General features: G+C 46.9%; 1 long non-coding RNA gene across 1 annotated transcript; it reads left to right on the top strand.

The window, feature by feature from the left end:
- LOC110256560 lies at positions 43243-50828 on the top strand. Its single transcript, XR_002338192.1, has 3 exons — positions 43243-43792; positions 49392-49479; positions 49724-50828. It is a non-coding gene; the product is annotated as an uncharacterized LOC110256560 (long non-coding RNA).

Here is a 72089-nt window from a genome sequence, read left to right as displayed (position 1 = left end):
CATTCGGTGTTTCAACTAATTGTGCTTTTTTTTTTTTTTTTTTTGGCTTTTTAAGGTTGCACTTGTGACATGTAGAAATTCCCAGAGCTAGGGGTAGAATTGGAGCTGCAGCCACAGGCCTACACCACAGCCACAGCAACATAGGATCCGAGCCACCTCTGTGACCTACACCACAGTTCACGGCAGCACCAGATCCTTAACCCACTGAGCAAGGCCAGGGATCAAACCCACATCCTCTTGGGTCCTAGCTGCATTTCATTTCCACTGCACCCCAACAGGAACTCCCTATTGTGCTTTTGAAAGCATTATCCTTCCAAAGCATTTCAAGACTCTCTCCAGCTAGTTCCTTTTGGGGAGAACCAATCAGCAAGCAGTCTTTACTGGCCAGTGCAGCAAGTTATCATTAAAGTTATTCACCCAACTTTCCTCTTTAATCTAGAAATGTCATGGGGACCCTTTGGAAGATGTTCATCTTGCCCAGGGTGGGCTCAGAGGGAACTTTCGTTGGACTGACCTGATGATCAAAGCTGGTGGCATGTCCGAGTTACTTACAACCCTGCTTTTCTTCTCTTTTCTTTTTATTTATTTATTTTTTTAGGGCCGCACATGCGGCATATGGAGGTTCCCAGGCCAGGGGTCTAATAAGAGCTACCGCTGCTGGCCTACATCAGAGCCACAGCAATGTGGGATTTGAGCCTCATCTGTGACCTACACTACAGCTCATGGGAATGCCAGATCCTTAACCCACTGAGCAAGGCCAGGGATCAAGCCCGCAACCTCATGGTTGCTAGTCGGATTTATTTCCGCTAAACCAAGACAGGACCTCCACTTGTAGCCCTCTTGAACCCCAAGCCTTGAGTTGTGAGCTAGAATTATCAGCTCAGAAACTGGGGTATCCTAATACCATGTGTGAATTTCCACTGTGAGCAATGTCACCTGAAGGCAGGTGTCTTGAGGTGGGGACCTCTTTACTCATCTTGGTATCTTTATGCTTAGTTCAGTGCCTGGTACAAAGTAAGTGCTTGATAAATGTTTATTGGATTAGACAGAAGTGAAGCACACTTTCATCAGGCTGCTTCTGTCCCCATACTCAGACTACATGCCATTACAGGTAAGAGATTTAAAAAAAAAAAAATCATTTCCTGTTTCGGAAACTGCGATTAACTTCTTTTCTCAAGGTCAGCATTTCTGATCTGATCCCTGTAGTCCACACAAGATGTGACAACTTCCTTGTTACTTCAAAGTGCCTTTCTCTTACCTAGGCTGGTTTTATTTCAATTTTTTAAAGTACAGATCCATTTTTGATCTATGCAGGACAATGTATCTGGGTTGACAAAATATTTTGCCCTGGTTTCCTCATTGAAGCAAGCTTTAATCAGCTTGTTCCTGCCTCGTCCTAGTCCTGAAGTAATTTTTTTTTTCTTCTTTTTTTGGTTCCCCGAGTTTATCAAGGAAATTCACATTAGAGAACATAGAGCAGATTTCTGCATCCTTCTAGGATTTTCATCTTCAGATTATTAGGATAAGATCCATGCCCCCAGCCCCTGTGCATTCTTTGGATGATTATTTAAAAACATGATCGTGGGCTGCATAATCATTCCTGTGACTATTAACTGATTGAGATGAACTTTATTGGGATGTAAATACTGAACCTGGAAGACAAAATCAAAACCATTCCCCATACAGAAATGTTAATCTTTCCATTGTTGGGGCGGGGAGTGGGGGGGTGGAGGGGTGGCGACAGAGACACAGCAGTTTACCGTGTAAGGTGATATCACGAATTTTTACATTAAGGAAAATCTTATGTCCTTTTTGTATGGTTGAGATTTTACGAGTAACAGATAAAGGCCAAAGGTCCACAGGACCACCTGATCTTCCTGTTTCAATGTTAGTCCCACCAAAGATATTTAGAGAAATCACTGTTCTGATCACAGTATCAATTAACAGCACCTACTAGTATTTCATCCACCAGAACTAGGTCATTAGAGATTAAATTGTGTGTATGTGTGGGGGTGGGGTGTGGGGTGGAGTGCTGCGTTTTGTAGATTCATGCAAAATGACAAAAGAAGAGCTTAAGCGTAATCAATAGTCAAACTATAACAGACTTTTTTTTTAATGAAGCAAACTCTTTTTTTTTTGGTTTGTTTCTTCTATATATCAAGAAATCAGTAAATCCTTCCACAAAGCAAAAGTAAATCTTTGTTGACTGACAAGAATGGACTTTCTCTGGGTACTTTTCATGGGGTCACTTTTAGATGGACAGCTTTGGGAAGTTTGCCTCCCTCTAATAGATGCCAAATTGAGAGATTAGTAGTATATAAAATAGCCTAGGGCATTCTAGGATAAAAATTGCTCCAAGTTGACCTCTTAGGCAGACTTCCATACTTCTGCCAGCACTAGTACAGGCCAGCTTCTTAGAACAGGTCTCAAATAGGCTGCTTCCAAAGAATGGGTATTACCCTTGGGTTAAATAAATATTTTGTGTGACTTCTTTCATTGGACCAATCAATTATTGGATCATTGGATCAGATTGACCTAGAACCTTCTGGTTATTGTAACACTCTTCTGTCTCTACCCCTGAAGAAGGAATCATCTATTATCTCAACACGCACACACTCGTAACATTTTGAAGCTTTGGGGAGATGCCTTAACTTATTTAAGCAAATTACACAAAGTAAAAAGCTCACATCTGTTTTGAGATCGACTCTGGGACCACTAGTGTTATTGGATTTTAGAAAAAGGAATTCCAGTTACAGCAACTACATTTATAAAAGCACGACTGAAGTGGGTGAAATTGGAGCAGTTCAATAGGTTAGATCAATATTCTATCCTGGCTACACATTCACCTGGGGAGCTTTTGAAATATACCCACGCCTGGTCCACACGTCAGACCAATTAAATCAGGATTCTGGGGGTGTGTGAGCATCTGTATTTTTAAGAGCTCCTCTATAAGATTCAAATGTGCAGCCAGTATTGAGAACTATAGACTCAGATAAAAGGAACCTGGGAATCAGGAACGCAGCGATTAATATTATGCAGTGTCCAGTAACAAGCTAAAGTGTCTGAACTTTTAGTTTAGGGTAAATCTTCAGACGTCAGAGGTAGATAGGACTTTAAAGAGACTGTCTAGTTTCAGAGAGGGGCAACTGAGGCAGAGAGGCTTTTTGAGGTCGGATGGCAAGGAGTTCCTGTTGTGTTTTAGCAGGTTAAGAACCCGACTAGTATCCATGAGGATGGGGGTTCGATTCCTGGCCTCGCTCAGTGGGTTGAGGATCCGGAATTACTGCAAGCTTTGGCATAGGTCACAAATGAGGCTTGGATCCAGCGTTGCTGTGGCTGTGGTGTAGGCTGGCAGCTGTAGCTCCAATTCGACCCCCAGCCCAGGGAACTTCCATATGCCACATGTTTTTTTTTTTTTTTTTTTTTTTTTTTTGTGGCCCTTAAAAAAAAACCAAAAAAACCCCCCAAACCAACCAACCAAACAACCCCCCCCAAATGTTAGATGGCAAGATCATCTAGCTCTAGAAACCAAGTGCCTTGTATTGAATGCCTCTGCCCCTGAAAGTTATATTAGAAATCAAGAGATCGGATCACCTCTATGTTCCTAACCATCCATTTACTTAGAAATATTTAAACACCAGAAATGGTTTATGGTAGTGAAAAGAGTACAGATTTGCAGCTGGTGGACCTAAGTGGCCCAGATGGCATCATTTACTAGCTACCACTTATTCCTTCCGAAGCTGTCCTCTCCCCTGTAAAACAGGAATTAAGACTAACTTTTTTCTGGAGTTCCCAGTGCCGCTCAGCAGGAACGAACCTGACCAGTATTCAAGAGGACACAGGTTTGATCCCTGGCCTTACTCAGTGGGTTAAGGATCTGACACTGCTGTGAGCTGTGGTAGGTCGCAGACATGGCTCTGATCCCCCATTGCTGTGGCTGTGGTGTAGGGCAGCAGCTGTAGCTCCGATTTGACCCCTAGCCTGGGAACTTCCATATGCCTCGGGTGCGGCCCTAAAGAGTCAAAACAACAACAACAACAAAAACCCCAAACAACAACCAAAAAAACTCTTTCCCAATATTATCACAAATGAGATAAGTCAAATCTGTATTATGAGCCATAGTAGGTGCTTAGTAAATTAAACAGTGATTATAATTATTAAGTGCATTAAGAACAAATCTTGGCCTTCTGTAGAAATAGCAGCAGAGGGATTGAAAGATGTCTTGGGGCTTATTTGCATGAAATATCTTAATCTAGCAAAGCTTGTTTTTGGTTTCCATTGATTGAAAACGCAAACAAACCCCAACTGAAGCACTTCTTACGGAGGAATGAATGGATTTCCAATCTGTGTTTTCTTGTTTACAGTGGAAAATATGCAATCCAAGGAAAACACAGGTGGTTAACTGTTCAGTGCCTTCTATTTTTATCATATGCAGAGGGCTCTAAGCATACAAATGCAAATATTTTAAGTAACAAAAAATGAAGACTAACTTCTCAAGGTTAAATGGCTTCAGGTTTCCTATAGCAAATTGAGGTCTTTCTCCTTCAGCCATTTCTTGAAAAAGAATTCCAGATCCCCATACAGACTGAATTCCAAAACCACTCACCACAGCAAAAAGCTCGCAATTGGCATTTTTAAAGAAACATTTCTTTTCGCTGGGGATCCTTTTGTTTTGTTTTTGCATCCTTTTTGTTTTGCAAAATGAGTGTCTTCGATGGGAGAGGAAAGCCACCTCCGTGGGTTGCGTGTTTGTGAAACGAAGATGGGAACGGAGACTCGGCAGGTCCCGGGAGAAGCTGACGCGCCCCCGCGTCCCCAGCACCCCCGGCCGGGCTTGTGCGGACGTGTCTCGGGCGTGACCTCTGAGCAGCTGCGCCACCGGCTCAGCCTCGCGGCGGGAGAAACCCGAGCTCCCAACAAAACAGTTCCATCTTTGGCAAGTCCTCTGGTATTTAAGGCGCTGCCGGTGGGGAGAGAGGCCGCGTGCCTGAGAGGCTCTGGGAACTCGCAGGCTTTCGCCTCCCGGGTGTTAGGTTTCTGAGGGTCTGAGCATCTGCGGTGGAGGCGGGGCGGGGGCCGGGGCGAAAGCGGCCAAGGGACCTTCCCAGAGACTGAGGGAGCCTGCTTCTCCATCCTCCCTGGGTGGGTCTCCAGCCTGGATTTTTCTTTCTTTTCTTTTTGCCTTTTCTGCAGATACCAGGTGGTCAGCAGAGGCTCAGAAGCTTTACATCTTTACAAGAGGAAGTCTCCTTTCTAATATCATCCCCCCCGTCCCCAAACTGATTCCACTTGGCCTCTACCTGCCTGAGGTACTGGAATGCAGAGTTGAAATTGACAAAAATAATGCTTCTTTTCCAGGGCCGAAATTTCCGGGCCCCATAATAGTAGGTAACATTTACAGAGTGCTTATTCTGAGCTACGCACTTTGATGCAATAACTCATTGGAGCCTCACAACAATCCTGTGAATCCTCGGAAGTAGGAATTCTTATTATCCCTTTTTTGCAGGCAATGAAACAAGCACAGAGAGGTTGGGCAATGTGCTTGGGGTCACACAGCTAGGAAATGGTAGGGTTGGGATTGAAATTTAGGCAAGTCTTGCTCCAGAGCCTGTGCTTATAACTGCTTTGCTCACCAGGTGAAAGATACTGTGTTTTGGAATTTGTCTCCTAGCACACTGGGTCTTGACAAGGTGGAGAAAGGAGCTCTAGGAAGTTTGGAAATCAGACGTGGCCAAGTCAGGATCTTCTGAAATGTTCCGACGTGGTCAGAAAGAGCTGGGGTCTGTGGGGGTGTGGTGTACAGTGGTCACTAGGAATTGCGTGCTCTCTGTTTTGGAAGTGTTGGAAGTTTGTTAACGCTCAGCTTGTCATTCTCAGGCTGGGGTCCCTGGCAGTTTGACTTATAGGAAAGAGATAGGACTGGCAGTAAGTAGCAGGAGGTCAGGATTGTCACCTTGGCCACAAGTGTTGGTCTGAAAAAAAGGAGGGGTGTGAGAGCAGCCCAGCTGGGACCTTACCTGAGAGTCAGGGGAGGGCCTGGTCTCATCTTCATGGCCCCAGAAGGTATGCCAGGCCTCCTCTTCTGAAGCCTGGGTCTGGCAGGCCGATTCATTGCTAGACAGAAGTTGTCAAGGAGTCAGGCTTTGCCTCTGCCTTGAGGACCGCCCTGTCCTGGTGTGCATGTCTGGGGAATGGAGTGAGCCATTAGAGGATGCTTTTGAGGGGAGGGTAGGGAACGAGCCTAGGTTCTAGGATAGTTTGAGGGCTCATTTCTCCACGCCATGGAAGACCTAGCTTCATAGCTTCCCACGCACACTCCAGTTTATTTCCTGCTGGTCTGCATGTCTCTCTAGGCTAATCCTTCCTTACTCACGGATTCTGCTACCTTGGTGGGGATGGTGGCACCATTTGATACCAACAAAAGTACACGTACATATTCCTTCAGTTAGAGAGGAAGGCCTTTTCCCTGTGGCCCCCTCTTTGGGTGCAGGGTGTGAGGGAGGACCTAGCTTCGTAGCTTCCCCCCACCACACCTTTCTAGGACAGTGATGAGGGCACAGAGCAGCTGTGGGGCTGTCCCTGGCTCACCTGGCCTGTACCTGGGTATCACTAAGCCAACTCTTAGAGTGCACTGTGCCTCTGGTTAGGTAAACTGGTATAATGGGACGTGCGTGCCTCTTGTGGGTTCCTCTATGGCCCCACCATGTACTTGCTCTGTCACCTTGGGCAAGTTCCTTAATTTTTCTGTGCTTCGGTTTTGTCACCAGTAAAATGGTGCTAATACCAATAATCACCTTAGGGCTGTTGGAAGAATTTAAATGGTTCCTAAATGCAAAATGCCTGGTGCATGGTACGTTGTTTCATAAATATTAGCTTCCGGAGTTCCCGTCGTGGCTCAGTGGTTAATGAATCTGACTAGGAACAATGAGGTTGCGGGTTCGATCCCTGGCCTTGCTCAGTGGGTTAAGGATCCGGTGTTGCCGTGAGCTGTAGTGTAGGTTGCAGACACGGGTCGGATCCTGCATTGCTGTGGCTGTGGTGCAGGCCGGCGGCTACAGCTCCCATTGGACCCCTAGCCTGGGAACCTCCATATGCCGTGGATGCGGCCCTAAAAAGAAAAAAAAAAAAAAAAAAAAAGAGGGAATATTAGCTTCCACTTGTACTACTCTTACAGCTCTTAAGGGACAACTCTAGGCAGCTTCCTTAGCCTCGATGAATCTCATTGTCCTCAGATGTAAGAAGGATGCACTACTAGGTGTTTTATAGGATTGTTGCGAGAATTAAATGGTGTTAATTATTATGGCAAAGTGTGCAGTTTATGTGTTGCTTTAGCCTAGTTTATCTCCCAGGCGATGGTGTTATTTTCAAATGTGAGGAGGTTTCCTGTAAGAGCTTCACAATACTGACCAGAGCCAGGGAGGAGGCTTGGACACCGCTTAACCTCAACCACATCCCCTTTCCCAGCTGTAAAATGGCATGATAATAACCACCCCGAGGAATCTCAAGGACATTACGAGGGGAAAAATATACAATAATATACAAAGCGTTTGGAGCTCCTCTGAAGAGAGACGCACATAAATGGAAGGTGGTATTAGAAGGTGGAGGAGTCACTGGTTTCTCTCCCCCTCTTTTTTATTTAATTAGAAGAAAACTAGTAATTAGGAAGCATGGTCTTGTTAAAGCCGTGGCCTGGGAAATGGTTCTCTTGGCACCTCATCAGGACTTGTGACAAGGCAAGTTTTTGCAAAATGTGGGCAGCAGGGGACCTCGCCCCAGGCTCAGCGCTCAGCGGCCTAAAGATTGGGAGGAATGTGCCGTCTGAGGGCCCTGGCCTGAGGTGGCTGACGCAGAGCCCAGCCGCCCAGGGGAGCCTCCCTGGCCTCCTGTTCCCTGAGGAGGTCTCCCCTGAGGTCAGCAAGGAGACTCCACCCAGCTCAGGAGCCTTAATCCCTGGGGACTGAAGCCACCCTTAGGTGCAGGTTTCAGCTTGCTGCTGTCCTGGATCCAAGCTTTTCCACTCCTGGGCCCCCTTGGCCCCACCGGGGTGAGCCCACAGGGCTCTGGAAGCTCTTCCTCTGGCCTTTTTCTCAAAGTCAGTACTGGGAGGGAGGAATCGGCCCGTTCTCCTCAAAATGGGCCAGAGTGGAGTAGGTGCTGGGGCCCTGGGCTTTGCCCCCTCACTGAGCCTGGCGTCCTCAAGCTGCCTCCTCTCTGTCCCCCAACACCTCCAAATCTGCCTGGTGTTCTTCTGGGTCCTGCTGAGAGGCTGCTTCTACCAGGAGCCTTCCCCAGTCGTCCCAGTTGCCATTACCTTCTTCTTTCTCTTCTCGACTGTATTGGGTATAGTTTTTAGGTTAGTTCTTGACTTGTCTCACCTTTGACTCAGAGCTGCTGGAAGGAAGGGAAGGAACAGAAGTTGGAGAGGTGAAGCATATCCAGCCAGGTGCCGCAGTTGGAATCACACGCAGAACTGACTGTTGATTTCCCCTCACAGCTTGGCAAAGCAAGTTGGAGGCTTTCTGTAAAACCCTGAGATGAGCAGTTCTTTAAAAAATGCTGAATTATTTTAAATATACAGAAAATATTATAATAGGCACTCATGTGTCCACCACACAAGATACCAGATAATAGTATTTGACTTAAATGTCTTCTGATTTATTTGTTTTTAAATGAAACTTAGACATGGAAGCAACCTAAGTGTGTATTGACAGAGGAATGTATATATGCAATGGACTATTACTCAGCCATGAAAAGAACAAATGCCGTTTGTAGCAACATGGATGGACCTAGAGATGATCATACCAAGTAAGTAAGTCAGAGAAAGAAAAGTCTGATATGATATCATGTATACTTGGAATCTAAAAATAGTGCCAATGAACTTATTTACAGAACAGAAACAGACTCACAGACATAAAAAACAAACTTACAGTCACCAAAGGGGAAGGGGTGGGGGAGGGATAATTGGGAGTATATGATTAAGTTTATTATATATTATATATTAAATATTAAATTTATTATATATTATATTATATATAAAATAGATAACCAACAAAGACCTACTGTATGGCACAGAGAACCACATCTAGAGTCTGGTAATAAACTATAGTGGAAAAGAATTAAAAAAAAGAAATATATATATCTCCTAATGCTGTATACCTGAAACTAACACAATGCTGTGAATCAGTTATACTTAGGAGAAAAAAAAACCTCAGAAAAGAAAGGAAACTTTCAAGTACCGCTGAGGCTCTCATCTCCACTGGGGTCCCTCTTTCACCTCCCTCCTTGGGTCACCACTTCCCTTTCTCTTTCCTTCGGGGTCAGGAATCCATGGATGGGATTCACCTTCATTCTTCACCTACATCCATGGAGGGGATTTAAGAGACTGGTGAACTGCTGAATTGTTTGGGAAATTGTATCTGCGCATCTTCCATGCACACACCACAGCTGTTCAGGTAGTCCCCCTGACTCAGTCGTCTCACGGTCTCCTCGGCTACTGCTGGTCCATCATGTGCCTGTGGACCATTAGCTCCGTCCGACAGTCCCCAACCTTTGAGAGTCTTAGTCCGATCTCGTTACGCCTTGGTTCAAATCCTGCTAATGGCTTCTGATTTAACTCAGAGTAAAAATCAAAGTCCTTGTGGCCCACAAGGCCCTAGGTGATCTCTGCCCCACCACACCCCTGCCCCTCTGACCTCATCTCTCTCGAGGCTGCCCTTCCAGCCCCTTTAGTCTAGCCATGCTGTTCTTCTCATGTGGCTGTGTCCTCAGGCTGTGCCCCCTGGCTGTTATGCTCTTTCTCCAGAGACCCACTTGACAAAACCTCTTACATCCCTCAATTCTTCGCTAATATTTCACTTCTCCACGAGGACTACCTGGCTTATGCTATTTAAAAATTGAACCTTATGGGGAGTTCCTGGCATGGCTCCGTGGAAACAAATCTGACTAGCGTCCATGAGGACGCAGGTTCGATCCCTGGCCTCGCTCAGTGGGTTAAGGATCCGGTGTTGTGGTGAGCTGTGATGTAGGTTGCAGATGTGGCTCAGATCCCGAGTTGCTGTGGCTGTGGTGTGGGCCGACGGCTACAGCTTTGATTTGACCTCTAGCCTGGGAACCTCTATATGATGTGGGTAGGATCCTAAAAACAAAATAGAACCTCATTCCTTCGGATGTCTTACTCAGCCTGAATTTTTCTTTTTCCATAGTACTTACTCTCTAGCAGATTGTATATTAACCTATTTATTACATTTGTTCTGTATTACATATCTCTTCCTGCTAGAATGTAAGCTCCATGGGAGCAGAATTTTTTTTTTTTTTTGGTCTTTTTAGGGCTGCCCCTGTGGCATATGGAGGTTCCCAGGCTAGGAGCTGAATCAGAACTGTAGCTGCCGGCCTACGCCACAGCCACAGCAACGCCAGATCCGAGCTGCATCTGTGACCTACTCCATAGGTTGTGGCAACACTGGATCCTTAATCCATTGAGGCCGGGGATTGAACCCACATCCTCATGGGTACTAGTCGGGTTCTTTATCCACTGAGCCACAACAGGAACTCCCGACGGAAGGAATTTTTTGTGTGTGTCCTTTTTCCACCGATGCTTCTTTGGTTCCTGCAGTAGGACTCAGCATATAGGTGCTCCATAAATATTTGTTGAACAACGAAATAGATAACTGAATATGAGCATTTCTTGCTGGAAAGTCCAGAACTTTTCATCAGATTTTCAGAAGTGTCTGTGACACAAACAAGGATAGGAATCATTGACACAGTAATTCATGAAAAAGTTGGCTGGAAATGTTTTGCTTGCCAGGTGGCCTGGCTGATGAGACAGAAGGTCAGGAGGGGATTTTTCTCTTTGTCCAACTTGTGTTTCCCTGGAGAGCTCCTGCCAGTACCTCCTGGGACCTCCTTCCCCAGGACTGGTGGTGAGCCTCCCTGGATCCAGCCCTGGTCTGACTGAGGTAGGGAGCCCTTGGGGGCACTGATGGAGAGCGTGGGCTGGAAATCTGGCAGTGGGCCGGTTCCAGAGAAGCTGTAATTTTCTTTATTCCTTCTGTGTCTGGGGGCAGAGGCCGAAGGTGGCCACAACCTCCTCGGCTTCCTTGGGGGAGCTAGACAAGACGCCCAGACCAACAGGATCTGCTTCCTGCCTTCCAGGCTTCAAGCCTAGGCCAGGAACGACAGCAGGAAATCTCGTTGGAGCCCCAACCTGGGAGACCAGACATTGGCCTGTGATACAGATAGAGATAATAGGGGAGCGGTGGCTGGGGTGGGGGTGGGGCTGGGGAACCTGGAAAGCAAAAAGATACCAAAGGCCATCTGGAGGTGATAGTGGGAGTGGATTGGAGGTGAGTCAGTCAGCTCTCAGGGCAGTTAAAAGACAAGTGGGTAATTGTGGGTGCAGTTGGCGGGTCACACACAGAAAATGAGGAACAAGTGGTTAATTGGGCCCACAAGCCCAGGATCCCGCCTGTAATTAGCAAATTGCAGGGCTTTGATATTTGCTTTGGTAACAACTTGTGTAGTAAATTGCAGGGAGGAAAGCTGCACCCCCAGCCTGGGAGGTGACCCTCTGTCTATGCTCCCTGAGCCATTTTTTTCGCAAATACTCATAGGCAGCTCGAGTATGAATATATGCACCCCCGCCCCCCCAGCAGTGGGGAGAGAGGGTTTGCACCTTTCTGCAGGCTGACAGCAGCCTGTGATGCTTTCTGTTTCTCCCTTTACCTCTTCTTATGTTTTTGCCAACTCAGGGCTGAACCTGAGGCCTGCCTTCCTGGTGTGATCACTGATCACACACGAGGTTCCCTTAAGCAACAGCCCCTGGTGCAGAGCTCCTCCGACTAGAGATGTGACCTAGGGATGGCCTTGGGGGATTCCCATGCAAGTGCCCTAGCCGAGGAGGGTGCCAGACAAGAAGTCCTGTTACAGTGCTGCTGAAATTTTGTCCATGAGGATGGCCTGTGCTGGTCCCCGGTCAGAGATGGGCCTTCACAGTCTTGAGATCTGTGTTTACCTCTGTGGACTTCTGAGAAATTCTAACTAAAGCAAAGACCAGAATATAGGAGAATCACTTTGGGATTGTCATGATAAAGCCTGACCAATTGCCACAGATGCAGAGAGACTGGTAAGCACAGGTAATGGGACTCTGTAAGAAAGTGTTAGGAGAGGAGCTCCCGTCGTGTTGCAGGAACCATGAGGTTTCGGGTCTGATCCTTGGCCTCGCTCAGTGGGTTAAGGGTCCACTGTTGCTGTGAGCTGTGGAGTAGGTCACAGATGTGGCTCAGATCTGATGTTACTGTGGCTGTGGTTTGGCTGGCAGCTGTAGCTCAGATTAGACCCCTAGCCTGGGAACCTCCATATGCTATGGGTGCAGCTCTAAGAAGTCAAAAAAAAAAAAAAGAGAGAAAGTGCTAGGAGACCTACGTTTGAATTTGGACTCTCTACTGACTTTTTGATGGGTCTTGTCCATTACTTAAACTCCTGTATATCATCTCTGTCATTTTTTGGTCTGTTTTTATTGATGAATTTCTCCCTTGGTTATGGGTGAACATTTTTCTGGGAATTTTTTATTCGATGGTGGGCATTGTGAAGCTATATTGTTAAATATTTGGACTTTGCTGTCTCCTTTTTTTTTTTTTTTACAAAAAAATTTATTATAGTTGAGTTATAAGGTTCTGTCAATTTCTGCGGTACTGCAAAGTGACCCAGTTATACATTTCTATACATTCTTTTTTCACATTATCCTCCATCCTTTCCATCACAAGTGATTAGATATAGTTCCCTGTGCTATACAGCAGGATCTCATTGCTTGCTGTCTTCTTTGAAATAGTGTTAGACTTTGGCAGTTAATTTACTCATGAAATGGTTTGATCCCTTTGAGTCTTGTCGTTGAGCTTTGTTATGCAGGATCCAGAGGCACCTTCACTGCAGGAATAGTCCAGGCACTTGAGTCAAGTGTGACTCCTCTGGGCCCTCCATTGAATGCTCCTGGGGATCACCAAGTCCTCTGCACTTTGACTGGTTGGTTCACAGCCACTTCCCTACTTTGTCAGAGCACTAGGTTGCTTAGCTTAGCTCTCTGATCATTCCTTTGCCTGGTCTGATGGAGTTTTACTTTATACATTCATGGGCCAATACTCAGTAGACTCAAGAGGATAGCTCACAGGCTTACAGTATTCCTTTTTCTGTGTATCTCCCCACTTTTCTAGAATTGCAATCCTCAACTCCTGGCCCCCTCAGCTTCCCCACTTTCTGGTCTCTCTCTCCTCTGCTTAGCAAAGCTTCCAGAAATGTGTTTGTGATTTGGGAATGGGAATTGCTTCCAAGCATAAATCCAGGGTTCTTTTAAGGCTCACCTCATTGATCCTTTCTCTTGGGGAATCACAGTTTTGCACTGTCTATATTTCCCAGTGTCTTAAAGCAGTTGTAATTCTATCAAGCATAGAAGGTGATGTCTTCTTGAATAAAGCTTCAGTTTCCCCAAGTACAAAAACAGAGCATAATAATATTTTCTTCAAAAGTTGTAATAACTGAAATACATAATAGATCTGAAAGCATATAAAATGGTGTACAGTATAAGCAATGAAACATAAAATAAGATCGGTTAATAAATACTAGTTCTATCTTTATTATCCATTGACACCAATAGTGTAAATGGATTTAGCATTTTCATGAAATTGTAGAATTCTGGAGCTATCGGATTTAGCTTAGAGATGATGGGTTGATCCAGATACCTCATTTCATAGATGAATAGACTGAGGCTGAGTGAGGGGGAGTGGGTTTTCCCAAGACCTCATGGCCAGTGAGCAGAAGAATAAAACTGGCCCTCAGATGTCCTGGCTTCCAGTCTGTGAGGCATCCATTCATTCAGTTCACATTTAGTGAACATTTACTAAGTTCAGAGTGCTGTATGAACTGCTATATTGCCTCTATATAATATCCTGCTTTGCAGGATTGTTTAAAATTGATTTTGGAACATTATGGTAGATTCAGTAAACCAGCATAGTGTTTGAGGCTTCTCAGGAGTGAATCTGACTGGCATTAATTGGAGCAGCCTCCATTGTCCAATGCAGAAATGTGAGATGCTTCTAGCATTCAATTCCCAGGGGATATTCCATTAGAAGTGCTTTAGACATATGAACATGTCAGGTAATTACTGTGGTTTTATGGCTCTGTCAGTCATAGTTATAGGGAAACTAAGGATTTATTCTGCATGCCACCATGCCAGGGACTCAATGCAAAGATGGATAGTAGAACTTTAAGAAAAGTAATCCGTAAGTTGCAGAATGTGAAAAGGGCCCCATATAAGGTGTCAGGAGGCCTGGGTTCTAGGCCTAGTGTGTTCTTTCTTGTCTTTGGGTCTCGATTTTCTTAACTGTAAAATGGGCATAATTGACAGTGTCCATTCTAGCTTGGAGAATCTTTACATCTGGAGCTCTGCGTTGAGCTGTCCCTAGTGAGATGCATGGAGGGGTGGTGGGTAGGAGCTGAGCGTGGAGGATGTGGGAAGTCATTCTAAACCCAAAGGGCAATGTGAACCAATGAAACGAAGCAAGGATCTGGCTGACTTGGAATTTGTAATCTGAAGTGTGGCTGGAGTGTGGAAAAGAATGTAAGGACCCATGACAAAGTTTTCCGGTACTCCTAGAGGTTCTGGGACCCCCTTTTAAGAAACTCTGCATCAAAAATTAAAAACTGTAACTCGAGTTGCCCATATAACATCAGAGACTGCAAACACAAATGTAAGTAATACAGGTTAAAATAGGCAAAATTAAGCAGATTATCTGTCTGTCTATCTGTCTGTCTGTCTATCTATCTATCTATCTTTCATCTCTCTCTCTCTCTCTCTGTATATATATATATATATATCCTCCCCTTTAGATTGCTACTGAAACAAAGGCAGAAAATGTTAAAATATTTTCTAGAACTTCTCCCAGTACAACGCTCAGAATTTTGTAGGCTCTAGTTTGTTAAACATGGTGAAAGAGACAGTGGTAGATGAGATGGGAAATTGATCAGGAGAGCAGAGAAAGACTTGAACATCAGACTGAAGGATTCGTGATATATTATGTGGGTTGTGGGGAATTATTGAGATTTTGTGGGCAAAGGCTGATGTGATGAGGTCTGTGTTTCAGCTTTCTGGTTGTAGTGTGGAAGACAAACTGGAGGGGACTGAGACAGATGGACTGGCCAGGAGGCTGGCGTGGTAGCCCAGGTGACAAAGGCCGAGGACCCTGACATGGAGTAAGAACAGTGTTCGTGGGAGAACACTGAGGATGCAGAACAGCAGGGGCCTGTCTGAGGGCACACAGGGGGCTGAGGGAGGGGCCCACATTGCTTCCTAGTGTTCCCGCCCATAGGATGGAGTTGGGGGTGCTCATAGAGTCATTTCAGAGCATGAGCAACAGTGGAACAGACAAACCTGGGTGTTCATTTGATTCAGTGTGAGTTTCTTCCGTGGTAAAATAAGGGTGAGTGCACCTATTCTTTGGAGTTTTGGTAAGAACTGATGGATTAATGTATATGGATTAGTGCCTAGGGTGTGTATGTCCATCCATCCATCTGTTGAATAAACCTGTGCAAATATGGAGGGAAATAATTCGTTCATTTAGGACCATATCAAACATTTCAAATTCATTTTGAGTAAAGAGATCATGGCTGAGGGGGTCTCTGAGGGTTGCACCATCCACTCCCAGACACTAGGCTGGGCCACAGTCCAAGGCCAGAAAGTTGTTTTTAGTGACAACAAGTTCCATTCTTTCTCTGCCTTTTATCACCAAACCCCTATTGCAGTCCATTTCTAGGTCTTTGATTCTAATGTAGTAAAGGACAAACGAAAGAAAGAAAAAAAAGAAAGAAGAACACAAACATTAAATTGATCAGTGTGTTTTCTTGGTGGCCTCCTCTGAGAACACACCTGTGCCACACCCACCAGAAGTAACTTGAACTCTTCTCCATGATTGGACAGCAACGTCACGAAGCCCGCAGGTGGAAGACGCAGACACTTGGGAGGTGACAGTGCTCTCTGGAGCCTAAGGTCAGTGGCAGATCTCTGTGGTGAGTTGACAGCAGGCACAGTTTCTCAGGCTCCTGACTTGCTGGATTTGCACTTTGCTCGAATCCTTGCACAGTCGCCTCCTCCCTTTTGCTCGGTTCCCAGGGACCAGCGTCCTGAGCAGGTGAGAGCCTTCACTCCTTCACTTAGCCCTTTAGTCATGACTGCAGTGCTGAGTGCCAGCCGTGGATTTTAGTCATGCCAACTCCTTCTTTTCCCAGCTCCTCCCCCACCCTAGGTCACACATCTGCTAGCAAAGTAGGTGCAGCTACACTCTCAGAGTCAGAGAAAGCCTGCAGGCTCTGACTCCCCTTTTGGGCTTCTAACCTAAACTGGGTGTGTACTTTTACACACCTGGCCATTGAGAGGTTGGGTCCAAGTCCCTTCTGCTCAAATCCAGGTGTGCTTGTGATGGCTTTGATAAGTAGTATGGCAGAAGCGACCTTTGGTGACTCCAAAGCGAGGTCATCAAAAGCTATGTAGCTTCCATCTCATTCAATGGAGACTTTGTTCTCTGATCAACAGAGCCCTGCTAAGCCCAGCCTTGCAGCCGTGTCAACACAGGAGCCTGACATGTGTGTGAAGCCATCTCAGACCCTTCGGACCAACCCATCTGCCAACTGAATACCTCTAAGGAACCATAGTTGGCGCCCTGTGGAACAGAATTGCTCAGCCAATCCTGGCCTGAATTCCTGACCCACACAACTATGAGATATAATGGCTGTTGTAATCTACCAGATTTTGGGATGGTTTGGCCTGTAGCAATAGATGACTAGAACACCACGCATAAATAGAAGAACCTTTGCTGGTGGCCATTCTTTCTTTTCCTTCCTTCCTTCCTTCCTTCCTTCCTTCCTTCCTTCCTTCTTTCTTTCTTTCTTTCTTTCTTTCTTTCTTTCTTTCTTTCTTTCTTTCTTTCTTTCTTTCTTTCTTTCTTTCTTTCTTTCTTCCTTTCTTCCTTCCTTCCTTTCTTTCTTTCTTTCTTTCTTCCTTTCCTCTCCATTCCCCTTTCCTTCCTTCCTCCCTTCCTCCCTCTTTCTTTCTAAAATTTTATGGCTGCACTCACAGCATATGCAAGTTCTTGGGCTAGGGACTGAAATCAAGCTGCAGCTGCAACCTACGCCACAGTTGTGGCAACACCACATCCTTTAACCTACTGTGCCAGGCCAGGGATCAAACCTGCACCCCCTATGGCTTTTGATAAAGTTTGGCTGGTTTTGTGTGATCTGCTCCTGACCATGGTAATTCCATGTTGCTTGAAACTTGGATAAATTACCTTGTAACTGAATCAAAACTTCACCTGGGTTCACGGACAGCTCTCTAAGCTGCAGCAAAGCTTTCAAGCTCCCTAACTCTGGTTTCATTGTCAGTGAATGGCCCGTTCACTCATTCCAGCACAGCCCTGCATGCTGCCTTAATCCAAAAGATTTGCAGAAATCACTGCAAATCGGAAGTGTGGCTGCAAAAGCCATTTTCTGCGGATCCAGAGAAACAATACAGAGACAACATTTTCTCAGCATCTTCACCCACAGGAAAGCATCTTCCTGTTTCCTGGCTTGCACTTGCCCTCACATGTGGATACAGCATTTCCACGTGACTGTTTTTCTCCTGTTACCAGCATTCTTGTTCTTCCTTCTCAGAGACCTCTTTTTCAGCCTGGATTTGGGGGAAGAGTTCCCAGTTCCCTGAGTCGGGTGAGCGTGAGCGTACAGGTGAACTGTGTCCCCACGGACATATATGCCCTTCTCGTGGTATGCCAGCAGGGACTTGGAGCCAGAAGCATGTGGATTCAGATTCAGACCTGAGCTCTACCACACACTGACTCGATCTGCAACCTTAGACAAGTTACTTCATCTCATGCAATCTTATTTTTCTCATCAGTCGAAAGGATACAGATTTCACCAATTTCACAGGAAATGTGAGGCTGTCTTAGTTTGGGTTTGGCCAGAAGCAGGTCCCGACACAAGGATGGGAGTGCACATGGTGTAACTGGGAGGCAGGGGAAGCAGAAGCCGAGGCAGAGGGTGTGGGCAGTGGTATGGAGAAGGTTCATTATCAAGCCAGTTCGCACCGTGGGCAGCTGCAGCTTCATCCCAACGGAGACGCTTTAGGAAAAATGTGAAACATATGCCCTGAAAATTATTCTCCCCGAGGCATGAGGGAGCTGGGGTATTTAAACACTGACTCCTCTCAGTCTATTGGCTGAAGGCTATTCCCTAGAGGGGGTTAACTTCCCACTGAGTGCTAAAGTTCTAGCTCAGCTGGGCTGCTCTGTTCTGGAAAAAGCCCTGAGGCCCAGAGACACAGATCCTGGAAGTTAAGCATTTTCTGGAGCATACTGAAAGCATGAGGTTGGATGGTCACAGGCAGCCCTCTGATAGCGTCAGTGTGAAAGGGTTGACTGAGATGTGTAAAAAGCTGGGGTACAGCAGGCACTCAACACGCACCAGCTCATTTCTCCTCCTCCCTGTCTTCATCTCCTTGGCCCACAGTGACCTCTGCTTTCTCTTGTCCTTACTGAATATCTAGGTCATTTGACATTTGATATGTACTGTTTTACCCACTGATAGCTGGTCCCTCAGATAAACGGTAAATGCATCAAGGGTCAGCTCCTTCATTTCTTATACTTTATGCATCTCCCATAGCACCCAGCTTAGCAAGAAATGTACGGTAGATGCTAAGTAGGAAGTACTAGTCAGACAGCAGGGCCAAACCACCTTGGTTGATAATGGGAAGGGCTTGTACAGGTCTGGTGGAGTGACATTCATGAAAGTGAATTGACATATATAAAGTATTGTACTAATGTGAGGGACAATTCGTTATTCAGGTGATTGTTCCTTTTTATTTGTAGCAGCCTAGATCAGCTGGTCAAAGAGCAATACTAGGGAGTCCCCATTGTGGCTCAGTGGTAACAACCAGACGAGGATCCATGAGGATACGGGTAAATCCCTGGCCTCTCTCAGTGGGTTAAGGATCTGGTGTTGCCGTGAGCTGTGGCGTAGGTCAGAGAACTGGCGTGGATCCTGCATTGCTATGGCTGTGGCGTAGGCCGGTGGCTGCAGCTCTGATTTGACCCCTGGCCTGGGAACCTCCATATGCGGTGGGTACAGAGCAAAAAAAAAAAAAAAAAAAAAAGAGCAAGGACAGACAACAACTCTCAAGGCAGGTTCTAGTCTTTTATAGATGATTGTTCAGCAGTTGGTTGTGATGTTGGTGTGCTCCTGAGAGAAGGTGAACTCAGGGTCCCTCTACGCTGCCATTTTTGTAAAAACTCTCCAATGACTTGCAAAGTAAAGAAGAAAGAATATGGGGAGTTCCCGTCGTGGCTCAGTGGTTAACGAATCCAATTAGGAACTACGAGGTTGCAGGTTCGTTCCCTGGCCTTGCTCAGTGGTTAAGGATCCAGTGTTGCCATGAGCTGTGGTGTAGGTCGCAGACACGGCTTGGATCCCGCGTGGCTGTGGCTGTGGTGTAGGCCGGCAGCTACAGCTCTGATTAGCCCCTTAGCCTGGGAACCTCTATATGCCGTGGGAGCGGCCCTAGAAAAGGCAAAAAGGCAATTAAAAAAAAAAAAAGGAAAGAAAGAATATATTCTGGGAAAACAGTTTTCTAGTCCCCCTTACTTTCTCCAATTATTGAGAAACAACAAATTCCCTGTTTCCCACCGCTTGGCTTGTGTGATACTTAATATTTAGACACTGGCATTGCCTATGCAGTGTGTAGGTTACTGGGGCAATGGACAATTGACTGCAGACACTCTCTGATGATTTATGGGTATTAATTCTCATCATAACTCTATGAAGGACATTTTATTTCCATTTTATAGATGAGGAAATTAAGGTACAGAGAGATATTAGGCAACCTGCCCAAGGCCACACAGCTATTAAGTGGCAGAACCAGGGTTTAACCAGCTTGTCTACTCCAGTGGTCATAATAATGAATGAACAGACCACTTTTTTTTCCCCTAAATTAACTGGGGACCAGCAGAGTGTGTGTATCCTGAATCATTTTTCTTTTCCAGCATTGAGATTCTGTAAAGCAAATTCTTATATGTGGTCATTTGGAAATTGCTATCGATGAATCTAATACTGCTTTCTGTATACTTTCTCCTATGTGGCTAATATATCTGCTGTGATCAGAAGTTCACCAAGGGGCTTAGCTGGATGGTAAGTGATTGCTCAGTGTCATATTTGCTCTGAAGACGCTGGGTCTTGGGCAGCAGAGGATGCAGGAAAGTAAGTCAGAAGGCATGGGTTCCTTCGAAACTGGAGACTCCTTGAGGGGGTGATAAGTTGATCTGAGCTCGTGGTAAGGCGACCAGCTGTCACAGTGTGCCCAGGACTGAGGGATTTCATGGAACACACGGCTTTTAGTGCTAAAACCGGACTAGTCCTGGGGAAATCGAGACAGTTGATCATCCTAACTCAGATGCCAAAGTATTCAAGAAGGAATTTGTTTTATCCAGAGAACAAGAAGAGCTCTATAGATTTTCAAGGTGCTAAGAAGAAAGCTTCTAGACATATTTCAAATGTCAAGTTTCTGAGACTTCAATAAGAAAGTTGCAGTGGAAGGAAATTTGGACCAAAGGACTGGTGTCCCGTTTATGAACTTCAGACGGAGTGACTTGGGAAATTATTCTAACCTCGCTGAGCCTCAGCTTACTCATCTGAGAAATGGAGAAGAGGGCCCCAGCCCATTTTAGTCACAGGGGCTGTGGCTGCCACCAAGTGACATCATGAAATGGAAAGGTTACTCATTTGCAGACACTCGCCTCAGCCCTATAGGCTGACTACAAGCTGCAGCGAACAATCGTTGTGGAAAACAGCAAGTTCAGGCTGTTTGGATGAATAAGTGGGAGGTCAGCCCTCTGGGGAAATGCAGCATCTCCACACACAACTCCAGTGCCAGGTAGAGTCCGAGGATCCTGTCAACTGATAGAACAACTGCAGTTCAACCAATAGCTGACAATGCATCAATCTGTCCGAGCCTCCGAGATTCACCATGCCTGGAAACTATATATTGATTAAAATGAAATATGCACGTCATTAGTTAGATCCCGAGAATCTGTAATGATCTGCTTGTCTCTTCCCTCTCCCCGCCTCTAACATTGTTCCTGTGACCTGGGTCAGCTGCCGGGAAACCCGGACTCTGATGTTACCACCTCCCCCCGTGCAGGGCACCGTGCTCTTATTTATTACTTTCATTTCATGCATCGGCTGTGCCTCCTCCCTTGTGCTCACCTCTGCTGTGGTCTTGGCTCTAGTCCAGACTTGGCTCTGGACTCAGCCTCTCTCATCTGCCTTTTCCAGAATCAGATCTATGGATGTGGGGCCAGCTGGGGGTCAGGTGAGTAGGTTTTACTAGATTTGCCTGTAGGGCGTCTTGTCTTTTAGGGGGTCCAGGGCTTGGCAGCTAAGGACATAGAGAAGGTGTGATGACTTCAGCAGCACTTATGGGGCCTCCAGATGAATGGCTCTTAAACATCAGCATGCCCGGCGTTTAACCACCTAACATCCACGTTAAAATGGTGTTTCCCAGCCCTGTCCCCCCAAAGTTCTGATCCAGTACATCGCAAGAATGTGGGTTTTGAAATAAACTGATGCTTTGCTTCTGATGCATGTGCTTTGTGAGTTATACTTTATAAACTACTGCTGAGAATTGGGGGCTTTAATTAAACGCACATTTGGGCTAGTCTAGAAATATGCTATCACGAACTTTCAGTTATAAATTATTACTATTTATCTTTTTAGGGCCGCACCCGCAGCATATGGAAGTACCCAGGTTGGGGTCGAATTGGAGCTTTAACCCGGCCGTCCTACACCACAGCCTTAGCCATGCAGGACCCTTAACTCACTGAGCAAGGCCAGGGATAGAGCCTGTATCCTCATGGATACTAGTCAAATTCCTTTCCACTGAGACACAACGGAACTCCAGGCTTTCAATTATTTATTTATTTATTGGCCATGGCGTGCAGTGACTTGAAGTAGGATCTCATTTCCCAAAACAGGGATCAAATCTGGCCAGCTTCAGTGGTGAAATCACCAAATCCTAACCACTAGACCACCAGGGAACTCCCATCATGAACTTTTATAAACTGGGAATGTGATATTTAAAAAATAATTTAGTCTTTGGTGCTTTGCCTAAGGTGCTATGGTTGGCTGAGATAGTCATTGTTTTAGAAATGAAAAAAGTTTTGGGTGTTTTTCATTTTGTGATTGTTTCGGATGTTGGAGAAATGGAATATTGACCCAAGGTCTTAAACACCTTTGTGACTGTTATATCTTCTGTCCTCCTGACCTTCAGGAAAGTGAGGCGCAGAGATTACTGTACCTATTTTATAGGTGGAGAACTCGGCCAAGTTCCTTGGCTTAAACACCGCCACCCACCCCATGACAGTGCGTTATTTTACTGTTTCAGAGCATTTGTGTATGAATTCCTTTACTTGACCCTTACAGGAAACAGTGTGCGGGGAGTATCATTGTCTCTGTTCTGCAGGGGAGGGAATCTAGTCTCCGAGAAGTTATGGGACCTGCTCAAGGTCACAGGCTGAGTGGGTGATGACACCAGGACTGGATGGGCCGCTTTGGCTCCTGGCATCACACGTCTTTTATCACATCCAAGTTCCCCTTTAGAGGAGACATCAGCACACCTGAGGCTGCAAGTGACAGACCCTGATTGTTGGGGAAGCAAATGGTTTTTCTAGGCCTGTAGTCACCTCTCCCAAGATTTAAGATCTGCCGTGACAGTTGGCTACCTCTAGCCCTCGCATCCCCTCCCAAGCAGGGAAAAATGAAGAGCAGCCAGGTTCTGATGGCTCTTCTTGGACTTCCTGGATAAAACAAGGACAGATGGCAACTTAATTTAAGAGAAATGGAGGAAAAAATAGGAGATCATAATGACAAATGGCCAAGGACATGTTCGTATAGATGTGACCCCCTGGCTGTGGACCTGCCTCTGTCACAGCTTTTCTGTGTCTGGCACCTTTGTCTTCCCCGCTCCGGGGCACCCAGGGAGGTGGGGTGGTGAGCACGGACACTTGTTGGGATTTATGGGGCCAGTGTGGGCTCCCCCCCAGCCCCCCTTCCCACCCGCATGGTAGGGAGGGGAAGCATGATCCATTTCCTCCTGGGTAAACATTTTCACAGGAAGCATTTATCAAACGTCAGCAGGGCCAGCACGGGGGTCTGGGATCAGTCAGACAGGCTCTGCCTCTCTCCACCTCTCCCAGGAGAAGGCTGTGGGTTTTCTCCTGCACAGTTCACACTGTCTTTATCTCCTGTCTTCTCAAGCAGCTGCGCTGAGGGAGAGGACGAGAGACCCTATGATACCCCACGTCCACGCCACCCTTCTTCGTAGACAGGGTTTCGGCCAGCCTGAGCCCTGTAGTGAAGCCGATTGTCCAGATCCTTCCAGAAGAAATGCTCATAAGGAAATGTCTGGAAAAACCTCAAGCAAATAAAACTCCATCACTCCTCAGGTGCTGGGCTCTGCTGGCCTCAGATCTGAAACCATCCCCCTTCAAGGTGGGGACCTGTGATTTGTACTTGACTCTTCAGGTTGTGGAAGGCTGGCCAAGCAGGCCCACTGATTCCAGGGTCTCTCCTGGATTTTCAAACTCCAGTCCCCTCTAGCAGCACAGAGGAAAGAGGCCTTCCCTCACCATGCCTGCTTCTCCCTCGTGGTGCCCATAACCTGCCATTTTTTCTTCTATGAGGAGCAGTAAAGAGATTAATCTCAGGAGTTCCCGTCACGGCTCAGTGATTAACGAATCCGACTAGGAACCATGAGGTTGCAGGTTTGATCCCTGGCCTTGCTCAGTGGATTAAGGATCCAGTGTTGCCATGAGCTGTGGTGTAGGTTGCAGAGGCGTCTCGGATCTGGTATTGCTGTGGTGTAGGCCAGCGGCTACAGCTCCAATTAGACCCCCAGCCTGGGAACCTCCACATGCATCAGGAGCGGCCTAAGAAATGGCAAAAAGACAAAAAAAAAAAAGATGAATCTCAGCTCTACTGGCTATTCACTGCATGCCTTTGGTAAGTTACTGCACCTTCTTGTGCCCCGTTTCCTCATCCATCGTTTCTTTTTATAAATGACCTGAGCACCACGTCTGTCTTAGGCACCGGGCGAGGAAGCAGCCCAGTCATTAACCTGCTGCGCCACAGTAGGAACTCCTGTGAAGACATTTTAAAGAGTCCTGTGAAGGAGTTTCTGTCCTGGCACAGTGGAAATGATTCCGACTATAGGAACCATGAGGTTTCAGGTTCCATCCCTGGCTTCGCTCAGTGGGTTAAGGACCCGGTGTTGCCATGAGCTGTGGTGTAGGTTGCAGATGCGGCTCGGATCTGGCGTTGCTGTGGCTCTGGTGTAGGCTGGTGGCTACAGCTCCGATTTGACCCCTAGCCTGCGAACCTCCATGTGCTGAGAGTGTGGCTCTAAAAAGACAAAAAAAATAAATAAATTAAATAAAGCATCCTGTGAAGACATTTTCAAGCATTGGATTGCCACTGATAGTTGTGGGTCATTTTTCACACACGCAATGTTATTTGGATTTTCACAAAAATTGAGTGAGTCACAGCAAGAATTATTATACCCACTTTCCAGATGAGGAAACTGGGATTCAGAGAAGTGAAGGGATTTGACTATGTCCATAAATGTGCGAATGTGGCCACTGAACTCAAGTCTCCTGGCTCCAAGTCCAGAGCACTTTCTGTGACCTAAAGCTGTGACCATGCATCGTCACACTCCCCCTGCCCTCCACAGGCAGCCACCTAGCTCAGGCTGGTAAAGCTGGCCTTTGGAGCCAGAAGAGCTTTGAGCTGGTCCTAGGCCTCCACCGATACTGAATTAGCACTTGCCAGGACTCTGCCATGGCATCCTTGGAGGTCCCCCTGCTTCCATTGATGGCCTCCTCTCTTTCTTCTATAATCATATCTAACCAAAGCCTAGATCTGACCATGCTACGCCCTCGCTTGAAAACTTTCCGATGTTATCCTGCCTCTTACAGGAACAACCCAAACTCCTTTATCCGTTCTTCTAGGTCCTTCAGGATCCATTCTGCCCTTTTAGGTCTCTCCAGACTCTTTCCTTGCCATCCTCCCTGGCACTTCCTCTGTGAGATGCTGAACTTCTTGCAATTCTCCAAATGCTCTAAGCGGTCTCCTTAGTTTTGTGCCTCATGGGCTCTGGAGCCAGACTTCCTGGGTTCAGCACTCAGACAAGCGCCTCAACCTCACTATGCCTCAGCTTCCTTATCTGTATAATGGGGATAATGATAGGACCCATCCTGTGCGGATGTGGTGTAGACTCACTGACTTCATATGTAGATAATGATTAGCCCAGGGCTTGGCCCATAGTAAATGCGCAATAGATATTGTTGTGGCTGTTAGCAGAGCAGGAAAACCTTCTCAGCCTGCGGAGTTACCTCCCCTGGGCTGATTCTCTCAGGCTCCTTCTCCTGTTGCCCCCTCAGGGAAGCCTGTCTTACCTGCCCCGGGGCAAGTACCTCTCACCTGCTCTCCTGGGCTCTCAGGCACCTGCACGCGCATCTCTCCTGCGTTCCTGCCGCTCTATTTGCCACCCTGAGTCAGCCTCCTCACCAGAGTCAGAGCTCCTTGAGGGGAGGGGCTCATGGTTTTGAGAATCGGCCGTGTCTGAGTTCCTGTGGTGCTTGCCATGCCCAGCACAGCCTTGACCCATAGGAGGTCCTCATACTGGTCTGTGGAGGGAGTGCTGGCCCCGGGGGGCTTGTCAGTGGCACAGTCACTGACGTGTTGGGTGACTGAGCGTGGACACCGCTCTATACCTTTGTTTTCCCTGAAATAGAAAGGACGCCTGGCCTCCCTGGTTGGACAGGTATCCTGAAAATCACAGTTCCTACAGCACCACGTGGGTACCACCCTGGAAGATATGACAGACTTTGGAAATGAAACAGTAAACCACAAAACGGTATCCTGTTAATCAGAGTGGATTTACTGGGAGGTCATAAAGCTCCCTAGCAGGGCCCCTCCAGATGCTTGTGCTTGTGTCCACTTGGCATTTTGTATTCTTTTCCTTTCCTTTCCTTTTCTCTTTCCTTCCTTCCTTCTTTTCTTTCTTTCTCTCTTTCTTTCTCCTCTTCCTTCCTTCCTTCCTTCCTTCTTTTCTTTGTCTTTCTTTCTTTCTTTCTCATCTTTTTAGGGCTGCACTCATGACATATGGAAGTTCCCAAGTTAGGGGTCAGCAGCTGGAGCTGCAGCTGCCAGCCTACACCGCAGCAACCCCGGATCCTTAACCCCATGAGCTAGGCCAGGGATTGAACCTGCATCCTCATGGATACTAGTTGGGTTCTTTACTGCTGAGCCACAATGGGAATTCCTGTATTCTTTTACTTACAGCTGGACCCTCAAACTGCACCAGCTTCAGGACCCCCAAATCTCCATGGCCCTCGAGTTCATCTTTCCCAAGTGTTTCCTCATCTTTGCCTCTGGGACTCTGAGTCAGGAAGGAGGTCCAGGAGCCCGGGCCCCTGTCACACTCCACCCTCTCCTGGCTTCCCCTGTACCTGTACCTGGAGGGCAACCGTGGGAGTTGCCAACATCCAGGCAGGGCCCCTCCCGGTCACCCACACCCACAGGGCTTCTCCGCGCCTCAGAACCTCCCTGTGGGTTTGGCTCTGAACCACACCCCTCCCCTCCGCCTAGCCTCTGGTGGCCTCCTGGAGTGCAGGCCTCCTTGGACTTTGGGCATTCCAGCCCCTCCCTTCCAGGGCACCTCCTCTAACTCCATCAGGTGGTCAGCGGCCCCCACCCCAACCTGCACAGGAGGCCTTGGGTCAGAAAGCTGGCTGGGTACCCATGGGTGGGAAGACGGGGGTGCAGATGGCGGGGCCATGTTAGACACATTCAAACCATTTCCTTAGGGAGGAAATGTCATTTTCATACTTACGCTATTTGAAGGCTACCTACACACACCCTACAGGGCAGAGTTCTCAGTGCCGGTTGCACTTTTGAATGACTCAGGGAGCTTGCAGGCTGCCGAGTCTCAACTCCAGAGATTCTTTTGCAGTTGGTGTGGGATGCAGCCCAGGTGCAAGGCATTTTGATAGCTCCCCAGGCGCTTCTAACGTGCAGCTAAGTTTGAGATTCACCGATCTAGGGAACAAGCCCGGTCTGTAAACCCAGAGGCCGATGAAAAAAGAGGGTTTGGAGCAAAATGAGTTTTAGTGTAACCTACCCCTGCTGCTCAACTTGTCTCCTTGACTGGACCTGAAAGGGGGTCACCATTGCCTTGCTCTCCCTCTTGGCCCAAAGCTCTGCGTGGTGGGCGAGGGTCAGGCCGGCTCAGCCCATCCTCCACCCCAGGAGGGTAGGAGTTTTAAGGTGGCAGCAGTGAGGTTTCGGGGAGCAGGGCTGAGCCTTCTTTATTTTGGCAGCCTCCAGGCCTGAGTCAGAGGCCATGGGCTTGCCGGGAGCTTGGGACAAGTGTCCAGTGTTCGTATTCCAGCCGAGCCCGGGTGCTGCCCACGCCTGCTCTTCCTCCTGGCTTCCCCGTTCAGAGAATCGTGCCATCAGCCTCTTGGCTGTTGAGCCTCCCCAGCTCAGTCGCCTCCACTCTGCCTCCACGTCCCTCCAAATCCAGCTGGTCACCAGGCTCTGTGCCCTCCCCCGCCACCATCCTCCAGCCGCCCTGCATCCCTGGCCCCCTGCCCTTGCTTGCCACTTCTGCTTGAAACCTCTGCTCTGGACTTCCTGTTTTCTCTCGCTACATCAGATCATGTTCTCATCTTGGTACGTTAGTACGGTTTGTCCTTTCTCTCTCTCTCCATCTCTCTTCTCTCAGTTTCCAAGAGCCAGAACCTCCTGTCATTTCCCCTGGCCTGGCCCAATGCTTCTGAAAGCATCTTCTGAGCACCAGCAGCATCAGTAACACTTAGGAACGTGTGAGGAATGCAAGTTCCCAGGCCCCAACGCGGATGCACTGACTCAGAGCTCTGAGGGTGGGGCTGGGCACTCTGCTGTCACCAGCCTCCAGGTGCTTCTGCTTGCGTGCCCTGAACGAGTCCACACTCCCGTGTGTGTGTGTGTGTGTGTGTGTGTGTGTGGTGTGTGTGTGGTCATGGTCTGCCATGCTGTAGCCTCAACTGACCCGTTTGTTCACCTCTCCACTCTTATATCTCCCAAATCCCTTCCTGCTGCACTCTGCCCATACTCTTCCCTCCATGCAAAGCCTTTGACCACTTCCAAGTATCTAAATTCACTTCTCCGTCAAGGTCCAGCTCAAACACCCCGTGTTTTGGCAGATCCCAAAGATGCCTCCTCCAGAAACATTCTTCCCTCCCCTGACCTCTAGCATTATTTTCCTCCCCTCTCTTTCTCCCTTCCCTTTCTTTCCCTTTCTCTGAGTTTTACCTTTACGGCAGAGTTGCTTCCAATCAGGATTATCTAGTAGAATCACTCAAAGAACTTAAAAAAAAAAGTATGCCCAGGCCAGACTCCAGAGCAATCAAATCAGAATTACAGGATGAAGCCTGTCCTCATATATGAAGTTCTCAGATAATTTTAACATGTGCCTGAAATTAAGTCTCTTTCACCTAAAGTCCCCAGAAGGAAAACCATGATGGGAAGAGAGATGACTTGACAGTTAAGAGACCCAGTTTCTGCTCAGAGCTCTGTCCCAATTGGCCATTTCATTGTGGGCTGGTCACTTGCCCCTCAGAGCTTCTGTTTCCCAAACTTCCCAACAGAGCACTATTTTAGATCAATGGCTTTCAAAATTGGTCAATGCCTGACCCCAACCCTAGAGATTTCCCTTTTTTGTTCACCCCGCTGCATATGGAAGTTCCTGGGCCAGAGATCAGATCTGATCCGCAGTGAAGATCTACTCGGCAACGCAGGATCCTTAACCCACTGTTCCGGGGGTCGAACTGCGTTCCAGCTATCTAGAGATACCATGGATCCCATTGTGCCAATCTGAGATTTCTTTTAATTGATCCAGGGGGTAGCCTGGATTCTAAGTTGTGGCCATGGTTGAGAACCACTCTTGTAGATCTTATCTTAGGTCTGTGAAACTGCGTCTGGTGGTTTACTTTTGGGAGCAAGGCTGTCTGCCTCTTCAGACACATGGACCTCTCCGCCCTGGTACCTAAGAATGTTTCCTCTTTGAAGGATGCACTCACACCTGCTGTCAGTGATGAAGGTACATGAAGGTCCCTTGTCTGGCAGCAGGACAGCCAAGAATATATATATTTTTCCCTCTTTTTTAGGGCCGCACCCTCGGCATATGGAGATTCCCGGGCCAGGGGTTGAATCAGAACTGCAGCTGCCAGCCTACACTACAGCCATTGCAATGCCATATCCAAGCCTCCTGCAACCTACCCCGCAGCTCACGGCAACGCCAGATCCTTAAGCCACTGAGCAAGGCCAGGGGTGGAACCCTCATCCTCATGGATACTAGTCGGGTTCATTTCTGCTGAGCCACAACGGGGAACCCCCCTACTCTTAGTTCCCCCCCTACTCTTAGTTTTTTTTCTCAGGGGTATCTGGACCCACCAGGCGGCCGAATTGGGTATGTTTGTCCACCGTGGCAGGAGAACTGAAGATTGGATCAAAGCCCTCACCAGAGGCCTGGAGGAGGGAGGGTCACTGAAGGGGCCCATTCTTTAGCAGCCAAGGTGACACCTTCTGTGTCTCAGCTTCAAAGAACCTTGTCACGGCAGCACAGACAGGGAGACAGGTTACCTTCACAGTCATGTCTGGGGCCCATTTAAAGGCAGATGAGCAGGAGACAGGATGCACCGAGGGCGGCTGAGGTCTGAGCCTGGATGAGAAGTCAGGCTCCAGCCGGGAGGAAGGCGAAATGACCCAGCTGCCAGGGGAGGGGTGGAGGGCAGGAAGCAGCCTGCTTACTTAAGGGGTGGGGGTAGGGAAGGGAAGCGAATGCTTACATAAGCACCTCTCTGCTGAAGGTGTTAGTGATCCCCAGAGACGCACAGCAGCCATCCACAATGGGCCCTCGGTTTATCTCCATGGCAGGCTCTTCCCCTGCAAAGGAAACCAGCCCAAGTGCAGGGATGCCGGAGCTGGGACCCTCCACCTCCGGGCCAGGGCAGGGTGGAAGATTGAAGATGTGCTGGACACTCCCCAGGTCTTCATCCCTTCCCCCACCGCCCCCAGGTACAGCGAACCCTTCCTTCCTCTGCTCTGTTCTTCCACGCCCTGCCTTCCCCATGGTGATTCCCTCTCTGGAGAGGGAGGCAGGTCTCAGTCTGGCTGCTGCTGGACGAGGGAGGGGCTGTGTTTTGCCCTGAGAGGCAATGCCTTGGGGAGGCCCAGGTTGTTTTGCAGAGGTGAGGACAGTCCTGGAGGTGTGGTGTCTGGCCCAGGCCAGACCTGGGAGCCAGGACAGAGGTCAGGCTGTCTGTCTCGAGCTTGGAGCACTAGACCATGCTTCCTGATGACTTTACAGTCTAAGCCTTAGAGGAAGAAAATGCACATGGAAAAAGAGCTTTGTTTTGACTCTTTTTTTTTTTTTTTTTTCTCTTTTTGCCATTTCTTGGGCCGCTTCCATGGCATATGGAGGTTCCCAGGCTAGGGGTCGAATCAGAGCTGTAGCCACTGGCCTATGTCACAGCCACAGCAACATCAGATCCGAGCCGCGTCTGCAACCTACACCACAGCTCACGGCAACGCTGGATCTTTAACCCACTGAGTGAGGCCAGGGATAGAACCCACAACCTCATGGTTCCTAGCTGGATTTGTTAATCACTGAGCCATGACGGGAACTCCTGTTGTGACTCTTCGACTCTGGCAGGACTGGCTTTCCTTGCAGGGTGAGGGTGGTGACGGTGAAGGGGGGATGAGGCTGTCGCAGGGCAGTGGGTGTTCACCCCCCATCCGCCCTTTAAGGCATCTGATGAAGGCTAAAGAGGTTATTCCCTAAGGTTAAGATGCCTAGGGTTTCTCCAGGCAAAATGAAAGTTTGGGGGCTTGAATGTTGGTCAGATAGAGGCTTCTGGTCCCAAGGAGGGAGAGAAGTCATAAAGTCACCCACTCGGAAGGGGCAGCAAGGCTTTGGAGGCGTCCATCCTCTTCGCAAGACCATCATTTGGCTGCCTTTGAGGTCAATGGATGGGAACGGTCTGAGTCCCATTTCCTTGGCAGGGGCTGGATGGAAGCCAGGAGGGGAGAAGAGCTGTGGGCTGCGTCTGAGGTTTGGTGTTGCCCCAACATTCCATGCACACGGGAAAAGGTGTAGGAAGCATTTCTGGACCCCTAGATTGTAAAGTAGGCAGAGAGTCCCAAAGTTGTTTTTGTTTGTTTTTGTCTTTTTTTGGGCTGCACCCATGGCATATGGAAATTCCCAGCTAGGGGTGGAATCGTAGCTGCAGCTGCCAGCCTACACCACAGCCACAGCAATGCCAGATCTGACCTGCATCTGCGACCTCAGCTCATGGCAATGCTGATCCTTAACGCACTGAGTGAGACCAGGGATCGAACCTGCATCCTTATGGATACTAGTTGGGTTCATTACTACTGAGCCACAATGGGAACTCCCGAGAGTTCCAAAGTTGGGAGGGTGCCTGGATGACCTGGACTGCTGTTTTCCCAGATGAGAAGACTGAGGCCTGGAATGCTGGTGACTCATTCTCCAGGGAGCTGTCGGCAGTCAGGCCTGGAGCAAGCTGGTCAGCCTCAGCCCCGGGTCCTCTCTACTGCTACCCAGATGCTTCCTCCATGGGACTCAACTCTGGGCCCTTTGGCCTGGTCTTAACATCCCTGTCCTCTGGGAGGGCTGTTCCTGGCTCTGATTTTTGGCAACTCTCTTAACCACATTGTCACTCAATTCAATGCAGCTGGGAAGCCAGGCGTGACCTAGACTCCTGGGAACACAGCTGTGGCATCCATTTGGCCCAATTGGCCCTTCTCTGCCAGCTGCTCCTCAACCTTGGGAAGAAGATCTGGTTGGAGAGAAAGGTTGGGGAGAATTTGGCAAGGAATGATAAAGGCTTGGCCTATACCATTCCACCCCACCCCCAAACACCAGGAGAATGTAAAGATGAAACATTGTAAAGGATGAGCCTTCACCAAATCCTCACTAGTTTTGTTTTTTGTTTTTTGGTCTTTTTAGGACTGCACTGATAGCATACAGAGCTTCCCAGGCTAGGGGTTGAATCAGAGCTGCAGCCGCCAGCCTACACCACAGCCTCAGCAACTCAGGATCTGAACCCTGAAACCTGCACCACAGCTCCCAGCAATGCTGGATCTCCAACCCACTCAGCAAGGCCAGGGATTGAACCCATGCTCCCATGGATGCTAGTTGAGTTCGTTAACCACTGAGCCACGATGGGAACTACAAAATCCTCACTAGTTTTGTCCCACATGAGTCCATGGGATCTGTTTTAAGAAAGAAACAAAAAAGAGGGAAAAGATGGAGAGGAAGCGGGAGATGGTGATGGACTGCCCCCAGAGAGAAGGGGCCAGGAAACCACCACCAACTGCCCGAGTGAAGGCTTCCAGGAGAAATCCACAGAAGCACCCCCCCATCCCCCAAGGTTGACATGTTTGGAAAAGGAGGGATGCTGTCCAAGGCCAAGCAGCAAGGTGATAGTGGCAGGGTCCAGAGAGTCCCCAGCTCTTTCCTGCCTGTCGAGGCCTCAACTCCATCCCATGGGCTGTTGGCACAGGGAGGATCAAGGCCACATCTCTGTGTGGCTCAAGCAGCCACGGATGGCAGCCTGCCAGGGGAGAGCAGTGGCCAGACCCCTGCCTGATTCGGGGCTAAAAACGAACTTCTTTCACTGATAGATCGCACTCCCTTTTGAGCCCTACTGGGGAGGCTAGGGGAAGCCATGGGTCCTGAGATGTGGGTACAAGGCCAGGTCTCTTCAAGAGCTCCTGAAGGGAGGTGACCAAGGAGAAGAGAGCATTTCTGGGATTAGCTCTGCTACCTGAGGCTCCCTTGAGCAACCCAGAGACACCTGCTTTCAACTGTGGAGTTCAGGCAACTGGTGAGCAGATACCAGCAGAGCACTGGGAACTAACAGATGCACCAGGATGGAATTCATGCTGGGGAGCAGCCCAAAAGCCCATCAGAAGTGGCCGAGTACAGTGACTGCATGGAGGTGATGGGGCCATTCTGCTAGGTGCTCAGTATGGAGTGGTTCTAGCAAGGGAGACAGACCTCCGCTATGGAGAAGAGGGCATGGGTGCAAGAAGGTAGCTGGTAGGGATTCCTCTGTCCCCATCCAGCAACTCGCCCAAGTTGTCAGATTTTCAGAGCTTAGAGGTTAAGAAGGCAGGCTTAGGGACCCCATTGTGGCTCAGCAGTAATGAACTTGGCTAGTATGCATGAGGACATGGGTTCAATCCCTGGTCTTGTTCAGTGGGTTAAGGATCCAGTGTTGCCATGAGCTGTGGTGTAGGTTGCAGACATGGCTCGGATCTGATGTTGCTGTGGCTGTTTGTAGGCCTGCAGCTGCAGCTCCAATTCGGCCCCTAGCCTGGCAACTTCCATATGCTGTGGTAGCAGCCCTAAAAAGAAGGCAGACTTGGCTGTCAGACAGAAGGCTTGACTCTACTCCCTTCTATTCTAGTTGTGTGAACATGGCCAAGTGGCTTCACTTCCTAGAACCTTAGTTTCCTCATTAGTAGGAGAGGAATTAGAATACCTACCTCCCAGGTCTAGTGACTTTGCAGTCAGAGTGGCCTGAGTGAGAGGAGGGAATGGAGCCCATGTCCTAAGGGGCAGAAGGCCCTCTTTGTTCTTTGGAAGTGTGTGCAGGAGATCAGGGAGCCACAGACCACTTATGAGCCCTCCCCACCATATGGTCCCACATAGTCTAACTAAAATAAAAGGCAACATAGATAGGTGACAGCTCACAAAAAGGCACTCTAGCCTCTATCCCCTGGGTGTCAAAAGAAAGACCCTGTTCTAGGAGTTCTTGTTATGACTCCACCAATTAAGAACCTGACATAGTGTCCATGAGGATGTGCGTTCAATCCCTGGCCTTGCTCCATGGGTTAAGGATCCAGCATAGCCCTGGGCTGTGGTGTAGGTCACAGATGCGGCTGGGATCCCTCGTTGCTGTGGCTGTGGCATAGGCTGGCAGCTGCAGCTCCAATTCAACCTCTATCCCAGGTTGACACTGTATGCCTTGGGTTCCTGTTCCACAAACCAGCAGCTTCATAGGATCTGCAAACAATCCCCAAAGAAAAAAGTAATAATAATAATAACAATAATTATATATTGAATATTTGACTGTTGTTGTATTGAATGAACCCAATGTCTTAGGAGTTCCTAAAACAAAGGAACTGAGTAAGAGACTGCTAGCAGTCAAGGAAATTGTGTTCTCTTTTTCCTGGTCATCAGTCAGACTACATTTCCCAGACTCCCTTACGGCTAAGCATGGCCATGTGACTGAATTCTAGCCAATAGAATGTGAGCAGGAGTGATGAGTGCTCCTTCCAGGTTTGGCCCATGAAAACATCTCAGGTGCACTCCTATGTGTTCCTTTGGGCCAAATGAAGGTAATGCCCCGGTAACTTGAAAACCACATTTTGTACTGTCTGTGTCCATCTGGTCTGAAGATTCTGAGATTCCTGCAGAGCCAAGTGGAGGAGGGTCACCACTGGCTTGACTCATTCACCCACTCAAAACCGATAGGTGAATAAGAAATAAACATCTGGAGTTCCCGTTGTGGCTCAGTGGTTGACAAATCCGACTAGGAACCATGAGGTTTTGGGTTTGATCCCTGGTGTCGCTCAGTGGGTTAAGGATCCAGTGCTGCCATGAGCTGTGGTGTAGGTTGCAGATGTGCCTCGGATCCTATGTTGCTGTGGCTGTGTTGTAGGCCAGCAGCAACAGCTCCGATTTGGCCCCTAGCCTGGGAACCTCCATATGCCTTGGGACCGGCCCTAGAAAAGGCAAAAAGACAAAAAAAAAAAAAAAAAGAAATAAACATCTGTTGGAGTTCCCATTGTGGCTTAGCAGTAACAAACTTGACAGTATCCATGAGGACGAAGGTTCAATCTCTGGCCTGAATAAGAAATAAACATCTGGAGTTCCCGTCGTGGCTCAGTGGTTGACAAATCCGACTAGGAACCATGAGGTTGTGGGTTTGATCCCTGGTGTTGCTCAGTGGGTTAAGGATCCAGTGTTGCCATGAGCTGTGGTGTAGGTCACAGATAAGGCTCAGATTTTGCATTGCTGTGGCTGTGGTGTAGGCTGACAGCTGCAGCTCTGATTCAACCCCTAGCCTGGGAACTTCGGTGAAGCCTTAAAAAGACAAAAAAAAAAAAAAAAAAAAAAAAAAAAAAAAAAAAAAAAGGAAAAAGAAATAAACACCTCTTGCATTTGAACTGTTATGAATTTGGGGGTCTGTATCTAGAGCAGTGCAATAATATTAGCTCATATGGGAACAAACGTTTGAGCTGGACAGCCTTTAGTCCTTGTAATCTCTAAACCTGTGCAGTCTGTTCTTGTTATTTCTGTGTGTTCTGTAAAGTTGCTATGAACACTAAATGAGCCAATACTGAGCCATGGCTCCTGGGAGGAATTCAGGGTTAGCTTCCTATGAGCTTCTGGTTACAATATTTTTGATAACTGATTAATACATAATCTTGTTTTTTGCATGTCTCTATTTAAAGACACCACGCTTAAATATATTATTGATTAACAATAAGCTCACAGCTAACAGCACTATAAATCACACATGAGTGAAACTTATCTAATACACATATTATTTGCTCCATAAGGTATGTCACAGCTTTCTTCTGCTAAGGAATACAGGAGAGCATTTTGGTACTGTCCTTGGGGGTTGTTTTAAACCGTGAAATTACTAAAAACAAACAAACCCCAAAAATGCCAAAAAAAAAAAGTGGAATAAATAGATTGCAAAAGGACATTTTACAGTATGAGAGCTGAAACAAGAAGGCACAGTGTGGAGATGAGCTGGGAAGGTATACATCGAGAAATTCAAAATTTTCACCCCTTTGCAAATGGCTATCAATGACCTGTTTGTGTCTTTGGGGTTACAAATAGGTGAATCTGCAAATGATGAGGACAGACCATAGCTGGATACCATCAGAGTCCCCTGACCTGCTATTTCGATGTGCAAATCCTGGCTGGTAAAGAGAATTGGGATCGGGGCACTGAGGCAGGTAAGTGTAGGGCTAGTACTGGGAGAGTGTGCGTGGGTGGAGAGGGGCGAGTGTGCCTAGACTTGGTTTCTGTGGCTCCCAGAGACCCGGTAGGTTGGTACTCACTGCCTCTACTTGCATTGTTCATGCGAGGATGCTTTCGGGCTAGAGACGGCACCAGGATCTGCTTTTCAGGCTACAATTCATTTAAAGGGGTATAGAAGGGTCCCTGGCAGGATCTAGGGGAACCATGCCCTCAGTGGCTATTTTGCAAATCAGGACTAAATCATGGAGCCAGTTTCGGTTGCATGAAATCATCATATTCGGAGTTCTGTTGGGGCTCAGCGGTCACGACCCCAACTAGTATCTGTGACTACATGGCTTTGATGCCTGCATTCGCTCAGTGTGCTAAGAATCTAGTGTTGCCCTGAGCTGTGGTGTAGGTCGCCGTCATGGCTCGGATCCCACATTGCTATGACTGTGGTGTAGGCCAGCAGCCGAGGCTCTGGTTTGACCCCTAGCCTGGGAACTTCCATATACTGCAGGTGCAGCCCTAAAAAGCAAAAAAAAAAAAAAAAAAAAAAAAAAAAAAAAAAAAAAAGAAAGAAATACTGTATTCTTTCTCACCTTAAGTCTTTTTTTCTCTCTGTCTAGAACTCTATACCGTCTCTCTTTTTCTTTTTCCCCTTACTTTGCCTACCTAATTTTATCCACCCATCAAATCTTGGTCAATTTTTCCAAGTTTGGGCTCTGAGTTTGGACCTGGTGGCCCAACTCTATGCCTCTCAATACCCTATTCTTCCTTCAGTTGTTAATATTCATCACAAGATGTATTCTCCTCTTTTTGACTGGAGTATAATTTCCCCAAAGGCAGGAAACTTAACCTATTCTAACCTCAGATCAAACAAATTGACTTAAATAGGAGTTCCTTGTGGCTTAGCAGGTTAAGGGTTAAGAATCCAGCATTGTCACTGCAGTGGCTTGGGTTTATTCCCCGGCCTGGGAACGTCTGCATGCTGCAAGAGTGGCCAAAACAAATAAAACAAAACAAAAAATTGACTTAAATGATGAAGTTATGTATTGGCTCTTAAAAATAGGGAGTTTCCTTCATGGCTCAGTGGTTAACAGACCTGACTAGGATCCATGAGGATGTGGGTTCAATCCCCGGTCTTGTTCAGTGGCTTAAGGATTTGGCGTTGCTGTGAGCTGTGGTGTAGGTTGCAGATGCGGCTCGGATCCTGTGTTGCTGTGGCTGTGCGTAGGCCAGCAGCTGTAGCTCCGATTTGACCCCTAGCCTGGGACCCTCCATATGCCATGGGTACAGCCCTAAAAAGCAATACATAAATAAATAATAATAAAAATAAATAAATAAACTAGAGCATAGGCTCAACATGGCTTTCATGCGGTGGTTCAGGGGTGTAGCCCAAGGATCTAGTTTCTTTTCTCCCTCTTCTCTGCTTTGTGTCAGCTTCATCCTAAAAGGCACTCCTGTTCCATTTACTCCATCCTGTAGAGGATACCTGCTTTCTTTCCGTGTGCCGAGAAAGAAGGAACGTACAGATGGTTTCCTCTCAAACCATCAAACTAAAATCCTGGGCTCTCAACCATTGGATAAAATGAAGTTATATGGCCCCCAACCCCCAGCTGGGGAGAGAGGGGATGGGCATTACCATAACTGATTGATCTTGGAGGTGGATTGGGACTGGTTGTTGCAAAGAAGGAGGGTGGAATGGGTGTTGAGGAGGCCAGCTCTAGCGTCCAGGAGATGATGGCTGGTGGCCGGGAGATCCCAGAGGGAGCAAATTCTAGGTGAGCTGGACAAGCTACTGAAGAGCCTCAGATTCACATGGACCATGGATAGAACCATTTCCTTCCTTCACAAGTAGGAGAATTAGCAGCAAGGAGGGGCTAGCTTTAGAGCGAAGGCCCAATAGGATCAAAGCAAGAATGCAGGGATTGAGGGGAAGGCAGTGTTGTGAGAGGAGCCTGGAGAGTTTGGGGTAGGGGTGGGGGCACATCCTGCAGAGCTCTGCAGGCCGTTTTAAGATTTGAGAGATGAAGTATGAGCCGATCATGTTTCCGCAGCTTCCCCAGTGAGGGTGATGAGGAAAGGGAGGCAGGCCCACCACCACTGGAGAAGTGGCTCCATTGCATCCGGTTAGAGGAATGTTGCTCATCTATCAAAAGCCTTTCTTGATGACAACTGAAGATAAAATAGGGCCACTGCCCTAATGTGTCTCCAGCATGAGTGGCCAGACATTTGCTTTTCCAAGAGAAGATCGTGCTCCTCAAACTGGGGTACCTGGTTTCCTGGTGGCGTAGTGACCCAGCAAAATGCATTAATACACAGGATACACTTGATGCAGCTTCATGGGATCTAAGTTCACCTAGTGGTCCTTTGAGATATTTTTATAGTGAAACAAAGATATCTGACAGAGTGGTGGGGTACTATTCTGCATGAATCTCTAAGCTTAACCACTTGAGGAAATGTTTGGGCTTGAGTGTGGGTGGGAGGGATGCTGGAGGAGAGTGGATAGACAACGACGCAGGGCCCTTGCTCACCTCTTTGGTTTCAATTCCTCACCTCTTTAGGGAGAAATGAGAAGTACGGACTCCAAATGGCAGGGCCACAAAGCCTGCGCTTTGGGGCTGGGGCGAAGACCGCTTTTATGACCCCATAATAACCACAGAGCCAGGTTGGGGGGCCAGGCCTGTCCTCCCCCCACCACACATCACAAGACCCTTCAGGGTCTTGGCAGCTGATGTCTCTTGGGTTTATCCAAGACAGAAGACTATGCATTGGAGTGAATCTGTGCCTGGACAAAGTTAGCGCATGGGGAGGTGGGTGCCGAGTCTCAGAGTGAGGCCATGTGAACGGCTGGCTGGGACCCAAGGAAAAAGCGGGGGTGGGCCGCTCAGAAACAGTCTGCCGTGTCATTCGCCTCCATAAAGGTTATGTTTGTTCGAGGTCATCGCCTTTCGTCTTTTCTTTTTCGTAAATCTCAGCTCTTGGCATCTTCTTTCCTCTCGCTTAGTCTACTCACTGCCGTGGGCATTTCCTCTGGACGGTGGGTGCTAAGCTCTTTTCATCTTTGTGCTTTTTCTCTGAGTGCCCACGCGGATGGGGGGGAGTGTCTCTTTGGTTATTTAATAAGGTTTTGTCCCCAAGGGCTATCAAGGAGGGGAAAGGATTTGGAATGTCTTTTTTTTTTTAATGAAGGACATTCTCTGTTCTCCCATGGGTAGTTCTTGAATGATCAAGGCCCAGGGGCGATGAACCTCTTGCTATCTGCGAATGTTTGAAATTTCCTGCCTGTGGCTCGGTAATCGCCTTCCCGGGAATGTGTTCTTGAAATTCTGCTGGGCTGGCTTCTCTCCTGCAAAGTGGGACCTGTTCTACAGGGGCCCCAGAGAGGAAGGAAATGTCAGGCGGGAGTAGTTATGAGAATTACAAGGAGGAACCAGTCAAAATGTCACTCTATAACTAATTCAAACGTAATCGAAATTTAATAATGCACAGAGACCTAGATTGCATTTACATGCCATCTTTCATCTGACCATGGAAAATATTAATCTTTTTGGTCTTCTGGTCTGGTTTTCGCGAAGAGTCCCGTCTGTGTTTTGTTTTGTGTTTTTCCTCCTCCCCAAGGCAAAGACAGAGAGTAACTGACTTATTCAAGCTCATACAATAGCGCCTCAGATTTGAGGCAAGTTGGTGTTGGTGTTGGTGTTATTTTCAGGCGCTGGGGACAGGGGAGGGGGTTGGAAAACAAAGATGGCTTTTCTCTGGCCAAAGGGTCACCCAGTGAAATCCCTTCCTGACGGACCTGCCCTGTCAGGTGAGTACACCGATTCAGTTAAAAAATATGAGAACCAAACCAAACAAGACCAGCGGGACCTGTCCTTTTCACAAGTTTCTGGTGAGAGGCAAGGGTGTGGCATGGCCTTTTGCCTCTGGGACCTCTGACTGATGGTTTAGGAATTTGTCTGCTCTATTTCATGAATGCTGCTGAGCACTTGGAAGAATATATTTCAGGGTCTAAGGCAGGTCTTTGAAGGTAATGGCGTCCCAATTTGGGGATAACATGAAAACCTTTGCAGCATCCAGGAAAGGAAGACGGGGTGGGGCATGTTGGATTTTGTGGTCCAATCTGTCTTCTTCCCAATTAAGCCATGTCTGGGATGAAATGACACTAACACGCTTCTGGAAGCTAAGCTGTGATCACTTATAACTCTCACCTCTTAAGATTTATGGAGATTTTCACCTCCATATGTATCGATTTGTTTGTTTATAATTTATAGCTTACCTATTTGCACTTGAGATTTTAGGGGCTTATGGCAGATATTTGAAATGAAAATCAAAGATCAAAAACAACAGAAAAGGGGAGGGGAAAAATATACTTCCAGTTGCAAACTCAGTCATTAAAATTGGCAGGAACTTTTTTTTGTCTTTTTGCCATTTCTTGGGCCGCTCCTCTGGCATGTGGAGGTTCACAGGCTAGGGGTCGAATTGGAGCTGTAGCCACAGGCCTACGCCAGAGCCACGGCCACGCGGGACCCGAGCTGCGTCTTCGACCCACACCACAGCTCACAGCAACACCGGATCTTTAACCCACTGAGCAAGGGCAGGGATCGAACCCTCAACCTCCTGGTTCCTAGTCAGATTCGTTAACCACTGAGCTACAATGGAAACTCCCAAAACTGGCAGGAACTTTAACTCCACAAACACTGTGTTGATTTCTGAAATAAGTTTCTGTCACAGGTCTGTCTATGAGGCACTTTGAACAATATGATGATGATATTTTTAGCTCTACTTTTGCAACAGATGCAGCTGAGTGTGTGCATGTGGGGGGCACTTGTGATCTTTCATTATACCCCCCCAAGATTCCCTTCTGTCCCCTCCCTGTGAGGGGGTGGGGCGGGGGGAGGCATTGGGTGCAGGCATATACCTCCATACAGTTGTGGGTTGCAGGCAGTAAGACTGTTCTGATGGTAATAGAACCAGGCTTGATTACCTCCTGGTGTCCAGGTGGCAGGTGCTGGTGGACAGTCCCTTTGGGACCCAGCAACTGACGGACGCTGTGTGGCTCTTCATGCCAGCATTGCTGGGCTTGGGGCAGAAATCCCAGAAGTGAGTTCAAGGGGCAAAAGCATGAGTCAAGTGGCTGTTCCTCGTTAGTGGATGTCAAGGAATTTTGAGAGCCTCCCTAAACTGCCTGCAAGGAGGGCAGAGGACAGACCCTTAAGGAAGTTGGAACGCTGTGCTCAGACTTGCCTCCAGCAGGGAATGTTAACTGGACCCCATACTGGCTTTGCTGGAGGAAATTTTCTGATTGCAAAATAAAACTGCTTGTTACTGTTTTCCAGGATCTGAGCTTAGTCCAGTGATGGTTCAAACCCATCTGACCTGCTGATTGTCCAGTGATCAATCCGAAAGCCATCAGAGTATGAATTTTCTATCACCAAGAAAGGGACCTGTTGGGCAGGGTCCTAGGGCTGAAATAACTCCCTACTAGGTGGCTGAACACAACAGAAATTTGTGCTCTTACAGTTCCGGAGGCTAGAAGTCTGAAGTCAAGGTGTCAGCAGGGCACCGCTCTCTGAAGCCTTGCCTCTTCTGGGTTCTGGTCGTGGCCGGCGATGCTTGGTCTTGCTCGGTTTGTCTGGTGCCACCCCAGTTTCTGCCTCTTTCATCCTGTGGTCCTCTTCCCTGTGTGTCTGCCGGCACATGGCATTTTCTTCTCTGAGTCTCTCTTCTTAAAGGACTTGGGTGATGAGATTTAGTTCCTACTCTAATCCAGTATGACCCCCATCTGCCACCTTCTGAATGCTTGTGTTCCTCCAAATTCATGTGCTGAAATCCTACCCCCAAATGTGATGGTATTAATAGGTGGGGCCTTGGGGAGGTGATTAGGTTGTGAGGGTAGAGCCCCCTTGAATGGGATCCCACAGGGTTCCCTAACTTCTTCAGCCATCACCACCCCTACCCTGAAAACAATGCTGCAGCACCTAGACCTCCAGCCTCCAGACCTGTGAGAAATCAATTTATATACTTTTTTTTTTTTTTTTTCCTTTTTAGGGTTGAACCTGCGGCCTATGGAGGTTCCCATGCTAGGGGTTGAATTGGAGCTGTAGCTGCCAGTCTACACCACAGCCACAGCAATACCATATCCGAGCCACATCTGTGACCTACAACACAGCTCACAGCAACACAGGATCCTTTATCCCACTGAGCGAGGCCAGGGATCGAACCTGCGTCCTCATGGATACTAGTTGGATTCGTTTCCGCTGTGCAGCAGTGGGAACTCCCTCAGTTTCTATTCTTTATAGGCCTCCCAGCCTGTGGTATTTTTGTTAGAGCAGCCCAAGTTGTGGAAGACAGAAAACCAGTGTGACCTCATCTTCACCTCCATTTTAACTACATCTAAGACTCTATTTCCAAATAAGGTCACCTTTACAGATTTTGGATAGACGTGTTTTGGGGACACTGTTCAACCCAGTCCAGGTGGATGATGCCGTCTGGCGGTTGATGAAGTAAACTTTAAACACAAAATACTAATAGGTTTGACCTGGATTTATTGAGAAGGGAGCTCAGGGACTTTTGTTTTCTTAGGTTTTGGCCACACCTGTGGCAGGCAGAAGTTCCTCGGCCCTGGATAGAACATGTGCCATAGCAGTGGTGATACTGGATCCTTAACCATTGGGCCACCAGGAAACTCCCAAAACACCTTTCAAAAGTGCTTGGATTGTATAACTGGGCAAAACAGGTATTATCAAGTTCTTGGGCTAGTGTGTCAAGACAATTTTTAGGGAATCTAGCATCAAATCAGCTTAAGTAGCTTTGTCATGAAGGAAAAAAAAAAGTCTTTTCTTTGGATGAGTTCCCAGTCTGCAGCAGGGCATTCCTGGAGCTCAATGTGCCATTTATCTCAGAGAATTGTCCCCTGGCTTCAGGACTGCTTTTGTCTCCGTTCTGCCCCTTCTCACCTTCCTTTCCCCAAATTTAGAACTGACAGTCCCTTGAGTTAATTTAAGAGAAGAAAACAAGTGCCCTGGTCTCTCAGGGAGGTTGAGAAAGAGAACAGGAACTCAGAAACACGATGTGTGTTTTTGTCCCTCTCAGCTTTTATGCTCACTCTGGACGAAGTCACAGCAACGTGGTTCCCATGGTGACCCACTGGCATGGCCCAGAGAGACTTTGCTTGGGTGTCGACTCAGCTGTTTTTCCCCCTAATCTCATATAACACAGTAGTCATATGGAGAAATGCCATTGGGCTTGACTTCAGCATGGCTTTGCATTTTTCCTGACGCAGGTCTGGCTGGCAGGATGAGGGGCGGGTTTTGAGCCGTGAGGCTGGAATGGTAGACAAGGGCCAGATGGCCAGGGTCACCAAAAGCCGTGCTAAAAGTGGACTTTATTGGGGAGGACTTGCCCTCTCGGATTGTGCTATCAGACCACCTACCTTAGAATCCCTTGGGGTATGTGATAAAATGGAGATTCCTGTGCCCCACCCCGACCTTCTGAGCTAGAATCCTTAGAAGTTTGCCCTTTTTTGCAAGCACCCCAGGAGACTCTTAGGCAAAATCAAGTGTGAGAGCTACTGGAGAACTTGGAGCCTGGAAGATGGTAAGCAGACTTGGGCTTTAGCAAGAGTATGTATTTTTAAAATTTTATTGTTTTTAAAAAATTTAATTTTTATTTCATAGTGGAGTATAGTGGATTTACAATGTTGTTAGTTTCAGGGGTGCAGCAAAGTGATTCAGTTATATATGTATTCATTCTTTTTCAGATTCTTTTACATATAGGTTAGTACAGGATATCGAGTAGAGTTCCCTGTGCTACTCAGTCGCTCTTTGCTGGTGAACTCTTTTATATAGTAGTGTGCATATGTTAATCCCACACTCCTCATTTATCCCCATCACTACAGCTTTTCTCCCTTGGTGACCATAAGTTTGTCTTCAACGTCTATGAGTCTGAGTTTTTTGATATTATAGGAAGAGAATGAAGCTGGAAGGCTGTTTCATAATCCAGCATTTTGCAAAACACATATGCTTCCTCCGTGCCTTGCACTATTAGTTGCTTTAGAAGATTAATTCACCGAAGTCTCATAACAACCCTAGTGATAAGTGCTATTGTTATCTTCACATTCTGGAGGGGAAAACTGAGGCACAGACATGTGCCCAAGGTCATGGAGCCGTGACCTCAGAGCACACGTCTGCCACTACTGTGCGCTGCTGAGATGAAAGTGTATGGAGACCCATTGGTGACTTGGGGACCTGAGGAAGGAGAAAACATGTACAACTAGAGGATGAGGGAACAATTTACTAGAACCTGAATGTGGAGACATGCTGGTTTTTACGTACCTCTGTGACCAGTACCTCCCCTATTAGTTGTGAGCTCTTTAAACATGGATACTGAAGTCACCCTCAGCTTCCACAGTGGAGCGCAGGACAGAATACACAGTTATCAGACTCAAAACTAAAGGTCAGCGGAGTTCCCATCGTGGTGCAGTGGTTAACAAATCCGACTAGGAACCATGAGGTTGCAGGTTCAGTCCCTGGCTTCACTCAGTGGGTTAAGGATCTGGCGTTGCCGTGAGCTGTGGTGTAGGTGGCAGACGCGGCTCGGATCTCGCGTTGCTATGGCTCTGGTGTAGGCCGGCGGCTACAGCTCCGATTAGACCCCTAGCCTGGGAACTTCCATATGCGGTGGGAAGCAGCCCTAGAAAAGGCAAAAAGACCAAAAAAAAACAAAAAACAAAAAACCACCTAAGGGTCAGGATTCTGGAATCAACTCTGTGGACAACCTGCTATGTGAATTAACATTAGTTTCTCCATCGGTAAAATTCAGGTGCTGGATTCGTGATGGTTCTTCCACTATAATATGGGCAAGGTTGAAGGTTTGTACAGTTCCAGTGAGTGCCATTCACTTGAATTTCTTAAAGATAATGTGAACAGTGGTATCTGGGATCATACATGAGAGGATTACTGCAGAGGGAGATGCTAGGGCCTGCTGGAGGGTTAAAAGAGTAAATACAGGTAAAGTGTTTGGATCACACCTAGGATATGCAAGTGTAGTTATTATTGTTATTATCTCTCGTTTCTTCCAGTTGGAATACCCTGTGTCTGAGATCCTTTGAAATAGAAAAAAAAAAAAAAATTCCCTCTAGAAATAGAGAAAGTGAATTTGAACTTGAAGGACAAAATAATCTATAGGCAGACTATTTTCTCTCTTCACTGGTTTGTTGCTTCTACCCAGTTCCGTCTATCAAATTCCTTTAACACAGCATCTTCTTCCCTGGAAACTTTCCTATCCAGGTAAGAAAAGCAAGGCATTGGGCAGAGGCTGACTTGACCAGCACCTTCTCCACCAGGCTGCCTCTGTCTCTGCAGCTGATCAAGGTCATCCGTGGACAACACATTTCCCAGTGAAGGCTGCTTTGCCTAATGTTCAGTACTCACCACTGAGATGTCTGAATATTTTTGCCCAAAGCATGGAGCAACAGAGATGAGTGTTCTCAAACGACATTAAAAAAAACAAATTTTATTGTAGTATAGTTGACTTACACAATGTTTTGTTAGTTTCAGGTGTACAGCAAAGTGAATCAGTTATGCATATACGTATATCTGTTCTTTTTCAGATTCTTTTTTTTTTTGTCTTTTTGCTATTTCTTGGGCCGCTCCCTCGGCATATGGAGGTTCCCAGGCTAGGGGTCGAATCGGAGCTGCAGCCACCAGCTTACACCAGAGCCACAGCAACGCGGGATCCGAGCCGCGTCTGCAACCTACACCACAGCTCACGGCAACGCCGGATCGTTAACCCACTGAGCGAGGGCAGGGACCGAACCTGCAACCTCATGGTTCCTAGTCGGATTCGTTAACCACTGCGCCATGACGGGAACTCCCTTTTTCAGATTCTATTCCCATGCAAGTTATTACAAAATATCGAGTAGATTTCCCTGTGCTATACTGTAGGTCCTTGTTACTTATCTATTTTATATATAGTAGTGTGTATATATTAATCTCAACCTCCTAATTTATCCCTCCCTACCATGTCTCCCCTTTGGTAGCCATTTGTTTGGTTTCTAAGTCTTTGAGTCTATTTCTGTTTTTAAAGTTCCTCTGTATCATTTTTTATTAGATTCCACATAATAGTGATCTCATATGATATTTGTCTTTCTCTGTCTTACTTCATTTAGTATGCTAATTTCTAGGTCCATCCAGCTTTTGTATATGGAATTATTTTGTTCTTTTTTATGGCTGAGTAATATTCCATTATATATACACACACACACACACACACCACATCTTATTTATCTAATCCTCTGTTGATGGACATTTAGGTTGCTTCCTAGTCTTGGCCATTGTAAATAGTGCTGCAATGAACATTGGGGTGCATATATCTTTTCGAATTATGGTTTCCTCCAGATATATTCCCAGGAGTGGGATTTCTGGATCATTTGGTAGTTCTATATTTAGTTTTTTAAGGAACTTCCAACTGTTCTCCATAGTGGCTGTACTAGCTTACATTTCCACCAACAGTATAGGAGGGTTCCTTTTTCTGCACATCCTCTCCAGCATTTATTGTTTATAGGCTTTTTGTTTTGTTTTGTTTTGTTTTGTCTTTTTAGGTCTCCATGTGTGGCATATGGATGTTCCCAGGCTAAGGGTTGAATTGGGAATCAGAGTTGTAGATGCTAGCCTACACCACAGCCATAGCATCATGGGATCTGAGCCGTGTCTATGACCTACATTGCAGTACACAGCAATGCTGTATCCTTAACCCACTGAGTGGGGCCAGGGATCAAACCCTCATCCTCATGGATACTACTCAGGTTTGTTACCGCTGAGCCACAATGGGAACTCCTGTTTATAGACTTTTTGATGGTGGTCATTTTGACTGGAGGAAGGTGATACCTCATTGTTCAAACTACTTCTATATAATGATTAGACAAGGAAATCTAGACTAAAAGAAGATACTTTCTGCTGTTCCTATGCAATATCAATGAAGGGAAACACTTTCCTAAGGACATTTCCTGAGGATGTATGAGATCATACTTAAATTTGGAAATGGAGTCTTCTGAGGAATGTCAAGAAGTTCAGTTTCTTATTTTTCATTCATTCATTCATTCATTCACCCATTCATTCAATCAACCAACTTTTTCAATAAGTATTTATTGGCTACATGCCATATATTATGACCTTGGTCATAATATGACCCTTTGTATTATTTATGTAGATTTGAATTCAGAAGACTGGTTTTAAAATCCTCTACAATCCACTAACTGCCAACTCTGAGAACCTCAGTGTTTTGTCCCATCTCATGGGGACATAGTTAGGGTCCAGTGGCTTCATGTACAATATGGATGTCATATGTCAGCAGGAGACATCAATATTAGGAACATAAGGGATGAGCTGGTAGGGCCAGCCTTAACTTTGTCGATAACCATGGAATTCTTCCTAACAATGAACTCAAATGACTTCTTTCACAGAATAGAGCCTGTGTTGTTATAGCCAGAAAGCAGCCTTCGTTCAGGCCACTTGCTTTATCCCTGGGCATGAATTAAACCTTTAAACCTTTTCCAAGTCTGGATGTTTCACTTCCTATGCAATTTTCCAAGTCAGTAATCCTCTAAGGCCATTGGACTTCCATAATTTTCATCACTTCCCCGTTTTCTTGTCTCAACAGATATTTCCTTATATCACATCATCATCCTCACACTCTTGCCAGCCTGCAGGAAAAATCTTCCTCACCTCCTAGAAAAGCCAACGTGAAAGGAACAAAAGACAAGAGCAGATCATATAGCATTTCTTATTAGGCCTGTTTGATCCCTGTCGGGCATGGGCTTAGATGACCTGGCCAAAATTCTAGCTCGTCAGTGACGGAAGAGAAGGCTGAGCTGAGTGCTCTGTCTTGGTCTTCTTTACCACGTCAGAGCTGAGTGGTGTAAGGAAGGTCAGGGTCCCTCTCCGGCTGCTCTGCTCCTCAGACATGCCCTTGGTCAGTCCGTTAACTCTTGAGTTTGGAAAAGCAGTGGCTGACGGGACCCCAATCGCAGGTTGCTAAGGGAGCTCTCAAAGTTCCAGAAGGCACTGACTACTCTTGAGGACCTCATGAAACTCTCCTTAGCTTCAGGCCCATCCTGCTCATTCATTAAACCCTCAGACTCCTCCTGTTCGGAGTGTAAGACAGGTCAAGTTCCTGGACTGCAGTGGACCTGACCCCTCTCTGGCTCTGTACTGCCTAGAGTGCCAGCCACTAGCCACTTGTGGGTATTGAGCACTAGAAACGAGCCTGGTCCATATGGACAGGAGCCGTGAGCATAACATAGTCACCAGAGCCTGAAGACTTAACACAAAATAGGGATAAAAATAGCTTGTGAACAATTTTTAAATATTCATGACATACTAAAATGATATATTAAAGATATTGAGTTAAAGACTATTTTAAATTAATTCCTTTTTATTGAAAAATAGTTGACACACAGTATTATCTTAGTTTCAGGTGCACTACGTCTGATTTGACATTTGCATCCAGTATGAAATTATCACCACCCTACGTCTAGGAACCATCTATCCCCATGCAAACTTGTTACGATATTAATGACCACATTGCTCATGCTGTACATGACATCCCCGTGGCTTATTTATTTTATAACTGGAAACGTATACCTCTTTATCCCCTTTCCTTATTTTTCACCCAACCCCCTCATTTCTCTCCCCTCTGGCAACCACTCCTTGGTTATCTATATCTGTGAATCTGTTTTCATTTGGTTTTGTTTTTAGATTCCACCTAAGTGACAGCACGTAGTCTTGGTCTTTCTCTGCCTGAATTCACTGAGCCTAATACTCTCGAGATCCATCCATGTTGTTGCACATGGCAAGATTTCCTTCTTCCTTCCTTCCTGTCTCTCTCTTTCCTTCCTTCTTTTTCTTTCTTTCTTTCTTTCTTTCTTTCTTTCTTTCTTTCTTTCTTTCTTTCTTTCTTTCTTTCTTTCTTTCTTTCTTTCTCTCTCTCTCTCTCTCTCTCTCTCTCTCTCTCTCTCTCTCTCTCTCTCTTTCTTTTTCTGGCTTCCTGCAACAATCTGGCAGGACCTCCAAGAGATCCATTAAAACGTTCCTCCCTCATGTTGTCTCTGCCTGAGATCTGCCTGTTTTCTAGACCCCTGTTCATATTGTACGCCCCTGTTTCCTCTTCTACATCGGTCCTCTTTGTTGTCTGACAGATGACTATGGTTTAAGAAGTGGCAGCCTCAGAAATACTGGCATTTTGAAGATTTGAGAGAAGGACTGACCTCAAGGTTTCATATCCAGGTAAACACACAAAATCCCCCCCACCCCCTGTCTAAAATTCTTTCAATAAGCTCATTTGAATGAAAGATAAATTCATGTGTATTAAAGTATCCACGAGATTCTGAATGTGTTTATTGGTAAAAAGCATGTAATTCTCTAGAAAACAGTGGAGGTGACTAGCAGTTTGGAAAGGAGGATGCTGGGCCAATTGGATTCTAGAATTTCCTTCCAGCTCTCAGACTGAGTCTTAACTCCCTGTCCCCAGGGTTTTATCATCCTGGATGGAGCTGTCACAGGGATAAGGAGAGAACGTGCAGACCAAGTACATCTTCAGTGGAAACTGCATCTTCGTAGATATTTGCCCTCTAGAAACAGAGCTAAGGTCAATCCCTTTACCAAGAAAATGCCGTCTCAACTACATCAGTAGAATACTTCAGTGGAAACTGCATCTTCGTAGATATGCAGTTGAGAAAATGCCTTCTCAACTACATCAGTAGAATAGGGGTAAAAGACCTCAAGTGCCTTCAAGCCTCCTTAGAGAGATTGGCTCAACTTTGGAACATGCGTCAATAAACAGTCCTCGACCCAGAATTCACCAAAGGGAGAAAAAACACGAAAGACTATGATAGACCCAAGGATTATCTTCTTGGCATTCCCTAGAACAGCTGTCTGGCAAATGTTACACCACATCTGAGATTATTTTAGAAATGTCGTCTTGAGGAAGAACATGTACAGAGAATACCAGACAGACTTGCCCTCTTTTTTTTTTTCTTGGTCACAGAATAAGAATTTCAGGGACGTTTGTACTTTCAATGAGATCATCCTGGAGATGGCCTTATCATTTTTTGAACCTTAAGTCATGTCACATCTAATAAATGCATAGCCAAGTGTGGCCACAGAAGTGAGTTGATACTGATAGCTATGTAGGGCTTCCTCCTCCTCTTCTTGTTCCTTTGCCTCGTTATCTCGGTGAATGGAATATTCGAAAGACGTGTTAAACTAGAGAATTCTGCCAAGTATCCACAGAAGCCCATCCTAAATGAAAAACATATTTCAGTGGTAAAATGATAAATGATACCTGCTTTCCTAAACTTCCTTTCAGACCTTGTTTTCTCCCCAAATGTCATATTTTGGGGGCTTACTAAAACAGATTATGCCAGAGAGGTGGGGGTGGGGGGAGAGAGGGAGAGAAGAAGAAGAAAGAATGGTACCCATGAGGGGTGGAATGAAAATTACAGCAAGACGGTGATCAGAGTATAGCAAATCAGGGTAGCTCTTGGGGTCTATACCTGTCCCGGTGAGTGAGGGGTGCCTAGACTGAATCCCTCACCGTGCTCCCGCTCACATCAGACTTCCAAGTGAAGGAGCCATTTGTCACCATATATCACTTCCATCAAGGCAGTGTCTGAACTAGTCTTTACCTGAAGGGCCACCTTCGCAGTTCTAATGGTGAAGGGTGTGTGCGCACATACGCTCTTTACTTTATACATTAATTATGGGGAGTTCTGTGGCTCATCTGGAAATCACACTATCATTTGTAACATGAATTCCGCATTCTAAATAATTTTTGACAAAACTTCCGGAGTGCAGCAGAGGTGTGGGTGGGGGACATGCTGTTGCACTTGGAGAGAATGGAGCATCCGTGCAGCTTCCAATGGAATGCTGTGGAAACACTCCAAACATTCCCTAGGCGTGTCACTTCTTTGAAAAAGAGTTGAACCGGCTAAGATGGAGTTCACCTGGCACATAGAGAGAACTCTGGAAGGCGGCGGACTTCATCCAGTCCTCACAGAGGAAACGGGTAGGTGCTGACTGCGTGTCTCCTCTTATTCACAGCCTTCATTTTCTTTCTCTTCTGCCTTCTCCAGGTTATATTAAGCTAAATTATAGGTTCCCTAGGTGTTGTAGATTTCCTAAAGTCTGCAAGAAAAATAGACGTACGGATCGCCCCAGACGATGTTGAGTGCGTTAAAAGGACCAGGAAGGAAGGAAGGGAAGGAGGGAGGGAGGGCAGGCTGGTCATCAGTAGACAAGAAGAGACAAGAAGACATGATATTTCATTGGAAATTTATCATTTAGTGGGAAGGCAGTGGAGAACACAGGGGAATCCAACACAGGAAGGTATTGTTGTGTTGGTGGTGAGCTGGTTCTGTGTTTATTCCTCTTACGCCCTGATAAGAGCTCATTCATTTCTGGCCGTCCCCCTTTTGACCAGCATTCACATTACAAAATTAGATTTTACAAGATCTTAAAGTGTTTTTTTAGATGGGGACCATCTCTATATCCTTAAGGGTTTGGCTTTCCAGAACTTTTTTTTTTTTCATTGAATGAGTCAGATTTGAAGGTAAAATGGGGAGTTCCTGCCATGGCTCGCTAAGAACCCAACGAGTATCTATGAGGATGCAGGTTCCATCTCTGGCCTCTCTCTGTGGCTTAAGGATCCGGCGTTGCCGTGAGCTGTGGTGTAGGTCACAGATGTGGCTCGGATCTGGCATTGCTGTGACTGTTTCGTAGGCCGGCAGCCGTAGCTCCCCTAGCTTGAGAACTTCCACGTGCCGCACGGGTGGCCCTAAAAAGACAAAAAAAAAAAGGTAAAGTGAAAGAACCATTGCTAACTAAGAGCTGACTGTAAATGACCATCAGGCATCATCAAATTTAAACCAGTGGAGAGACAGACCTTGTTTTATAGACATTGCATGCAGGTCTCTCCACACCAGGCTGGATCAACTGACAGATTACTATACTGTTCCAGGGTTGCGCGCCTATTTCCTGGAAGATGTGACAAAAATATGCTTAATATTCACTATCTTGACTTGTTTGTGCCTCAATTTCTTCTTTAAATTTTAGAATCATTTCATATTTGCACAAAAGTTGCCCCCCAAAAGCAAAACTTTTTTCCTGAGCCTTAATACTTTAGTGTATAATTTCTACCAAAAAATTCCCTTATGTAATTATAATGCAATTATTAAAATAAGGAAATTAACATTGATACATTACCACCATCAATCCTCAGATGCCATTCAAGTTTTGACAGTCAAGTCACGTTTATTGTAACAAAAGAATCCATCAGGATCACCTGTTACATTTAATTGTCCTGTCTCTTTAGTTCTTTGCTCAGAATAGTTCCTCAATCATTCCTTGACCTTTCCTTGACTTTTATAACTGATACTATGGAATACCTCATTCTGATTATTTTGTAGAATATTGCTCAATTTGCATTTGCAATCTGCAATTTCCTCCTGAGTTTTCATTGTCTCAGTACCGACTTAGAGATTTTTATCTTAATGATTGCAGCATATTGCCATCATTATTTATTTTAATAAATAAATTATCCCAGATTTGACCAGTGGGAGTGCTTTCAAGCTGACTTCTGTGTCTTTTTCACACATGCTCATCTTTCTTTGAAAGCTTGTGAATCTTGAATGGTAGCTCCGCTGGGCTCAGTGGAAAGGGGGCTCTCCTTAGAGTCTGAAGACCTCCTTAGAGTCTTCTTGCTTCTTTCACTCCTCATTGGGTTTCCTGGGGAGAGTGGCCCTTCTTCTTTAAGGCTTTAAATGGGGGTAATCAATGCCTGTATTATCTGTAATATCTATATTGATTGAATTAAATCTGTATAAAAGGAAGCATGAGATCGATCTTATTAATCATGAAATTTAGTATTCATAAAAATTTCATTGCATTTGAAAACAATCCAGCATTAGCTATTCCTGAGTCTGTATGAGGGCTGCTGAAAATCAGTTACTTATAGGCAATTAATTTCAAAAAAATTATAAAAGAATTATAAAAAAAATTTAAATAAAAGTGGTACTTGATATGGGGCGAACATGCATTTTAAGATGTTTAATATGATGTGGAGTGGGACTCCCCCAAACTAGGAGAGTTGAGGGCTTATGAAGGACCCAAGCCAGACAGACCAGTCAGGTAGTGAGCCCCTGGTTCCTGGTGGGAAGGTAATACCACAGAGGAGAGATGGCCAGAGTTTTACAGAGAAGTAAGTGCCTTTCTGTGCTAGATGGCGGGGTGGGACTCAGTCCCTAGTTTGTTTATGACCCTGAGGAGACCGTACCCCTCTCTGAGTCTCGGAGTCCACAACAAGTTACAAAAAATATGCAAAAAATCCTCTAAGCTTTCTTATGCCTCTAAAAACTCTGTCACAGGCATAGGAAAAAAACTTATGGTTACCCAAGCGGGAAAGTCGGGGGGGGGGAATAAATTATGGATTTGGGATTAATAGATACACACTTTTATGTATAAATAGATAAGCAAGAAGGACCTACTGTATAGCACAGGGAACTATACTCAATATCTTGTAATAACCTAAAATGGAAAAGAATCTGAAAAAGAATATATATATATATTTATATACGTATATGTATAACTGAATCACTTTGCAGTATACTTGAAACTACAGCACCATTGTAAATTAACTATAGCTTAATAAAAAACAAAAAACAGGAATTCCCTTTGTGGCTCAGTGGTTAACGAACCCGACTAAGATCCATGAGGATGTGGGTTCAATCCTTGGCCCTGCTCAGTTAGTTAAGGATCCAAAGTTACCATGAGCTCTGGTGTAGGGCGCAGATGAGGCTCTGATCTGGTGTTGCTGTAGCTGTGGCGTAGGCCAGCGACTGTACCTCTGATTTGACCCCTAGGCTGGGATCTTCCATATGCCGAAGGTGCAGCCCTAAAAAGCAACAAACAAACAAACAAACAGAAACCCCTCTGTCTGAAGATGTTGGAGTCTGTGATCTCTCTCCATCCTTGAGTCTCCCAAATTCTTTTTTATTTTTATTTTATAGTCACACCCATGCCATACGGAAGTTCCTGGACCAGGGATTGAACTTGAGCTGGAGCTGTGAACTAGCCACAGCTGCAGCAGCACCAGATCCTTGATCCACGGCAACACAGCGAGAACTCTGAGACTGAAATTCTATGTACCGTCTCCTGAGCTTTGATTCCAGGAGCTGTTTATTTTGAGCATCTGTTCCTGTATAGCCCATAATCAAGAATTCAACGTCTCTCACTACTAGTGTCTCCTTCAGAGAGGAAGCAGACCGGTCGGGCTTTGTCAATGAGTTGGCGGTTCTTCCTTCTTTAAACAGAATTGAGGCCCCACCCTAGGGACCAGGCAGGGAGAAAGAGAAGCTTTCATCCTAATGCATTAGTATACCGGTCTATAGTTCTTGCCCTTCAGAATTACATCAAAGGGAGGACCCCATGAAGAAAAGATAATTTGCTAAGGTGGAATGTTAGTTTTCTGTGGTTGCCATAACACATTACCACACACTGGGTGGCTTAAGATGATAGTGTATTTTCTCACAGTTCTGGAGGCCAGAAGTCTGAACACAAGATGCTAGCAGGGTTGTAGGCTCTCTTCAAAAGATCTAGGGGAGGGTCCTCCTTTGCCTCTTTTTTTTTCAGGGCTGCATCTGCGGCCCATGGATGTTCCCAGGCTAGGGGTTGAATTGGAGCTGCAACTGTTGGCCTACACCACAGCCACACCGGATTTGTGCCATGTCTGGCAAACTACCCCACAGCTCATGGCAACACCGGATCCTTAACTCACTGAGTGAGGCCAGGGATAGAACTGCTGTCCTCATGCATACTGGTTGGCTTCATTACTGCTGAGCCACAATGGGAACTCCCTCGCTTGCCTCTTGTAGCTTCTGGTGGTTGCCAGTGTTCTTTGGTTTATAGCTGCTTCATTCCAATTTCTGCCTGTCTCCTCTTATAAGGGCACTGGTCATTGGATTTAGGGTGCACTTGGCTAATCCAGAGTGACCTTATCTAGAGGTCTTAATTACACCTGCAAATCCCCCATTTCCAAATAAGGTCACATTCCTGGGTTCTGGGAGTTAAGAAATAGACGTATCATTTTGGTGGCATGGTTGATGGGCTTTTGGCTCTTAGTTGAGCTCCAAACAGGGTCCTGTGGACAGTGTCAGGGAGAAGGAAGGACAGAAGGACTGAGGAGTATGCACAGGATCCCTGCTGACCTTGCCTGGTGTTGGCATCAGCAGCCCCACAGGTTAGTGAGTGCCTCTCCCAGCACCCATCTCTCTTCCTTTTCCAAGGGAGGTGCTATATCCGTAAGTTAGGCTTGGCTCTCCTGTGGTCACTAACAACGCCAAACTCTCAGTGGCTCATACAACAAACATTGTTTCATGCATTTGCCTTAGGTCTCAGATATGTCGACAGAGGGACCAGGTCACCTTCACCCTGGGACCAGGTTGATGGAGTGATAGATGGGGAATGTGGCCAGGCTGGTGGCAGAGGGAGAAGGGTGCATGATCAACCTCGATCTGGCTTTGGAATCTTCTGCCTGGAAGTGATGGGTGCCATTCTTACTCATTTCACTGGCCAAGGCAAACCACATGGACACATTTGATGGCAATGAGGAAGAGAAAGATCAGCTTATCCCAGGGAGGGGCAGTGAAGGTTTATGAACCCGCAAGGCTGTGAGAACTGCCCCTCTGTCTGCTGAAAAGCTGCATGGCTTCCTCTACCACCTCCCACCCAGGGAAAATTGCTGCTCATCCAGGCTTTCTTGAAACCCTTGGCATTCAATTCTCTCTCTGTGAACCTTCTGACTCTGTCCTACTCTTTTTTTTTTTTTTTTTTTTTGTCTTTTTTTGCTATTTCTTTGGGCCGCTCCCGCAGCATACGGAGGTTCCCAGGCTAGGGGTTGAATCGGAGCTGTAGCCACTGGCCTACGCCAGAGCCACAGCAACGCGGGATCCGAGCCGCGTCTGCAACCTACACCACAGCTCATGGCAACGCCAGATCGTTAACCCACTGAGCAGGGGCAGGGACCGAACCCGCAACCTCATGGTTCCTAGTCAGATTCGTTAACCACTGCGCCACGACGAGAACTCCAGTCCTACTCTTTATCCTGTACTAGCCAGGCCCCATCCCCTCCTTCCCCATCTCCCAAATTACAGCTTCATGCCATTTTCTGAAAGAGCTGCTGTGGGGACTCTGCTTTCCAAATGTAACCTACACTAGTGTCTCGGGTATGGTTCTTTTCACAACAGCTGTGGGAAGACCCCTTTGCTCCTTCTTCTGTTTGCAGAGGCTCTGAGAAAATGGGTGAAGCCACAGATGGAATTTTTCATGGATCTCAAGCGTCTTCAACTCTTTAAGGCAGAAGAGGTCTTCGAGAGGGAGGAGGAGTGCAGCTTCCCTGAACCTAGTTAGTGGTCTGTAATGAACTGTCAGGATCCTGGAAGTTCCCTAAATTGTAGGTAACACTGTGTGAAAGTATATGTCCAGTGCATGCGTATTTTCTGGGGCCAGGAATCATAGCTTACATCTGCTTCTCAAAGCATCTGTGAATCCAGGAAAAGATTAGGGACCGTGGACTCTAATCCATGCTCCAAATGGACCAGCTCGAATATATTAGCTAACTTCATCAAAAGCCTATTCCCTAAAGCCTAGTTTCGTTTCCATGAGTTAATTTCTCTAATATTACAACCTACTTCGGGAGAAAGGAAGACTCTGGAAAGTTATACTGACTCTCAAAGCCAGGAGGCTATCCTTTGGTGCATTCCTACCGCAGCAATTATTACCCTTTGAATGCCTGCAAATCTAGCTTCAGCCTTCCCTTTGGTCTCCGTGGGGACTCATTACGTTTCTAATAGGCAAGTACGAAGACTTACAGCTCTGGCTTACCGGAAGAGTTTGTTTCGGGAATTCCACAGACAGGGCGGCTTCTGTCTTGTAAGGAAATTTACATCCCACAAAGCAGAATAGGGAAGGACTCTGGCAGATGATGGTAATAGGACTGCATCAATATTACATGTCTGTCAGGCAAAGAACCAATATGTTTTAATAGCACAGGTTATTTGTTCTCCTTTGTGAAGCTGGTTGGAGGGGAATAGTATTTCCATCTTACAGATAAGGAAAGATGGGGTCAATATTTTATTAGCCTCTTGGAACAGAGATTTTTTGGGGGGGGGGCTTTTTTTAGGGCTGCACCCTCGGCACATGGAGGTTCCCAGGCTTGGGGTCCAACTGGAGCTGTAGCCACCAGCCTACACCACAGCCACAGCAATGCAGGATCCAGGCCGTGTCTGTGAACCACACCACAGCTCACAGCAACGCAGGATTCTTAACCCCACTGATGGAGGCCAGGGATCGAAATCGCAACCTCATGGCTCCTAGTTGGGTTCGTTGAGACATGAAGGGAACTCTGGAGCAGAGATTCTTAGCAGGGTCCTTGGATGGGACTTCAAGGGTCTGTGAACCCCTGACATGATCTGCAGGGACAAGTATGAATGTGATTTGGAGAGGGGAGGAAAGAGGGAGGAGCATGAGATTTCATCAAATTCTACAAAGTTTTGGAGTTCCTTTCATGGCTCAGCAGCTAAAGAATCTGACTAGCATCCATGAGGAGGTAGGTTCGATTCCTGGCCTCGCTCAGTGAGCTAAGGATCCGGAGTTGCTGTGAGCTGTGGTGTAGTTTGCAGACATGACTCAGATCCTGTGTTGCTGTGGCTCTGGTGTAGGCCGGCGGCTACAGCTCTGATTGGACCCCAAGCCTGGGAACCTCCATATGCCGAGGGTACAGCCCTAAAAAAAAAAAAATTGTACAAAGTTCTGTGATTGCAAAAGATTCAAAACCACTATCCTAGAGCTTCTATTCTTGTAAAATAATTGGCAGATGAGCCTGATTTTAGGAAGCTTATCCCCTATTTTTTTTAAGTGAGTTTCCCCCCGCCCCCAGTTGGTGACGCCCACAAGAGCAAACAAACTAGAAAGCATGAGCAACTGTAGAGGAGTCGCATTTAGATATTTCCCTTACCTACCTCTCTTCTGGAAAATTTAAAATCTTACTTCTACCTATGATTGTCCCATGTGTGTTAGAGTCCCAGTATGACAGGGTGGAAAGAAATCTTAAAAATCATCAGGACCCATGGATGGGGAACACTGAGGCTTGAAACTGAAGCTTGATCACACTCACGTAATACATCAGTGATCGAGGGAGTGTTGATTCCTTTCTGAGAAATAGCCCCCATCTCGGTTGGGGAGCCTCTTGCCAATATTTTCAAACAAATGCCAATTCAGTATGACTCATTTTTCTTGACATTATGCAAATGAAGGAAGTGAAACTGAGTGGCCTTCTGTCCAGAGAGCAGGAAGTAAAGCCTGTTTGGGGGCCACACGGTCCCCTGGGACACGTTGTAGTGTCAGGAAGGCGTTCTGGAAGAAGCAGGCCTTTGTCCATTTTTCCTTTTCATGAGTGAGCCTCTCCTCTTGGCCACGGCTGGAGGGATGGCCACCCTAACCACCCGCCCCCCCCCCCCCCGAATCTCCTCAGGACGCTTTCTCCAGAGCTGCCCTCAGAAAGTTCTTTCCTCCCCAGTCTTACTTCCCATGGAGGGAGACACTGACTTTTCCGACTAAATGTTCTGAGCCGAACAGTCCCTCCCATGAGGAGCAGAACATTCCAAAAGAAACAGCTTAGATCTGGGGACCAGAGAGGCAGTGGGCTGATGCTGTTGGAATATGCTGGGTTTGCTCTAGAAAGACATTCAAATGTCTTTCTGCCTCACAGGCAGACTCCATTTTGGCTGAGGGGTCCTCGGACCTCCCTAACCTCCTTGAGCAAGGAGTTAAGTCTGGTGTTCAGCTCACTAAGAAGGGGTCAGTCACAGAAACTACCCCTGATGTCTTCTAAGGGGACAAAACAGTGTTTCTTCAGGGGGACCTGTGATAAGACACCTCAGAAATGTGATTCATAAGAAGGATGCTATTTTCTACAAACTAGGAAAGTTGGAGGACCTCTTAATGTATATTATTCACTCAGACAGACAGATGATGAAACCAGCAAGGGGCGGCTGCCTAGGGCCCAGAGCCAGGAGGTAGCAGAGCTGGACAAGAGACCTGGTCTTGTGACTGAGCCATGTGCTTCAGCTGCTCTGCACACCCTATCTTTCTGTCTTTGTTCATACTCAGGGAGTCTGCTGTCAAACTTCCATCTCCAAATTGTATTGTGGGTTAATGTGCACCACCCCCCACACTCAACCACCCCCGCCCCACTACACCCCCCCCCACCAACAGCCCCCACCCCCACCCCCCTGCAGCAAAATTTCAAGAACTTAAGAATGCAGATCAAAAGATCTGTGCCAACGGCATGTAAGGGACTTTTGAACACACTTTCACTGACGTGCAGGAGGCACCCTCGCTTCCTCTGCAGGCAGGACACTGCACAGACCCTAGTCCCCTGACCTCTAAATTCTTTGGGTGCCGGCCCAGCCTCGAATCCAGAGCCCCTCCTAGGACTTGGCCGAAGCCAGCTATGCATCCACACATGCGCGCGCCCAAGTCCACTTTTGTGGGAACCTGTTCTCATCACCTGCCACCAGAGACTTCAAGTCTCGCCTCTCCACTCCCGGTCCCGGCTCCAGCCCACCCGAAGTTGTGCAGGAGCCCAAGGGGATTTGTGCAAACAGGCACTGGCCCCAGTCGGAGCCAGGACCGAGGAGTTTGACCTGAGGCAAGAGGATAACCCAGGGCAACACACTTAACTCCCCGGACGAGGAGGGGTGGCCTGGTAGCCAGAAAGAAAACTCCTGTGCTTTTTTTTTTTTTTTAATTGAATCCATAAAACAAAAGGTGAGGGGGTTCTGGGGAGGGGAGGAACGCCTGATGATTTATGGCGCTGGTCTGGAGAGGAGGAGAGCCGGCAACTCTTTCCAAGTCGGCGGGCGGCGTGTGATTCATTTCCCCGGGGGCGGCGGGGCCGGCCGGGCGGGCGGGCGCAGGCAGCCTGGGGCCGCCGCACACCCCGCGCTCGTTTATTTACGGTGCTTTATCAGCGGCTGCGCGCGGCGATAAAGTTTATGAAAAGAGGCGGCGGCTCCGGCCGGCGGGCCGGCCTGTGCTCCTTTCCCACACTGATTAGGATCGGGCAGGGGTTTGGAAGCTGCAGTTAAGGATCGGGCGCCCGGAGCCGCGTCTCCCCCTTCCTGCCCCGCCCGCGCGCCCGCCGGCTGCCCGGCTGTTGCCCCGCGTGGGAGCCGAGGTCAGGGTTGCGGCCGCGGCCGTTCCTTGGCGGGGGAGGGCAGGACCGCCCCGCGGGGGAGGGAAAGGGAGCGCCCGGGGCCGCTGGCGAGGCCGAGAAAACTACTGTTGGAATGAATTTCTATTCGCACTGTCCCCGTGTCGAGATGGAAAAAGGGTGATAGGGATTTTTCTCTTCTGAAGGTGTGGCGGATTCTCATCCCGCCATTGACGTTTCTAAGCTCCTCGCCATCCATCTCTCGTCTCTCTTTGCATCTGGGCTTGACTCAATTTTTTTTTTTCCCTTTTCATGACCCTATTTTGTTCGTCCCTTGCGAAGGTAGTAATTGTACACCTCTTGCAGGACACCTCTAAGTATGAGGAGAGAGAGAAGCAGAGAGACAGGATGAGAGACTGGTTCAGAGATTAAGAGCCGTGTCCCTGACCCTCAAGATTCTCAAGGTCACAAGCACAGACCGTCCTGAAAGAGTTAGCAGGGCCGGGGGTGGGGAGGCTCGAAGTAGCAGACAATTAAAGCAGGCCACTAAGGCAGGGCTGCTTTAATGCCTTGGGGCATTACCTTGTTTAATCCTCTGGGAGGTTTTTGGAGGGAGGTCCCTGTACAATCATATTTTACAGATCGTAAAAGGAAGGTCCACAGAGGGCCAGTGACTTGCTTGAGACAACTCGGAAGTCAATGACTGAGCTGGGATTTGAACCCAGGCAGAAAGGTGCCAGAGCCTAGGTACCTGACTTCTGAGTTTCCCTGATGTTCTAGAACTGACAGGGAGCAGTGAGAGTGCAGTAGCCAGGACAGCCAGTCCTGCCTGGAAAAGACAGAGTGTCTTGTCCTGGGAAGGAGAGTGATGAGGGCTGGGGCTTGAAGAGTAGTTTTCATAAGACAGACTGGATAGCGAGAGGAAGGCACATTTAAACAGAAAGAACCTCTACAGGCAGTCCCAGGTACTCCAGGCCCAGCTCCTTTCACCTTCCGTTTTGTGTTCTTTCTCTAAGGAACGGGAGAGCAGCAGTGCAGAACCTCTATACTATGTGAAAACAAGGTCACCTTCCCAGGCCATTTCCTTGATCTGGAAAGTTCTATCTGCAGCTGCTGAAATCCTGCCAGCACTCAAGTCTTAACAGTGTCATCCCCTCCTGAAAGCTTCCTGGACTGCTCCTTATCTCACTGCCAATGACTAAAAGCAATCCTTCCTCCTCCTCTCCTCTCTCACTCTTGCTTGTACTCAGTAAAGCGCTTGGATTTGGGCTCCCTCTGTCTTTCCTACTAAAACGTGAGCTCCCAGGAGTTTCTGCTGTGGCACAGTGGAAATGAATCCCACTAGTAACCATGAGTTTGTGGGTTTGATCCCTGGCCTTGCTCAGTGGGTTAAGGATCCGGCATTGCTGTGAGCTGGGGTATAGGGCTCAGACACTGCTCGGATCCTGCGTTGCTGTGGCTGTGGTGTAAGCCAGCAGCCGTAGCTCCGACTTGACCCCTAGCCTGGGAACCTCCATATACCGCAAGTGTGGCCCTAAAAAACAACAAAAAAATTAAACTGTGAGCTCCTCGAAGGCACTGGGCTACTCCTTCCTCTTGTCACCCACTTCTGCCTCAGGCCTGGTTTAATATCCTGCACACAGTTTTTTAATAACTGCATTTGATGAATACATGGAGAGAGAAAGCTTCTGATCTTATAGGTGTCTCATTTACCCCTCGATGGATTTCATAATCAAGCAAGCTAAAAATGAAGATGGTATGTTATCCCCACCAGAGAAGATCTGGACTGACTTTGCCAAAAGAACACAAAGGCAAAGTCATCCAAGCCTGGAGTCCCTTAAAATCCCTCCAGAGGAGAAGTAGGATTAGTCCTCGGGCCCAGGCGTAGCTGGAAGTCTTGTTGCCCCAGTTATGGGGATAGGGCTGTGAGGGACAAGAGCCAGGCACTTCATTGTGTAATCCATATTGATTTCAGTGAGGCTTTCCATAGGGCCAATGGCATGGTGGTGGACATTTGATTCCAAAGGGTAAGGCATCAACTACAGGTACCTGTCAGCACCACTGCTAAGGGGGTCAGGACTGTGTCTTGTTCTTTGTTGAATTTTTGTTTGTTTAGGACTAGTTTTTAAGAATTTAACTGGAAAAGTAATACATGACTCGAACTTGAAGTGATTCAGAAGTACATAATGAAAATTCTGCCACCACCATAGACTCTTCAACTCACCATCACCTTCTCCAGGGGTTGCCATCATTAAGAGATGTTATGTACACACATATACAATAGTTTTGTATTTTTTTATGATGACTTAATGAGGCTATTATGGGCAGACTCAGGGCATTTGCAGGTGAGGGTAATGTTGTTATGGCTATTGATGCTTTGGGAGAGAAGGTTAATGTTCATTGACTTTGACAGCTGAAGAACTCATCTTACACCTTCTGAGTGATGTTGTAAGAAAAACTGTGTAGTAGCCATACCTGAATATCTCAAATACTGTATGGAAGAAGACTGATGGGAGTCTTCTTTATCCATGGGAGTGGAAGACGGATCCAAGGAGGCATGGTTGGCCACTGAGCAGGAAATGTTAGGCCATCTTAGCAACTACCAGTATGCTGTCAATCCTCAGGCATCATAAGGGGTATAACTGATGGATATCAGCAAATTATTTACAGGGTAGATTCTCATGAAAGTATCTAAAAATGCCCTATACTTTGTACTGTGCTATACACATAAGAGGGAGAGCCACAGAAGTAAATAAGGTAACTTATAATTAAATAAGGAGGACCAAAATGCACTCATATGATATTAAGATAAAGGGTGCTCTGAAGTTCCCTGGTGGCTCAACAGGTTAAGGATCCAGTGTTGTCATTGCTGTGGCTCAGGTTGCTGCCATGGTGGAGGTTTGATTCCTGGCCTGGGAATTTTGGTGTGGGGGTGGGGGGGAAGTATGCCTTTAAAAGACTGGCTGACAGAACTGGCATCATTTAATCTAGAGAAGAAAAGGACAAAAAGTGACTCAACTATTTAAGTGCCTGGTAAAGTAAGCTGAGTGCCCCAAACCTCACCACCTGAATGTGACTTCTTAGTGTGGCACTATACCCTGAGTGCCTAGAGCAAGGGACCCTCTGCACAGCCTCTCCAAGTTGTCCCAGGAGCCCCAAGACAACATGCAACTGCTGGCCATCCCTAGGCACTCCGGAGCCACAGTGCTGGGGAATGACGAAGAAGGTTCTTTGACCCACTCCCTTCCATGGGATGTTGTAGCGCCTTGGCTGCAAAGTTCTACTGTCTGCTCTCTGGTTTCCTGCAAAACTCCAACAAAATAGTCTTTTCCATTTTTCCTTATGGTTCTTCTGCTCTTGATAAAACTTAAATATGCACCAAAAGCATGTTTAGCCAGGGGATACTCAGAATAAATTCCCTCCAGTGGACGAAACTGACCTCCTGGGTCAATCCAGCCCCTCAGGCTCCTTTGTCCTAGAACATGCACCTTCCCAGGAGGCCCCTCGCTCCCTCACACATTTATCAGATGGGCTGGGACACATTGGGCTCCAGCTCAGGTGCAGGCTAGGACCTAGGTTCCCTCTAATAATAACTTGCTAGTGCTTGGTTGTTTGGATGTAAGATTCTGAGAAATTGTTCTTTTAAGAAGGCCAAACAAGAGGCTGTGGATAGGAGTTCCTGTTGCGGAGCAGCAGAAATGAATCTGACTAGGAACCATGAGGTTGTGGGTTCGATCCCTGGCCTTGCTCAGTGGGTAAAGTATCCGGCATTGCCGTGAGCTGTGGTGTAGGTCGTAGACGCGGCTGGGATCCCACGTTGCTGCGGCTGGCAGCTAAGAGGCTACAGCTCCAATTCGACCGTAGCCTGGGAACCTCCATATGCCGTGGGTGTGACTCTAAAAAGAAAAAAAGGGGGGGGGTTGTGGATAAAAATGATAGCAAAAAAGAAAGGTTTTAGAGAGGGCAAAAAGGAGGCTTTCTTATACCAGGATGATAGGAAGGAAATTATGCTGATCTCCCTGAGGAAAAGTTTGTTGTCTTTCTTCAGTGGTCCAGGAATAGAAGTCCCAGATCTTTCCAAGCCAAGCCCTTGGTATTCCTGAGGTGGATTGCGATGTCCTACCTTTAAAATCGAATAGTAGTGGCCTTTCCTCTAATACAGGTAATGTAATTTTTCCACGTAAATGTTTTTCCATACATTTTTCTTCGGTCTTAAACCTTTAGCACCTGCAGGCAACAACACTAACGAAAAGTAGTGAACAGATATGAATGGGAAAGCTTGAAAACCACCAGTCCTGCTGAGCTTGTTGCTTTTCCTAAAGAACGCGTGTGCTTGTGGTTTTAGACTGCCTGCCCGTAATGTCGCCATATTTTCTGCTATGAAAATGGTTCCTGGTTCATGGATGGAATGAAACAGACCATTATTCCAGGGTGTTCCCGGAAGAGCCTCCTGTTTCAGGAAGCACACCACGACTTTTCATCTTTTCGTCCTCCACCACCTGAGTACCCCTGAGCTCAGCCATTGTCCACTCTTGAGTATTAGATTCTGTTGCCCCGGCCCCGCCCCCCACCTCTGCTCTTTCACATCATGGCCCAGACTGACTCCCATCCTCTGCCAGGCTAAAGATAACCTCTCCGTCTGGGATATCACCCTCAGGCTAAATTTATTCTCAGGGGTGAGTTGGGGCTACCCTGTCCAGTGACTCCAGGCAAGTGTTTAAGCACCACAGCTGTATGTCATCGAAAGAGCCTGAAGGAGCTTGGGAAAAGGAAGGGAACCACAGGGAGGGGTGGGGAGGGGCAGGAAGAAAAGATGCAGAAGGACATTGATAGGACGCTGGCGAAGGGGCTTCAGAGAAAGCGGGGCACACCATGACACTGTGGCTACAGCATAAGCTGAGTTAGTCTGTAGGATTTGACTGCTCCCAGCAAAGCTTCCATTTCTGTCAGTTATAATGTTACGGTAATACAACCCTCAGAGGGAAAAGCCCAGTGCTAATCAGGGCTCAAGAAGTCAGTGGACTTGATGTACAGAATGGGGTGTTTAGTTTTATGATGTGGCTATGGGTTACATGGGAGACTAATAAAAGAACTCCATAAAATGTGGCTTGGAGCAATGGGGTTGCAGCCTCTGGCAGAGGGTCAGCCCTGCTCCGAAGTGGTTTTAGTGCAGGCTGATACCAATCTAGCTGGTACGCACTGGTATGAACCTTCTGGTTCTTAAACTACTGAAAGCTTCTATACCAGTTGTTAAGTAGCTGCTCCTCTTAGCTTCCCAAGAGCTGTCCTGCCACACAGTCTGCCCCGCCCCCACGCCCCAGGATCCAGCAAACCAATGCAGAGAGCCTATAGATCCTGTTCTAAGCCCCATGTCCAGGGCTACCTCATTTCTGAGTGGCTGGTTCCCGTGCTGTATCTGTTGTTGAATATTTAAAACATCGCCTTTCCTACAGCACTGTCTTTCTGGTGATTGGACCTATCAGATACCTGTGGAAAGAACCAGGCACATAGTTCCATGAGACTGCCCTCCCCTGATCCCAGGCCAGTCCAGGATGCCCAAAGGAGACTTTCTTAAGGGGTGTCTGTCACTCTCCTGGTGGCTGTAAGGACACATCCAACCTTCCCCTTGAATCATATTTGGCTGCCTCAAAGGAGAGTTTTTTTTTTTTTTTTTTTTTTTTTTTTGCTATTTCTAGGGCCGCTCCCACGGCATATGGAGGTTCCCAGGCTAGGGGTCGAATCGGAGCTGTAGCCACCGGCCTACACCAGAGCCACAGCAACGCAGGATCCGAGCCGCGTCTGCAACCTACACCACAGCTCACGGCAACGCCGGATCGTTAACCCACTCAGCAAGGGCAGGGACCGAACCCGCAACCTCATGGTTCCTAGTCGGATTCGTTAACCACTGCGCCACCACGGGAACTCCTCAAAGGAGAGTTTTAACAGGCATGACTTCAGGGTTGAAGAATTTTTGGGGAAGAAAGAGACAAATTTGCATAAAGTTTCCCAAGCAAGAAGTGCATTTGCCATAGAGTTTGAATTAGAATACTTAGAGGACATACAGATGTGATAAATTCGTTGAATAATTAAAAAAAAAAAAGAGTACTTAGAGGACATATGGTCTCTCTTCTATAGCGCCCTCCCCCCACAGGAGATGACAAGCCCCTTCTAGGTCTTGTCCATTGACAGGGTATTCAGCTCACATGAACTAACAGGAGCTGAGATCTTCCTAAATCAATCAAAGTGTGAACTCTTTTTGTTGAGCTGAAATCTTCCTATGTATCTCAAAAGTTGGGCCCTCTCTTAGATGGAATTGTGAGTCCAAAGATGACCCCCAAACCAGCAAGGCCATTTACTAACATGTCTTGTATCACCGAGTGAGCTGAGAGGTCATGCAGTTTTCCATTCATTCATTTATTTAGCCAGTGTTCATTGACTGGTTGGTAAGTGCCAGGCAAGGCTCCTGGTGCTGGAGATGCAGCAGTTACCTGGAAATGGTTCTGCTCTATCCAGTCCACTGGGGCCAGTACTAGGCAACCAGGAGACCAGGGACTCAGTGGTGGCTGAGCTTTGCTTCTGAATTCCATTGCTGGCTTGGATCCATCCTAGGTGGGGACCTCCCTGGGTAACTGGGCAAGAAGCTTGGGTCTCCAGTTCTCCTTTTCCTCCAAAGTTTATTGAAAGTCTGGTGAGTTCACTGAGAGCCTGGAGTTCTCATTGGACAGACATGGAGACAGAGAGGCCAAGGACTGTTGGCCGGCTCCCTCCTCACACTCAAAAAAGGTTTGTAAGCATCAAACAACATTTTACAATGTATTTTGCTGAATTAACAATTGAACAGAATATTTCTTTTACCTTCCATAAGGAAGAAGTATTAGACAATCTGGATAAGAAAATAGAAGGTAATAAAAGTTATTTATAAATTCATCAGCTCAAGACAACAATCTGGTGTTTGCCCATGCAAGCTTTTTTTCTGGATGTTATTTCGTACGTCTGTGGGTGAGAGAGACAGATATACATACACATATGTATGTGCTTTGTCATCTGCCTTTTTCACCCAGTTACTTTCCCAATGAGCACAATTTTAAAGTAAATCCAATTATTCGAAAAGATTTAATTAATGCACAAAACATTGGAGGACTTCCCCAAAGAAATTAGTCAAGAACAAAGAGCTTAATCATCCTAGAAGTCAATACAGCACTTGCCAGGGAGAGAAGATCAAATTTGTCCTTTATTTGTATTAAGATGTGGAATGGAAACTTTCCTATGATGGTGCCCTGGCTGCCCTTGACTCTGTTCCCATTTGGTGAGGCAACCCCTAGAATAATGGGGGTGGAACCTGGGGGTAGGGGGAGGGGGGAGGCATGTGTGGCTCTTTAGAGACTCGGGGAAGAGAGCCAGGGGAGGGTTTTCTCCCCCTTGAACCAGTGGATGGAGAACTTGGGGATGAAGCTCTAACTGTGCTGGGTCATGAGCTTTATCAGCACATATGATCGGCCCCCTACCACCGGTCCCATGTTGTTGAGGATAAGCCGAACTTGGGAAGACAGCTGAGCTGAGCGGCTTCCTCCCCTCTGCTGCTGTGATTGAGACCGACTCCCTATATGCAGCCACTCAGAGAACTGCTATCACCTAAGGAATCCACAGAGCTGGCTCTGAGCTCCAAAGAACAGATGAAAGGAAGTAACTGCATGTAAGAGGGCTCAGTGGGCAGAGAGAGGGAGAAGGACCCTCTGAACAGCTAGAATAACAGTCTGAGCAGAAGTAACAAGGATCTTCAAATACAGTACAAAAGGAAAACAAAGACTTCCTGGCATGAAACATATTTTGAAAAGTTCCTAACTGGAGGAATTAAAGCAGAAGATGGACTTAGCAGATCAAATGCAAGAAGATCCTGAACACAGAACAAAAATACAAAGCGATGAAATCATGAGGGCAAAATCAGAGCCTTGGAGGCGAGGCCCAGGAGACCTAAGATGTCAATAATAGGAATTCCAGGAGGAGGAGAAAAATTCACAGATGAAGGAGAGGGAATCATTAGACAAATGGTAGGCAATAATTTCCCCGGAGTGAAAAAGACTTAGGTCTGATGTTTAAAAAGAATGCATGGGGTCACTAGGACTAAAAGCCACATACCTAAGCCTATCCAGATAAAATTCTTGAACAGCAGGTGTAAAGTGAACCTCCTGCCCCCTTCCCTACAAGGAGGAAATCATTCGTTACAAAGGAAAAAGAAAGAGCTGGGTGTCACATTTCTCACCTACCTAATGGAAACTTAAAGACTTTTTAAAAACACTAAAACATCAAAATGCTCCTTGTTGGTCAAGGTAAAGAAAAAAAAAAGTATCTTCTAGATACCCAGGCCACAGCCTGAGGAAAATCTAGAAAGAATCTTAAGCAAGTGAAAAATGAACTGAAGCAGATAACTCGACAGGAGGAGATGAAGAAGAGAGAATTGGTGGGCAATTGGGCCTCGCCATCTCTCTGTCTCTGTCCTTCTGTCCCTTTGTCTCTGTTTCTTGAGGCAATTGCAACAGAGACCGCAAGGGTTCTTTGGAGCTGGAGTTGTTGTGAATTGAGATGCATCTGGCTTTTTCACCTCAGTAGATGCACAATGGGTGCCCCAGGGAAGGGTACAGACCTGGAGTGACAGTCCCTTTCAGCTTCAGGCAATTCCTGGAGAGAGAGGGACTTAGCTGTGAATTGTCTGCAGCCAACATTGTCAGCTGGGGGCTGGGATGGGCCCGCAGCCCCAGCATCCTCCACAGTGCATGCATGGAACCATTTATGTGAAGTGATATATACACACTTACAGGGGATGATGTTTAAAAATCAGCTCTTGGAGTTCCCATCATGGCGAAGCGGAAATGAATCCCACTAGGAACCCTGAGGTTGCAGGTTTGATCCCTGGCCTCTCTCAGTGGGTTAAGGATCTGGTGTTGCTGTGAGCTGTGGTGTAGGTTGCAGATGCATTTCGGATCCTGTGTTGCTGTGTAGGCCGGCAGCTGTAGCTCCGATTGGACCCCTAGCCTGGGAACCTCCATATGCTGCAGGTGTGGCCATAAAAAGCAAAAAAAAAAAAAAAAAAAAAAAAAAAAAAAAAAAAAATTTCAGTTCCTGAGGAGGTGGGAGCTGGGGGCATGTTCTGATCTGTAGCCTCTGCTCATTCTTGTGGTATAAAAACTCCTATCGTGAGTGATATCAAACTACCAATGTGATGTCACTGCAGAGGGCACTGGGAACCAGCCACAAGCAATTACTTCTTGGAGCAGGAGCAAGCTGATGCCTACCTACCACCACTGCACCTGCGCCAAGAGGATTTGGGATGCGCATGGGGAGGAGAGGGCCGGAGGAGCAGCAACTGCAGCACTGGGAATTTTTCTCTGTTTGCCTCATTATTTCTTTTTGGTCACTTTTCCAACACTGGTCCCTATAGTCCCATGCCCTTCCCCCCCAGTTACCCCGGGGTTAAGTTGGTATTCTTTGAAGGCTGGATTCCAGAAGGAATCAAGCTCTTGTTCATACCGAGGCCCACGTGAGGATCACAGCTGGAGGCTGCTTCTTGGAAGATGATGCTGGGATCAAGGTGAGAGGGCGAGGAGGGGTTGGCTCGCCTTCTCTGGAAGGGGCCACTGGTACATATTTTTGGCTTTGTGGGACATGTGTTCTTTGTGCAACAACGAATCCCCCGCAGGACATGGTTTGCTGACTCCTGCAGTCCTTGATACCATCGTCTCATAAACCTCTCGGAAGTGTTAATTATGGCTATTTCAAAGGGCCCAGAGGAGAGAACCCCCTTACCTCTAAACTAACCAACTAGTTCAGACCAACCAATGCGGAGGAGGGATTTAGGCCTTGGGGGAGATTTTGCGGTGCAGCTGCCTTTCCCAGGAATGTGTTTTAACTTCTTTTTCTCCAGGGTTAAATCAGATGAAGAAAAGAGAATGCTTGTATTTAAAAAAAAAAAAAAAATCAAAAAACAAAAAAGTGGACCCAAACTAACCAAAAAACCCCCAAATTCCTCAAACACCAAAACCCCAATTCTACTAACAAACTTCTGTATTTATTAGGACCCTGTTAATTTTGGATTTGGAAAAACAGACCTGGGAAGAAGAAGGGCCCCCGCCCCCCGCAACTGCATTGGCTCTCAGGGAACATAGAGGAGAGAGTAGAGCAATTGCCTTAAACACAGCCTGGCAGGCGGAGGCTTCATGGGAATAATTCAACTCTTCCTCAGCTTTTTAGCTGGTGCCTTGTTTGGATGTTAATATGAAATCCACCAGTTTTTGTTTGTTTGTTTGTTTGTTTTTAATGGCCATATGGAAGTTCCTAGGCAGGAGAGCAAACCCATGCCTCCATAGCCACCTAAGCCACTGCAGTCAGATTCTTAACACACTGCGCCACAGTGGGAATTCTAGTCCTTGAGTTTTTTATTCATACAAATGGATCATGTAGGACCTTTTTTGGGGCAACGCTTGATGAACACCTCTAGCATGTCGGTGTAAATACTAAACTACAGTTTTCCAAATATATTTGGGGCAAGTTTCTTTTCCCCTGGCTTCAGGTTTTCCATCTTTGAGTATTTACCCCGTCTTGGACAGCCTTGTGAATATTTGTGACTTTGCTTTGCTGTGGATTCCTAAATTTCACCAAAACAATGAGGCCCTCCTCCTACAAAGAAATGCCTTTGCCTGCTGACCACTCCTGGCCTTGTAACTCCACGAGGTTGACAGCATGAGAGGCCAATGCTATTTTGGCTTTCGGTTTGTCATAAAATGTGTGTGTGTGTTTGTGTGTGTGTGTGTGTGTACACACAAACACCTGGAATTTGGTAGTGTGAGAGAGTTATTTTGTAGTAGAGAGTCCTCACCTTATCATTACTTTGTTAATTGTCCTCGGGTGAGCATGAAGCTCAGAGCCAAAGATAGTGTCCAGACAATCCCACCCTGGTTCAGTTGCAATGATCTTTCAGTAATTCTCAGTCTTTGCAGGTTCAAGGATGTCTATGGGAGTTTGATGGAAGCAAAGTGCAATCCCTCAGGAAGCATTCACATCTGCCCACAAAGCACACACAGAGAGTGTATTCTGATCACTTCCTTTGGAAATCGTCAACTACCATATTTTCTGTTTTATTTGTTTTACTTTCTGGGGCCCCAAATGCTGATGCACCCAAGGATTTTAAGACACAGGGGAGATGAGGATAAATGTTGGAGAGGTTGGTTTGTTTTCCTGAAAAGGGGAAGAGATGGTCACCACTTCCCGAGGAAGAGTATTTCTCCAGGACTGTTGTCACGTGATTTAGTCCTGTAGTATAGGGGAAAGTGCTAGACTCAACTGAGGGCCTGTATTTATCAGCAGCTAGTTCTGAACTTAAACAGATCTTTTCCCTTCAGTGAGCCTCCATTTCCCCAAGTGCAAACTGAGAGCCCTGGACGGGACGGTGGGAGATCAAGGGAAAGATGCTATGTTGCAAGTGTAGGCTATACTGTAAAGTGCCGTACAGATGACTGGTTCCTCAGGATCCACCCTAATGAGGACTCAGTTCAGCCACGAGCAAGGTGGACCATCTCCTTACCCTTTACAGCAATGCCACCGGCCAATGAGCCAGCAGTCCTGGGCCTCCATTTAC

Source organism: Sus scrofa, chromosome 13 (assembly GCF_000003025.6).
Source record: "Sus scrofa isolate TJ Tabasco breed Duroc chromosome 13, Sscrofa11.1, whole genome shotgun sequence".
NCBI classification, from domain to species: Eukaryota; Metazoa; Chordata; class Mammalia; order Artiodactyla; family Suidae; genus Sus; species Sus scrofa.
Note: the sequence above shows the minus strand (reverse complement) of the source record. Positions and strands in the feature narration are given on the sequence as shown.